The sequence below is a fragment of the Primulina eburnea genome, chromosome 2 (assembly GCF_022965805.1).
Source record: "Primulina eburnea isolate SZY01 chromosome 2, ASM2296580v1, whole genome shotgun sequence".
Taxonomy (NCBI): Eukaryota; Viridiplantae; Streptophyta; class Magnoliopsida; order Lamiales; family Gesneriaceae; genus Primulina; species Primulina eburnea.
This window is the reverse complement of record NC_133102.1, coordinates 44,994,998-45,054,527: the sequence shown is the minus strand read 5'-3', so window position 1 is coordinate 45,054,527 and position 59,530 is coordinate 44,994,998. Positions and strand designations below refer to the sequence as shown.

The 59,530-nt window shown below is 34.4% G+C and overlaps 8 protein-coding genes, 1 long non-coding RNA gene and 1 other non-coding gene across 15 annotated transcripts; 6 read left to right on the top strand and 4 right to left on the bottom strand.

The window, feature by feature from the left end:
* The first annotated feature begins 4,634 nt into the window (after nucleotides 1-4,634).
* On the top strand, nucleotides 4,635-5,204 carry LOC140824359 (secreted RxLR effector protein 161-like). The gene has a single exon (XM_073185957.1). The coding sequence runs from the start codon at nucleotides 4,635-4,637 to the stop codon at nucleotides 5,202-5,204; it is 570 nt and encodes a 189-aa protein (XP_073042058.1).
* Nucleotides 5,205-8,698: 3,494 nt separating this feature from the next.
* LOC140824358 (uncharacterized) lies at nucleotides 8,699-9,169 on the top strand. Its single transcript, XM_073185956.1, has one exon. It carries the CDS (start codon nucleotides 8,699-8,701, stop codon nucleotides 9,167-9,169), a length of 471 nt encoding a protein of 156 aa, XP_073042057.1.
* A 1,092-nt stretch (nucleotides 9,170-10,261) lies between these two features.
* LOC140823608 (heptahelical transmembrane protein 4) lies at nucleotides 10,262-13,379 on the bottom strand. Its single transcript, XM_073185035.1, has 4 exons — nucleotides 13,127-13,379; nucleotides 12,664-12,928; nucleotides 11,550-11,805; nucleotides 10,262-11,172 (listed from the first exon to the last, which is right to left on the bottom strand). Exons 2-4 carry the CDS (start codon nucleotides 12,924-12,926, stop codon nucleotides 10,519-10,521), a joined length of 1,173 nt encoding a protein of 390 aa, XP_073041136.1. The 5' UTR covers nucleotides 12,927-12,928; nucleotides 13,127-13,379; the 3' UTR covers nucleotides 10,262-10,518.
* An 8,207-nt stretch (nucleotides 13,380-21,586) lies between these two features.
* Nucleotides 21,587-25,634, top strand: LOC140823607 (probable amino-acid acetyltransferase NAGS1, chloroplastic). 2 transcript variants are annotated; one of them, XM_073185034.1, is made up of 10 exons: nucleotides 21,587-22,112; nucleotides 22,301-22,388; nucleotides 22,606-22,811; nucleotides 22,938-23,089; nucleotides 23,516-23,930; nucleotides 24,015-24,112; nucleotides 24,490-24,601; nucleotides 24,685-24,844; nucleotides 25,052-25,124; nucleotides 25,258-25,634. In XM_073185034.1, the coding sequence occupies exons 1-10, from the start codon at nucleotides 21,747-21,749 to the stop codon at nucleotides 25,406-25,408; spliced, it is 1,821 nt and encodes a 606-aa protein (XP_073041135.1). In that variant the 5' UTR covers nucleotides 21,587-21,746; the 3' UTR covers nucleotides 25,409-25,634. The 2 variants fall into 2 exon arrangements, 1 of the variants encoding a protein (XP_073041135.1); XR_012116247.1 differs by lacking the exons at nucleotides 25,052-25,124; nucleotides 25,258-25,634 and adding an exon at nucleotides 24,178-24,290.
* Nucleotides 25,635-26,403: 769 nt separating this feature from the next.
* Nucleotides 26,404-29,009, bottom strand: LOC140823606 (mitochondrial outer membrane protein porin 2-like). Its single transcript, XM_073185033.1, has 6 exons — nucleotides 28,793-29,009; nucleotides 28,639-28,706; nucleotides 27,570-27,680; nucleotides 27,406-27,492; nucleotides 27,105-27,313; nucleotides 26,404-26,962 (listed from the first exon to the last, which is right to left on the bottom strand). The coding sequence occupies exons 1-6, from the start codon at nucleotides 28,839-28,841 to the stop codon at nucleotides 26,656-26,658; spliced, it is 831 nt and encodes a 276-aa protein (XP_073041134.1). The 5' UTR covers nucleotides 28,842-29,009; the 3' UTR covers nucleotides 26,404-26,655.
* A 486-nt stretch (nucleotides 29,010-29,495) lies between these two features.
* On the top strand, nucleotides 29,496-29,612 carry LOC140824942 (U5 spliceosomal RNA). Its single transcript, XR_012116554.1, has one exon. It is a non-coding gene; the product is annotated as a U5 spliceosomal RNA (small nuclear RNA).
* Nucleotides 29,613-30,286: 674 nt separating this feature from the next.
* LOC140823605 (casein kinase II subunit alpha-4, chloroplastic) lies at nucleotides 30,287-35,761 on the bottom strand. Of its 5 annotated transcripts, none has more exons than XM_073185031.1 (11): nucleotides 35,392-35,761; nucleotides 35,165-35,294; nucleotides 34,227-34,333; nucleotides 34,069-34,136; nucleotides 33,014-33,171; nucleotides 32,672-32,762; nucleotides 31,471-31,536; nucleotides 31,111-31,193; nucleotides 30,966-31,029; nucleotides 30,799-30,867; nucleotides 30,287-30,505 (listed from the first exon to the last, which is right to left on the bottom strand). In XM_073185031.1, the coding sequence occupies exons 1-11, from the start codon at nucleotides 35,444-35,446 to the stop codon at nucleotides 30,446-30,448; spliced, it is 951 nt and encodes a 316-aa protein (XP_073041132.1). In that variant the 5' UTR covers nucleotides 35,447-35,761; the 3' UTR covers nucleotides 30,287-30,445. The 5 variants fall into 5 exon arrangements, with proteins under 5 accessions (XP_073041132.1, XP_073041131.1, XP_073041130.1 ...); XM_073185030.1 differs by having other exon boundaries at nucleotides 34,227-34,263; nucleotides 35,392-35,759; XM_073185029.1 differs by having other exon boundaries at nucleotides 34,069-34,333; nucleotides 35,392-35,758.
* A 6,603-nt stretch (nucleotides 35,762-42,364) lies between these two features.
* LOC140824792 (scarecrow-like protein 32) lies at nucleotides 42,365-44,538 on the top strand. The gene has a single exon (XM_073186340.1). It carries the CDS (start codon nucleotides 42,856-42,858, stop codon nucleotides 44,218-44,220), a length of 1,365 nt encoding a protein of 454 aa, XP_073042441.1. The 5' UTR covers nucleotides 42,365-42,855; the 3' UTR covers nucleotides 44,221-44,538.
* An 8,093-nt stretch (nucleotides 44,539-52,631) lies between these two features.
* On the bottom strand, nucleotides 52,632-54,134 carry LOC140824790 (uncharacterized). Its single transcript, XR_012116459.1, has 2 exons — nucleotides 53,698-54,134; nucleotides 52,632-53,296 (listed from the first exon to the last, which is right to left on the bottom strand). It is a non-coding gene; the product is annotated as an uncharacterized lncRNA (long non-coding RNA).
* Nucleotides 54,135-55,895: 1,761 nt separating this feature from the next.
* LOC140824789 (uncharacterized) lies at nucleotides 55,896-57,764 on the top strand. Its single transcript, XM_073186339.1, has 3 exons — nucleotides 55,896-56,268; nucleotides 56,935-57,147; nucleotides 57,245-57,764. Exons 2-3 carry the CDS (start codon nucleotides 57,064-57,066, stop codon nucleotides 57,662-57,664), a joined length of 504 nt encoding a protein of 167 aa, XP_073042440.1. The 5' UTR covers nucleotides 55,896-56,268; nucleotides 56,935-57,063; the 3' UTR covers nucleotides 57,665-57,764.
* Nucleotides 57,765-59,530: the final 1,766 nt, after the last annotated feature.

Below are 59,530 nucleotides of genomic sequence, written 5' to 3'. Positions count from 1 at the left end.
TGTTTTAAGTTTTCCTTACAAAATAGACTGAAATTATACGACGTTTTAAGTTGTTCGTAGTGTTTAAAAGATTAAATTTGCATATGTATCAGCAAATAGAAAATGTCCTGTAATTGGTATCGAAGTCAATTAAGACGGTATTTTCATTTTAACGAGCTACAAGTTAATGTGATTAACCCATTAAAATAACTTCAAATGCACGTTGAATCCTTGTATCCATTTAAATAAAAACCTGTCATCTTAATTGGTAATCTCTCTTTCTCAACAAAATTATTAAAACACGGATTAAATTAATTATCATATGATTATTAATCGTTTCAAATGCATACAATAATTGGCCTGGAATCTCTTTTTCAAAGACGTAATAAATAAAATACTCTAAATTTTAATAATATCATATTTTATCTATCAAAAGTGTCGGTCTCCAAATATTTTGGACGTGATTTATTAATATTTATAGAACAATGATAACATTTTTTTTACACATACGTGCACTACCTACAAGAACATGTTTTAAATTATTCATAGCTTTTATATACAATTTTTCAAATATTTAATGGACTCAATTTTTCAAATATTTAATTGGATACAATTTCCAAACATTTGAAATGATGGATTTTTTTATCTATTTTATTTGTTTTTGGATAAATTTAGGTTGGGTGAATTTTAAATCTTCCCTTTATTAATTAAAAATGTAATAGTAATGGCAAAAAAAATTATGAGACGGTCTCACAGCCCACATGTCGTATTTTGTGAGACATATCTCTTATTTGGGTCATCCATGAAAAATTATTACTTTTTATGCTAAGAGCATTACTTTTTATTGTGAATATCGGTAGGGTTGATCCGTCTCACAGATAAAAATTCGTGAGACCGTCTCGCAGATAAAAATTCGTGAGACCGTCTCACAAGAGACCTACTCAATAGTAAGTATAATAAACATGAAAAGCAACAAAGATTCATTCATCATTATTTTTTTCAAATCCAAATACTTCTATCCAAAATTATTATTATACAAATGAATTAAATTTGCCTCCGTATCTAATTTATTTGAATGGGTATCAATTATAAATCATTATCGATGTGTATGTTTCTTGGTCCACGTCAAAAATGTTGAGTGTAGAATATCTCTTACTTATTAAAAAAACATAGATATAAACAACTCAGATATTTAAAATCGTACGATAATCAAATACTCAATTATCGTTTCTCGACAAATATTATAAGGAACATTTTGGATTTTTTTTAAAAGGCATACGCTTTTTTTAGGAATAGCATAAATGCTTCATAAGCGAATATTGATTTTTTTAAAATAATAATAATATAAAAAAGTTGCAATCGCTAAATTATCCAGCAAGCAGATATGGACTTACCCATTTTTCAAGGTTTTTAAATCTTATATTTTAGAGTTAAATAGTTATACATTATTGACACGTTCGAATCTTTAAATTTTGAAAAATTCCTCACATTAATTTATCTTTCGGCATTAATACGGCACATTATACCAAGTCTTCGTCCACATTTTTGGTCTAGTGGTAAGGATCATGTTCCGAGATTCTTATGATTTTGGGTTCAAATTTCATTTGTGTATCAGGTATATGATTTATAAAATTTAAGAAGTTTTTGTAACTTATCAATTTTAATTTTAATTTTAATTTCTTTTTTTCGTTGTTTACATCAAATTTTGCTTATGTTTTTTCTCAATTTGATTCAAATTCAGAAATTGTTTCATGCTAATTTTGATTCTTAAAAAATGATTATGACATATTTGTAAATAAATGAAAATTTTTCTGAACACTCTCACCTTAGCTAATATCTTTGTATAATCTAAAATTACCCTTTATAATATATATTATCATATTAAAGTCAAATCTACCACATCTAATTTACGGATCCATCCATGATCGACTGTATTTTATGTTGGAAGATTTCTGGACTACAAGATGGTGGACTCAAAATCTGTGATGAGTCAAGTGCAAGAACTACAACTTATCTTGCACGAGATTCATGCGGAAGGAATGAGTCTAAGTGAGTCCTTCCAAGTTGCTGCGTTGATCGAGAAACTCCCTCTATTGTGGAAGGATTTCAAGAACTATTTGAAGCATAAAAGGAAGGAGATGAGATTGAAGGATCTTATTGTGAGATTGAGGATAGAAGAGGACAACAAGAACACCGAGGCCAAGTCAAGCAAGATGGCACCAAGGGTGAATATTGTTGAATCAAGTGTCCAAGGGAAAAAGAGAAAGTTTGAAAAGCAACCACAACAAGGCCAACAAACACCAAACAAGAAGAAGTTCAAAGGCACTTGTTACAACTGCGGAAAAACCGAATCACATGGCTAAGGATTGTAGGAAGCAAAAGAAGGGAAATCCTCAAGCCAATGTAGTTCAAGAAAGGTCGGTAACATTTGATTTTTCTGAACTTAATTTATCTGCAGTTATTTTGGAAGCCAATTTGGTGGAAAACTCCAATGAGTGATGGGTTGATACGGGAGCAACTCGACACATATGCTCCAACAAGGGGATGTTTTCCACATACACTCCATCGACCGGGAGAAAACTATACATGGGGAGCTCCGCAACATCTGAGGTGGTGGGCACCGGAAATGTGGTATTGAAGATGACATCGGGTTTGGAAGTAACCCTTGTTGATGTACTTCATGTACCGGGCATAAGAAAGAACCTCGTGTCGGGGTCTCTGTTGGTCAAACATGGGTTTAGACTAGTATTTGAGTCTAACAAGTTTGTATTGACTAAAAATGGTCATTTTATTGGAAAAGGATATCTCGATGAGAACCTTTTCAAGTTGAATGTAATGGCTATACGCCAAAATTTTGTTGAAAGTAATAAAGGAAAAAGTTCTATTTACTTGCTTGAGTGTTCTTATTTATGGCATGTTCGTTTAAGACACGTAAATTTTAATACCTTGCAACGTTTAATGAAGCTTGAATTATTGCCTAAACACAACGTCGATCCAACACACAAATGCGAGATATGTGTTGAAGCAAAAATGACCAAAGCGCCTTACCACTCGACTGAAAGATGTACAACTCCTCTAGAACTAATACACACCGATCTTGGAGATTTAAAGTTTGTACAAACTAGAGGAGGGAAAAGATACTACGTGACATTCATTGATGATAATACAAGGTACTGTTACGTATATCTTTTGAGGTCAAAAGATGAAGCTCTTGAAGCATTCAAATGTTATAAGACCGAAGTTGAGAATCAACTAGGCAAACAAATAAAGAGGGTTCGAAGCGATAGAGGGGGCGAATACGGAGCACCGTTTGATGAATTCTGCACATCTGTGGGTATAATTCATGAAACGACTGCTCCTTATTCACCACAATCGAATGGCATTGCCGAAAGAAAAAAACGAACTCTGAAAGAGATGATGAATGCTATGTTAATAAGTTCAGGACTACCCCAAAACTTGTGGGGGGAAGCAATACTATCGGCTAATCACATCCTGAACAAGATACCCCACAAGAAAAATGACAAGTCACCTTATGAATTGTGGAAAGGTCACAAACCTTCCTACAAGTACCTTAAAGTGTGGGGGTGTCTAGCTAAGGTTGAAATACCAAAGCCTAAACAAGAGCGGATTGGACCAAAGACGGTCGACTGCATATTCATCGGATATGCACATAATAGTAGTGCCTATAGGTTTATAGTGCACAAATCTGAAAATGCAGAAATTAATACGGGCATGACAATTGAGTCAAGAAATGCAGTATTTTTTGAAAATATATTTCCTTGTAAAGAAAGGAAAGAAAATGGTTCTAGCAAGCGAAAACTTGAGATGGAGCATCAAGGTCAAGTACCTACACATGATCCAACTCTAAATGAAAATGTTATACCATTGGAAGACTCTTCAAAGGAGCAAGATCCAAGAAGAAGCAAAAGGGCTAGAATCTCAAAGTCCTTTGGTCCAGACTTCCACACTTTTATGTTGGAGAATGAACCAAAGAACATACCAGATGCTCTGGCTAGCCCTGACGCTCCTTATTGGAAAGAAGCCATCAACTCAGAAATGGATTCCATTTTGCAAAACCATACTTGGGAACTAGTGGATCTTCCACCAGGTACCAAGCCATTGGGATGCAAATGGATATTGAAAAAGAAAATGAGAGTTGATGGAAGTATTGAAAAATACAAAGCCAGGCTTGTGGCCAAAGGCTATAGACAAAGAGAATGTCATGATTTCTTCGACACGTATTCACCAGTTTCAAGAATAACATCCATTCGTGTGCTCATTGCTATTGCAGCTTTGCATAACCTTGAGATACATCAAATGGATGTCAAAACTACATTCTTAAATGGTGAAGAAATATATATGGAGCAACCTGAAGGCTTCATTGTTAAAGGACAAGAAAGAAAGGTCTGTCGTTTAATTAAGTCTCTATATGGACTTAAACAAGCGCCCAAGCAGTGGCACGAAAAATTTGACAAGGTAGTATTGTCAAATGGATTTAAGATTAATGAGTGTGACAAATGTGTTTACATTAAAGGCACTCGAGAATCTTATGTGATGGTATGTCTATATGTGGATGACATGCTAATAATGGGGAATAGCCAAGAGTTGATTAAGAGTACAAAGAAAATGTTGACAAAACATTTGATATGAAAGATATGGGTATTTCTGATGTAATTCTAGGGATTAAGATCTTTAGAACACCAGAAGCAATAGTCCTATCTCAATCTCATTATATAGAAACAGTGTTAAAGAAGTTTAACGCTTATGACTCTACCCCAGTAAAAACGCCTTTAGACGTGAATGTCCATTTGGCAAAGAATCGTGGAGAACCAGTTTCCCAACTGGAATACTCCAAAGTTATTGGAAGCCTTATGTACATCACTAATTGTACTAGACCTGACATCGCTTGTGCGGTTAACAAGTTAAGTCGTTTTACAAGTAATCCTAGTGATGCACATTGGAAGGCGTTGACAAAGGTGCTTAGATATTTAAAGCACACCTCAGAATATGGGCTACATTTCACAAGGTATCCAGCAGTACTTGAAGGATACTGTGATGCAAATTGGATTTCTGATACCAATGACTCCAAATCCACCAGTGGCTATGTATTTAGCATGGGTGGAGGAGCAGTCTCGTGGAGGTCATCGAAACAAACTTGCATTGCGAGGTCTACTATGGAATCGGAGTTCATAGCGCTAGATAAAGCTGCAGAAGAAGCTGAGTGACTTCGCAACTTTCTAGAGGACATTCCATGTTGGACAAGTCCAGTGCCAGCAATCATGATACATTGCGACAGTCAGTCGGCAATTGCAAGGGCACAAAACAGTATGTACAATGGCAAGTATCGACACATTCGTCGAAGACATAATACTGTGCGACAGTTGATCTCTAATGGAGTTATATTTGTTGATTATATTAAATCAAAGGATAACTTAGCGGATCCGCTTACAAAAACATTAAATAGAGATCAAATGTACTGTCTGTCAAGAGGAATGAGTTTAAAACCTACCAAATAAAGTTTTCATAGTGGCAACCCAACCTTGCAAAAGTAAATCAATGTGTTTGATTTGGAAAAATTCGAAAAGAAAAACGAAGCTTAATGAACGAATATTAAGTTCGATTGTTCTGAATAAAACTCGAAAAAGTTCATCATATGTTGAAAGAACATAAAACGAGTAGTCGGAACGTGTAAGGGACAAAAATCGGGAAAAAAAAAAAATTCGGCATGAACAGTAGCCGGCGCGCACCTGCGCGCGCATGCAGTGGCAGGCGCGCACATGCGCGCATGTGCGCGCACCTGCCGAGCGCTCTCGGCAGCGTGCGAGCGGGCGTGCGCCCCTGCGCGCACAGACGCGTCCCTTCGGGTTTTTTCGAATTTTCTGATGTTTTTTCATCTCCTTGGCATTGTTTGATGAGTTTGATCAGTTACAATAGCCAAGGGACACTCCCTATGAATGAAAGATCATGTCTTTTGCATGAAAAATATTAAATGCTTGACATTTTGAAAATCAAACATAACAAACACAACATACTCATCTTTTTGCATCTTCTTCTTCCTTCTTCAACAAGAGAGAGTTTCTTCATTTCCTTGTGATAGAACTTGAATATTTGAGTGCTCATTATTCAAGAGTTGTAGTTGTATCTTGGGAGAAGATTGCCACCAACCTCTAGCACATTGTGAGGAGCAAATTCTTCTTAAGGAGAAAGTGTTCAACACTTGCCTCTACAAGCCATATTCTTTTGATTTCTTTTTGCTTATCCTCTCATTTTTGAATACCCCATACAACATTTTATTTACGTATAATAATCATTCGAGTGTAGTTTCATATGTATAAAATTCAAATTCAATTCATATAACACACTTAAATTTAATTATTTAAACTTACAAAAAGTGACATTATAATTTATAATTGACACAACTCAAACAATTTTTTTTTGTGCAATATATATATATATATATATATATATATATATATATATATATATATATATATATATATATATAATGATTATGATTTGCAATTCAATCTTTGCTTTCTCTCTCGCTATATATATTTTTCTTCATTTTAAAATTTCACGGTTTAACAAGACTTCAGCATAGACCTTAAATTTGCTTATGCTGGACGAAGAAAGTGCAAATAAACAATTAAACCAAACTAAATTAATTTTTATAAAAAAATTATCCGTAACCAGCGAAATTCGAACTTGAGACCAAAAAATCTTATGAGTTAGGGCCATTGAGCCAATGTATCATCGATAAATTTGGAGGTTTAAGAAAAATAAAATAAAAGAAGAAAAAATTCGGTAGATGGCCCTCCAAAAATTTCAATTTCCTGTGATTTTTTTTATTCATTTGTAAATATAATCCTTTCCATTAGGATAATTCATTCAGTATTTATATCAACGATTAGGTTAAGTCTGAATTTTAACAATAACAACGGTTGAATTAGCCATCTACCGACAAAAAAAAACATATATGTCAAATTTCTGCTTATGCAAAACTAGCATATATAAAAGGACAAAATTAAATGCTGCCAGAAGACTATTTCCTCGTGAATAGAATGTGTTATTTTAAATTTGTTAGAAATCCATTTAAAATATTAATGAGCTGAGTATATGTGTCTTCAATTTTGTATCTAAAACCCCATTAAAAATATAATAAGTTGGTAAAATTTTATTTTTTGTTAAATCCTTGACCTTAAAAACCTCATTAGAAAATCGGTATTGTGTTACTAAAGAGTGTTTGAGAGAGCTGCTAGAAAGCACTTCAATCTAGCTGACTGGAAGTGTTTTCAGGAGTTTCTGAACATTAATTTCTGCTTCAACTTTTATAATTTTTAATCAAAAATTGGAATCAAGTTTATGATATTTTTTATCTTTTTGCATTTTTTGTTAATAGTTTAAAGTTATAATTTGATATTTATATTTTTTTTAAAAAAAATTATTATATTCTACAATTGCTCTCAATTTTTATAAATATTTATAGAGATTTTTAAAATATTTAAATTTTATTTATATATGAGTTTTTAAGAGTTCGAATTAAATTCATATAATTTCAATCATATTTTATTACAAACATTAATTTTTTAAAATATATAATGCATTTTTATAAAATTTTAATTTCCATTAATCATTTTTACATATTATGCATTTATATAAATTTTTTGCATTAATTTTTTTTATTAATCTTATAAAAAATTTAACGCATTCATGTTATAAAAAACTTTAATTTTGATACAGATTATTCAAAATATAATAATAATTATATAAATATATTATTTATGATGTGGTTATCAATAACTAAAAAAGATAAACTTTATATATGTTAAAAGATATTGTTGTCATTTTATTAAAATAAATTTTTTTTATGATGCACGTGATTTCTAAATAAATACACATAAAATTAAATCAAAATAAAAGTTTCTCAACGTAATAAATAATATTTAAATGCAATTAAAAATAATCATATATTTTCTTCCTGGAATTAAATTTTCATTTATCTTTTTTTATTAAAACAATCTTTAAAAAAATCGAGTGAGCTTACATATATGCATATATATTCTGATATACACACATTTTATTGCAATCAAAATATTTTCTTCTTTGGAATATCAATTCTTGATACAATCTCATGTATATTACCTAATTTTAAAAGCGAGTATATCTCAAAATATTTGTGAATAAGAGAGCTTTAGCTACAAATCAATAACACATGAGTTTTGACTATAAATAAAAGAAAATATATAGTTAATCGATTTTTCGAATAGAATTTCAACTAAAATTTCAAAAAAATGTAGATTTTTTTTTTTAAATTTTACGACACACGCGGAGAGATTCAAACTCGGGGAACCATATAATCTAGAAACGGGTGAGATCACTGAGCTACAAACCCGTTCTCAAAAAAATATAGAATTTTTGAACATATTAAATTTCCAATTTAAAATAGTAGATATATTTTACTTTTAAACTCCATATATTTATGTAGTTAATATTGAATCTTTCAAATATCAACTTTAATTTAATGTTTTTCCACATTTTCCATAATAATAAATTTAATTATTATCACCAAATATATATATCTAAGATGGATCAGATATTCAACCCACACACAGCTTGATATCAATCATTTCCTCTGTTCTCTTCGTTCATATCTTCTACCCCGAAACTTTCCTCTGTGCGTTGTGCATAAGCAAGAAAACGAAAATTCTTGGAAGAGTCAATGAGCACGAAAATTTTTCGCAAAGGGAGCAAAATCGTGAGCTACATGAAAGCTCCCGCCAGGATTCTGGCCCGGGCCAGAGATTTGTACGTCAACAGCATGATGCGCTGCGCTGGGCACGTGGGACAGAGCAGCGCCATTGGCTGCTCGGCCCCCCAATTCTCCAGCCTGCCCAGAAGCTTCAGCGTTAACTCATCGTATTCAACCGCCTCGGAAGAGGATCTGAGGGAGCTCATTCGGGTCGCCTCCACTCGCAGCCTCAGCGGGAAGATCGAGTCGGAGCATCTCCGGGTGAAGAGGCCTTCGTCGCTTCGCGTCGGCGGAGGCGTGACAGTTGTTCCCCGGAGCCACACGGTGGCTATTGGGAGGATCGACGAAGACAAGCCGTGTGAATTCGGGGTTAACGAGGTGGATTCTGTTCCGAGGAGTAGAAGTTACGCAGGTTGGTGGGGAAGAGGTAAACCGTGGTGAATTTCATAGTTTCAGGCCCTTCAACTATGAAACTCACTGGGTCAGTGTCGTATTTTCACGAAGTTTGAGGACGATGATTTTGTATCTTTTGAAAAAAAAACTCCATGAACACGTGACTGTTGTAGTATGAATATTTGGAAATACACCAAATTTGCTTAGGAAATGATTGGTTAAGCAAATGATTGGTTTGACCAAAATTCATATGGGAAAATCATCCTGTCCAAAGAAGTTATTGCCGGTCGGTGCACCAACTATGGAAGGAAATGTCATTCTTCCCATGCGAAGAAAATATTAACTTTTTTCATTAACTATATATTTATATTTTTTTTTATTTTTTCATGGAAATTTATTAAAATATTTTACCCTTCAAACCCGTATAATTAGATGTCAGCAAAGTGATTAGTTCATTATCGTGGTTAGCAATTTGTTAGATGATTTTTTGTTATAACATGAGAACCTGCAGTCATGTATTATGTAAACCTTCCATTAACGTAATATCCTGCAACTCATGCCAACGTAAATCGTACTGAGCAAGTTATATGTGACAGGTCATCCGAGAAGATGTTAGTAGGAATCAATTCATGACCAAGTATTAAACGTTCACTTACTCTACCGTCTCGAACTCGAACACACTTGAGAGCATGTTTATTTATTTGTTATTACTTTAAAAACACACCAACGTGTGCATATTTTGTATTCTTTCAATTTTCCATTTCAATACGGATCATGCTCTTCTTGGGGCCGACCTTATTTATAAAAACACCGCATTATTTGTATTTTTCAGTTTTTCGCTTCAATACAAATTCTCTTTTTTATGCTATCTTTGATATAATGATAACAGAGAGCATGATGCTTGCATAAATTTCTTTGGAGAACGGGGATTTAAGACCCCAGATATGGCCGCAATGTTACTACTTCGAATCGATGCAGGGGCAGCAATGTTGTGAGCGTTTTTCTATCGCACGGAGGGGTACGCTTACTCACCGAATTGGGCTTATTCTATTGCCTTCCGGTTCGCGGAACTTACAGCGGATATGGTCTGTGACAGCTTGCTTCTTAGAAGATACAAACCAAATTTGAATACCCCATATATATGATATGTATAGAAATCTTTTTGGCGAATATAGCCAACACAATCCATAATAATAAGCACACAGTCGTAGGCAGACTGGGTTTGGGACAGACAGGTATTCCATAATTTTGGAAGACTAAAAACTCAAATTTTGAAGGGAAAAAAAGACCCCAATTCATCAAAGCAAAATTCAATTCAGTAAAGTGGGGATGACATACTATAATATGTGTTTCATGTATTTTTCTTGGAGGAATGCATTTCCATCTTTTCTTAATTTTCAGCATCCCTGCAAGTCGCGCCACCTGAGATATACGAGCCCTGCACGGTAATGTGTGTAAGCTCCTGCAACGACGAGTACATGAAACAGCTGATGGCTATGTCCAGCAATGTCAAATTTCCCAGGCATCCATCTCTCTGGAACTCTTGTTGCATAAACGAGAGCTCCAAGACCGTAAAGGGACCCCATCAAGAGTTCATATCCTGTCGTGTGCAGCGCCACAGGATGGTTCCAAAATAAGATAAGTTTGTGCAGAATTGGTGCCACACCAGACAAGCCCATTGCAAGGAATAACAAGGCTCGAAACCTGCGGTATTCGGGATTTTGAAACACTGGCAGGAGAGAGACTAAGATTGTACCGATTCCTAGCAGGGTAATGAATCCCATATAGAGATTGCAGAAGAGTGGATAGCACATAAAAGAGTAGTAGACAGGAGGATAAAACGAGGTAGAAATGAGGGCAGCGATTCCTGCATAATCGAGCCTAAGCATAATGTAGGATACACGCTTGGAGTGGCAAGAAATTAAGTGGCAAGTGCTGCTAGCCAACAAGCAAAACATGGCTCCACCCAAGAAAGCAAAAAACGGCCACCGGGTGATTGGACGTACCATCAATGGTGCTACTATGTTCGCCAGGTCCTCCTTCATGCTACGCTGAAAATAAAAAAAAAAAATTGAGCCAGGGAAAATCGCATCAACAAGTGATAGAAATGTTCAATTGCCAGAAATTAACGGCACTTGAAACTACATTCGTAATCTGCAGGTATGGTTGTATACAATAACACCTCAATCAAAAGGGAAAAAAAGAGTAAACTATGCGGAGAAAACTAAATAAATTGTAATAACCAACTTTTATCGCGTGCAATTGCTTTATGAAACCAAAATCAAGAGTTCTAAAACCTTATATTATCATAAAACTCCATGGTTTTCGTCTTCTCAAGAAACTTCCCATTGTAATCAAAGTTACTAATGCCGAGGAATTGAAATGCATAATAAATACTTTAATCCAAGTGAAAAAAAACCAAAAGTACCAGAACACAAACATCGGTATGGTTGACGTGTGAAAAACGTTCAGGCAAACAGTTAGAGAGCACTTCCATAACATGCCAGTCACGCATGTGTCGCAAAGACGGAAGACAAGTTGTAAGTTCTGCTCTCAATTTTTGGAGATCCGCTTTTCTCAGCACATTTGGCAAATTTTGTAGCGTGGGAATGTCTACAACAGCCGGAACCTTCATCGCTGTATAAATGGTCAGAGAGAGGAACAAGAAGAAGCCTATCAAATGCCTGCAGAAAAATAAAACCATGAATCAAGGTTGGAAAATTCCATATGATACGATACGGTACAACACAGTACAAGCATTGACAGAAAAGTAGACAAGGGTGATTCACAAAAAGACACCTGGTAACGACGTAAAGTTCCCATGGTATCACATAGCCAAGAAATGACACATAATACGGATTGATAGAACTTTGATGCCGTAATCTTATATTATTGTGCCTATCTATGAAACATGCCACTCGAAAGACAGTCCAAATCCTAAGATTGCTCATCGCATTGAGCCATTATTTGTGCCATACAAATCATCAAGCCATTAGTTTGTGGTCTACAAATTTGAAAAAACGGCAACACAGATCAGTTCAATAAACCAAAAAAGGTGCAAAAAGTGCTACAACAAAAAAATAGCACCATTTTAGCAAGAAATCTCTTCAGGACCCACACTTGTTTACTATCATCAACCTCAAAATCTACGAACAACATGATGCTAAAAGGCCAATCTCAGATCTCAAAGAAAGCATCTACACCCGATGAATCAGATGGGGATCTCTTGCATCATTTTCTGTAGTGCTAATGTCAAAGCATGCGAAGAGCTTCAAATTCAAGATTCAGAAGGTGAGTGTTTTCTAGACCACCTTAATGATCCACTCACACTTTTCTCTACTCCTTTTCAATTATTATGATATTATAAATTGAACAAGAAACTAATCCTTACCTAAGAAAGCTCTTGATAAAGTTCAAGAACATCATTAAAATTTAGCAAACTAGCATAACCACATATACAGAAGTATCAACACAACAAACCCATACTTTTTGAGAAAATATAATACCAGATGTAACAAAAGAAGCTAAGGCAAAATACTTACGTCCAAACATTAAGGGTCTCATTGTGAATAGTAAAAACACTGAGCAAGACCTGCCTCAAAGGCCATTCAGACCTGTAATGACCAAGAATATACTCATTGTCCTTCAAATATCCAGGCAGTGAGTGGTACTCCACCAATTGATACTTCACTTTCTTCCACAATCTCGTTCCTTTCCCTTCCTTGGGTGGAGAAACAACCCTCTGATTCTCATTTAATTCACCACCAGATTTCACCTCTTCAAAATTTGCTTGATTCTTGCCCATTTCTTGAATCGACCCAATAATCCAAACACAATAAAAGCATCAAATGACAATTAATAATATTATCAAAATTATAAATAATCGGAAACTATGTTGGGATATCAAATTGGAAATAAAAAAATATGCTAAAAAGTAAATTTTTTTCGTCCATTGATCCGTTATTATACCCTATGTTCAAATAAACTCATATCGGTGAAAGGTACCTGTAATACAAGAGGAACACCACCCACGAGGAGAAAACAAGAAATATGATCTTTCAAAAGAAAATTCAAATTTCCGTATTTATCTATATCGCTGGAAGGGATCGTTTCAATAGATTTTTCAGGCGAATATAAGAATAATAGAACAGGAGATATAGGTCTTTCAAATTTTCTTTAGCGCATAGAAAAATTAACAAAAAGCTGCCAATGAAAAAGAGGCTCACGCAGATGGATAGAAGAAGATGCCTCGGGATGATGCGGAGCCCTCTTGATTTATATATACTAATTATTATTATTATTTTTAATTTAATTAAATAGTACTAAACAATTAAAAAAATATATTTTCAATAAGAAGTATTTTATTTAAGAGAAAAGTGTTGTTTACATTTTGTATAAGTAGATACGGAATTATTTGAGAAAGTTTTTAGTAGAGTAAAAGAGATAATTATGAAATTAAATATTTTAATGTCATCTGATATAATTATTCTAAAAATCTTACACTTAATAATAGTTGAATCAATACTTAAGGATTGGATTAGCTTATCGATTTGCCTCTATTTAGTTTGTGGAGATATTTTTTTATTAGAACATTAAAATAGATACGCTCGTATGCACTTTGAATATGAATCATATCGATTCGTATAACAACTATAAATATGTGAGACAATCATACATGAAACATATTCAATAATCTATGTATATATAAATGAAAGAAGATTGGAAAACTTCTAATGTGCACCTTCATTTCCTTCTCTCATAATTAAATGGCAAATATGTGATTTATTATTAATCGATTAAATCTATCGATATTTTGTTGAATAATGCTTAGGTTTTTGACAGAGAAATTTATTCCGAATGTTCGAGTACGCAACTTGAGACAAAAAGAAAAAGGTGAATGACATGACAAATATCTATAATTTTTTATTATTTATAAAATGTGTGATATCATGATTTATATTGTGACGTCTTCTTCATTTTGTTGATTTTTTAAAATTATAAATATAGAAACTAAATATTATATTATATTCAAGTAAATAAATTGAGTGGAAAAATTATTGTCGACAATAAAAAATTTTAGTAGTTTGATATAATTTACATTTTAAACAATAGTTTTAAAACGAAATATGTAAAGAGTGTGTCTCATGTGTGAGACCGTCTTAATCTGTGAGACGGGTCAATCTTATGGATGTTCACAATAAAGTAATACTCTTAACATAAAAAGTAATACTTTTTCATGGATGACCCAAATAAGAGATCTGTCTCACAAATACGACCCGTGAGACCGTCTCACACAAGTTTTTGCCATATTTAAAATAGTATGACCTAAATTTTCAGTGACAGTTTGATATGTAATGTCAGTCAAATATATTTTTTTCTAGAGCAGGTCTTTTATGAGACGGTCTCACGAATTTTTATCTATGAGACATGTCTACCATATCGATATTCACGATAAAAAGTAATACTCTTAGCATAAAAGGTAACACTTTTACATGGATGACCCAAATAAGAGATCTGTTTCACAAAATACGACCCGTGAGACCGTCTCACACAAGTTTTGTCTTTTTTATATTAGTTTAACATTTTAAAATTAAAATTTTAAAGATCCAAAAAATAAAGTTCAAATAAATATTAGAATTAAAGAATCATGTATCCAGATTGATATATTGATGTATTTTTAAAAAGTTTAAATACATATACAATATAATTATAATAAATTAAAAATATTAAAATTTTATATAGTTAATTGATTGATTGCAAATATTTTAACATATTTATTTTCTATTTTCAGGTACAAATAATTCTTTTATTTATTTTTATTTGATATATCATAAAAAATAAAATTGTTTTTTTTTTTACTTAAAATGATTGAAATTATTTTAAATTTGATTATTTATCAATATCGAAAAATCATTGTACTATTTTTTTAGAAATAAAAATCATTCAATAAATATATTGAATCGATTTGAATAATTGAAGTATATTTACAATAAGGTTACTATTTACTTATTTATCATTTTTGGTAAATTAAATCAATAAAAAAAATATTATAGATAAAAGTATTTTAAATAAAAAAAAATTCCCACATTCATATGTTACTTTAAATAATGTATTTAAATCATAATCATATATTATAAAATTTATAAAATTATATGAAAAATTCATATATATCAATAAAAATCCTATAAAACAGATATATGTTGAAATATTATTTAAAATGTGAAAAATATTTGTGTTGAAAATGTGAATGTTGAATGTTGAAAAATAGATGTTGAATATTGAAAATTAGTGTGTGATGATGTAGGTAATGATGTATTTTATTTTTGGATTATGTGTAAAGATTTCCTATAAATAGATCTCTCATTTGTGAAGAAAATCACAATTGAGTAGAGAGAAAAATATTATAAAGTGTGTTGGTTGGTAAATTTTGAGTGTTTGAGATTTTTACTTTTTACCATAAATTTTTACTTTTTCACAACACGTTATCAGCACGAAGCTCTAAAAGTCCTACATATTTTTCCAAGCTCCAAACAGAAGAAAAAGGTAACAAAAGTAATTATATTTATTTTACTGTTATTTGTTTATTGTGTATTTATTTAATATACAATATAATGTTATTATTAGAAATAATAAAAATAAATTTTTCATAAACTTGTTATAAATCCTGGGAGGATGTTAAGACGACATCCCACACTCCCGGCAAGGGATACGACAAGTATAAAAGCCTATAAGGTTTTAAACAAAATAAATTATGACAGTCGTTATAATATTATGATATGATATATATAATTATTTAAACATGTCTAATATTATATATACCATATTATTACCATAAAATTATACAAATACATACATTTATTCTTTTATTCACCAACGGTCATAAACGGTAACAAAACGGCTAGTTTTTGCCCTATAAATATGATCTCTCAAACTCATTCAATCACCCCAACTTTCTCTTCTTCTCTAAAATTATTCTTCATCAAATTTTCGGAGAAAAAAGAAATGTCTTTCGCAAGGTTATTTTTAATTATTTTAGTTATCATACTCACGAGTCTTGTATTTATCGGAGAATATCCTCCTCGTGTGTTTTCTTTATTTTTACGAATACTTGTACTTGTTGTTTATCCATTACTTTGTATTGCAATATTCATTAACTAATAAAATGCATCGTGATTTTTAGTACCACCATGGCAAACTTGACAAAGCTCGAATTCATCGCTCTTGACATTACTGGGAAAAATTATATGCCATGGACTCTCGATGTAGAAATGCATCTTGAGTCATTAGGTCTAAATGAGACCATAAAAGAAAATGGCATATGCACATCACAAGAAAAGGCAAGAGCCATGATATTTTTGCGTCGACATCTCGACGATGGATTAAAATGTGAATATATGACTGAAAAAGATCCCATGGCTTTATGGAAGGGATTAAAAGAAAGATTCGAACATATAAGGGAAGTTATACTTCCGATCGCTAGGGATGAATGGAATACGTTAAGATTCCAAGACTTTAAAAAAGTCAGCGATTACAACTCGGCGATGTATAGAATAATCTCGCAATTGAAATTTTGTGGGCACGAGATTACAGAATTGGAAAAGCTTGAGAAAACATTTTCCACTTTTCACGCATCGAATATAACTCTACAACAACAATATAGAGTGCGTGGATTTTTGAGATATTCTGAACTTATCGCCTATCTCCTTGTGACGGAAAAGAATAACGAGCTATTAATGAGAAATCATCAGGCACGACCTACTGGTTCAACGGCATTTCCTGAAGCAAATGTCGTAAGCAAAAATGAATTTAAATCTGGCAACCAAAATCAAAGTTATAGACAAGATTTTGGTCGAGGACGAAATCGAGGTCGTGGTCGTGGTCGGGGACGTGGAAATAGTCGTGGTCGTGGACGCGGCCGTGGTTTTGAAAATAATCGAGATAGTTACTTCAATAACTCATCTCAAACGAACGTCCCAAATCATCCACCGAAAAGGCATCAAGAGAACATGAGTGTAAATGAAAATCACTCAAAAAGATTTGAAAGTTCTTGTTTCAGATGTGGTACTCCAGGACATTGGTCCCGTATTTGTCGAGCCCCTGAGCACCTTTGCAAACTTTATAAAGAATCAATAAAGGGGAAAGAAAAGGAGACCAACTTCGCTGAAAACAGTGAACCTTTGAGTAATTCAACTCATTTTGATGCTGGAGATTTTCTGATTGATTTCTCAGACAATGATCAATTTGCGGGTGGAATAAATATGTAAAACATTTTATTTTTCATGTAATTGTATGATAATATTTTATCGTGTGTTATATTTTGGCATATGTATTGTATTGTATTTTTATAAATGTATTGTCAGTAATTTTATTTCATTGCATATTTTTTTGAAGTTCAAATATAGAAAATACTATGAACAAAGATGAAGTTTGCATACCTGATAGTGGTACAACGCACACTATCCTCCGAGATAAAAGATATTTCTTGGAACTAAAACCAACAAAAACAATGGTGAATACAATATCAGGTCCTGTAGACTTGATTAAAGGTTGTGGTAAAGCACAATTTTTGTTACCTAATGGTACAAAATTTTTGATCAATGATGCTTTATATTCACCACAATCGAAAAGAAATTTGTTGAGTTTTAATGATATATATTCCCATGGGTATGATACTCAAACAATGAATGAAGGGAATGAGAAATATATGTGTCTTACCACATATAAATCAGGAAAGAAATATGTAGTTGAAAAACTACCAATGCTACCTACTGGATTGCATTATACATATATAAGTCCAATTGAATCAAACATGGTAGTTGATAATTCTTCAATACTGATCAATTGGCATGATCGATTAGGACATCCTGGTTCAACAATGATGCGAAGAATTATAGAAAATACACATGGTCATCCATTGAAAGACCAGAAGATCTTTCAGAATAATAAGTTTCGATGTAAAGTATGTTCTCTCGGAAAACTTATTATAAGACCATCACCAACCAAAATCCAAACTGAATCACCAATGTTTCTTGAACGTATTCAGGGTGATATTTGTGGACCAATCCATCCACCATGTGGACCATTCAGATACTTTATGGTATTGATTGATGCCTCCAGCAGATGGTCACATGTATGTTTATTGTCAACTCGAAATGTTGCATTTGCAAGATTACTTGCTCAAATAATAAAATTGAGGAATCAATTTCCCGATTATACAATCAAGAAAATTAGACTTGATAATGCTGGTGAATTTACTTCCCAGACTTTCAATGATTATTGTATGTCTATGGGAATCATTGTTGAGCATCATGTTGCTCATGTACATACACAGAATGGATTGGCTGAATCATTGATTAAACGTCTGCAAATGATTGCTAGACCAATGATTATGAAAACAAAGCTCCCTATTTCTATATGGGGACATGCAATTTTACATGCTGCTGCATTAATTCGTATCAGACCAAGTGCATATCATAAATACTCCCCTTTGCAGCTTGCATTTGGTAAAGAACCAGACATTTCTCATCTGAGAATTTTTGGATGTATGGTGTATGTGCCTATTGCACCACCACAACGAAAGAAAATGGGACCTCAGAGAAAGGTTGGAATTTATATCGGTTATGATAGTCCATCAATCATTCGATATCTTGAACCTCAGACAGGCGACGTGTTCACAGCACGTTTTGCTGATTGTCATTTTAATGAGGAAATCTTCCCAATGTTAGGGGGAGAACAGAAACATACCGAAAAGAAAATTACGTGGTATGTATCATCATTGTTACATATGGATCCAAGAACAAAACAATGTGAAAATGATGTACAACAAATTGTACACTTGCAAAGAATAGCAAATCAAATACCAGATGCATTTGCAGACACAAAAGGGGTAACTAAATCATATATACATGCTGCAAATGCCCCTGCTCGAATTGAAATTCCAAAGAAACAAATTGAAAATACTCATGATGTCATTAAACGCCTGAAGCGTGGAAGGTCAGTCGGTTCCAAGGATAAAAATCCTCGAAAAAGAAAATTCATAGAGAAACACGATGATCACAAAATAGATAATGATGTTCCTGAAGAAACACATGATGATCACAAAATAGATAATGATGTTCCTGAAGAAACACATGATGATGAAAATGTTCTGTCAGAACCACAAACTGACGAGAATCGTGAAATATCTATCAATTACATTAATACTGGAAAAATATGGAACCGAAAAGATATAGAAGAAATTGATGATATATTTTCTTATAATGTGGCAATCGACATCATAAATGATAATGAAGATCATGAACCAAAATCTTTTGGTGAATGTAAAAATCGACAGGATTGGGTAAAATGGAAAGATGCTATCCAGGTTGAATTGGATTCGCTAAATAAACGTAATGTTTTTGGACCTATAGTCCTTACACCTGAAGGTGTAAAACCTGTTGGATACAAATGGGTTTTTATTCGAAAGCGAAATGAGAAAAATGAAATAGTAAGATATAAAGCTCGACTTGTTGCACAAGGTTTTTCTCAAAGGCCTGGAATTGATTATGAAGAAACGTATTCTCCAGTGATGGATGCAATTACGTTTCGGTATTTGATTAGCTTGGCGGTATCTGAAAATTTAGAAATGCGTCATATGGATGTTGTTACAGCTTACTTATATGGATCACTTGATAGTAATATATATATATGAAAATCCCTGAAGGATTTAAGATGCCTGAAGCACAAAGTTCAGAACCCAGGGAATGTTATTCTGTGAAATTACAAAGATCATTATATGGGTTAAAGCAATCAGGTCGAATGTGGTATAATCGACTAAGTGATCACTTGATGAAAAAGGGATATGTAAATAATTCAATATGCCCTTGTGTTTTCATTAAGAAAACAACATCCGGATGCGTAATTATTGCTGTATATGTTGATGATTTAAACATCATTGGAACGAATAAGGAAATTCAAGAAGTTGTGTCATATTTGAAGGAAGAATTTGAAATGAAGGATCTTGGAAAAACCAAGTATTGTCTGGGTTTACAAATTGAACAAAAAGAATGTGGAATGTTTGTTCACCAGACAAATTATACAGAAAAGATCCTTAAACGTTTTAATATGGATAAAGCAAATCCTTTAAGTACTCGAATGGTTGTTAGATCATTAAACATAGAAAAGGATCCATTCCGTCCATGTGAAGATGATGAAGATATTCTTGGTCCAGAAGTACCATATCTAAGTGCCATCGGTGCCCTTATGTACCTTACAAATTGTACAAGGCCTGATATATCTTTTGCCGTAAATCTGTTGGCAAGATTTAGCACATATCCAACAAAGAGACACTGGAACGGAATTAAACATATATTCCGTTATCTACGAGGAACGACAGACTTGGGACTTTTATATTCAAAGGATGCTAATTCAAGTATGATTGGTTATGCTGATGCTGGATACTTATCTGATCCACACAAGGCACGTTCCCAAACTGGATATGTATTTACTCGTGGAGGCACTGCAATTTCTTGGCGTTCACAGAAACAAACGCTCGTAACTACTTCATCAAATCATGCTGAGATTATTGCACTACATGAAGCAAGTCGTGAATGTGTGTGGTTAAAATCAATGACCCAACATATCCAAATCTCATGCGGATTATCATTCGATGAGAAACCTGTGATACTATATGAAGATAATGCTGCATGTGTTGCTCAAATGAAAGAAGGATACATAAAAAGCGACAGAACTAAACATATTCCTCCTAAGTTCTTCGCATTCACCAAGGAGCTTGAGAAGAATAAATGTATTGATGTTCGTCACATTCAATCAAGTGAAAACTCATCAGATCTCTTCACAAAGGCACTTCCTACGTCAATATTCAGAAAGCACATATATAATATTGGGATGCGCAATCTACGAAATTTGTGAAGAATTGTTCATGTCAACATCAGGGGGAGTTTACGTGACTCCACTCTTTTTCCCTTACTATGGTTTTTATCCCAATGGGTTTTTCCAAGTAAGGTTTTTAACGAGGCAGTACAAAACACGTAATGAAGACATCATCGTATCATGATCATCATCACAAGGGGGAGTGTTGAAATATTATTTAAAATGTGAAAAATATTTGTGTTGAAAATGTGAATGTTGAATGTTGAAAAATAGGTGTTGAATATTGAAAATTAGTGTGTGATGATGTAGGTAATGATGTATTTTATTTTTGGATTATGTGTAAAGATTTCCTATAAATAGATCTCTCATTTGTGAAGAAAATCACAATTGAGTAGAGAGAAAAATATTATAAAGTGTGTTGGTTGGTAAATTTTGAGTGTTTGAGATTTTTACTTTTTACCATAAATTTTTACTTTTTCACAACAATATTCAAAATTTTGTGAAAATGTTAAAAATATATGAGATTTTAAAATAAATAAATTATTTTTTAACAAAATATGTATTTTAAAAAGTCAACAAATATATGCTGGGTATACGCTGAATGTAAGAAATTTCAAGCAGGGAAATCAATATTTGGCACTTCGATAGATTGGCTTTACACACCTCCACGAGTCTCCGCCTCCACCTCCACCTCCGCCGCCAGTCCCACGGCCATCAACGATAGCTATTAACTCCCTAGTGGTTCTTTAAATCAATGGCTGCTTCATCTCCACCCCCTCGCACTCCGTTCCAGAACCAACGCCACGGCCAGGAATCAAATTTCTTTTCAACCCCGGTTGGGTGGCCTAAAGGCGACAAAAATCAGCTAACAAAAAGGTCTTTTGGGATTCAGTCGGTAAATATGCCTTCTTTGCAGAGTATTGATTGTGGAAAGAAGAGCAATGTGTTACAAGAAGCGGATAAAAGTGAAATTGAAGCGTGTAGCGCTGTTAAAGATGAGCTTTTTGTTCGGTTCTTTCGCGAGGCATGGCCGTATTTTTTGGCTCATAGAGGCAGCACTTTCGTCGTTGTTGTTTCTGCTGAAATAATTGATAGCCCTCATCTGGATCATATTCTCATGGTACTTTTTTTTTCTCTTTCTTTGATTTGATCACTTACTTTTAACAGATATCTGTGCTGTATATATCAGCAGGAATTTGAAACAAGAAGTTTATTAATCCTTTTTTTTGTGGCGTTTTCTTATTTTTTTTAATGGTCCGGAAACGAATCTATGTTTACAAATTATCATAGTTGCTTGGTGTTGTGCAGGACATCTCTCTCCTTCATGGGCTGGGAATCAAATTCGTTCTTGTTCCTGGGACTCATGTTCAAATCGACAGGCTTCTCGCCGAGAGAGGTATCAAAATTATCTCATTTTTGTTATGTTTCATTTACATGCAGATGATTGGATTTCTGTATTTGGTGAGCTGCTGTGTCTTGATATACCTCTATATATATATATATATATATATATATATATAAGAATCTTAGTGGTCCCATTTATCAGAAGTGTTTTATTTCGTGTGTATAGTTTTTCTTTCATATAGTGTTAATTGCCATGCACTGTGTGCCAGGGTCCGAACCAAAGTACGTTGGTAGCTATAGAGTTACTGATCCTGATTCTCTTAGAGCGGCAATGGATGCTGCAGGCAGAATTCATATTCTGATTGAAGCGAAGCTGTCACCTGGACCTTCATTAAGTGGCGTTCGACGGCATGGAGATAATAGGCGGTGGCATAATGGTGTCTCCGTTTCCAGCAGTAATTATCTTGCAGCTAAGGTTAGAATTCTGGCATTCCGAAGTCTGGCTTGTATTATCTTTAGAATGCATATGATTGAATAATATTTGATGAATACGTTTGGTGTTCAGCTTGTTATTTCCTCGTTATCATTCTTCATTTTGCAGAGAAGGGGAGTGTTTGAGGGTATTGATTACATGTCCACTGGTGAAGTTAAGAAAATAGACGTTGCTCGCATGCAGGAGAAGCTTGATCAGGATTGTATTGTAATTTTAAGCAATCTCGGTTACTCGAGTTCTGGGGAAGTGTTAAATTGCAAGTATGGTATATGGCTTTTGATAGGTGTTTTCGTTACTACATGCAGGATGTGTGTAGTCTCTAATATCCTTTGTATGAGTTTTTCAAAATTCAATTACTGTTGAAGCTAAATATGGGTGAACATGATGATATGGTTCCAACTTGAGATACTTTTGGTTATCAAATTATGAATTTTATCTTCATGGAAGATGAAATATATATCTTCGTTAAGTTCTTTTTCCCATAATTCATGCATGAGTATCGTTGCTTGCGAAACTTCAAAATACGACTTCTGGTTAGCCACTTCACAAGAGTTTTAGCTTTTGATGGACATAGTTTATTATATGGTATAAAAGTTGTCAAGGATTTAAACTTCAAGTTGATCTTGGATGCTTAATATTTGGATCTTTGTGCGAATAAATATATTCTGCTTTCCCCCGCAATGCAGCACTTACGAGGTTGCTACAGCATGTGCCTTGGCTCTTGGTGCGGAGAAACTAATTTGCATCATTGATGGGCCAATCTTGGATGAGTCCGGAAGACTTATTCGGTTTTTATCCCTTCAAGCCGCGGATGTGTTAATTCGGGAAAGAGCTAAACAAAGTGAGACAGCTGCTAAATATGTACAAGCTGTTGCTCAAGATGATATTCCTTCTGTTGCGTATGAGAATTCAGATTACTCATTCCCTTTTCCGAAAGGGAAGGCTTTTAGTCCCCCTCCCAAATTTCAAAATGGTGTTGGCTTTGACAACGGGAGTGGATTTTGGTCCAGTGAACAAGGTTTCGCCATTGGAGGTCAAGAAAGACTGAGTCGATTAAATGGTTACCGTTCGGAATTAACTGCTGCAGCTTTTGTTTGCAGAGTAAGTCTTCATGATTTTATGACAATCTTCTTTTACACATCTCTGATTATATTATTCTATATTTGTCCTTCTATATGTTATTAGGGTGGTGTCCAGAGAGTTCATCTACTGGATGGTACTGTTGGCGGTGTTCTACTAAAAGAACTGTTTCAAAGAGATGGAGTTGGTACAATGGTGGCTAGGTATGTACGTTTATTTAGCAGATGAATGCAAATCGTTCTCATTTGGTATGTTTGTGCTTTACCAGATGCTCATTTTACACATCAAAACTGGAAACCAGATTCCCAAATCGCCGCATATTTAAAAAAATTCAGGCTGTTCAGCGCAACACGGGGGGTCCTCTTGCAATTTACCCCATAGGTGTGTGTAGAACTGCAAATTTTATTACTCAAAAAAGAAAAATAGAATTGTAAATTGTAGTTTAAAGGGGTCTTGAACTTGAGCTTGAGGCAGCTAATTGTCATATGTTTGTGGTGTTTATTACTAATAATGACTATTTGGTATTGTTGAACTATGATTTTTCTACTAAAATATTATTAATGTTGCATTTATTTGTCAGCGATCTGTATGAAGGGATGAGAATGGCTAGGATTACGGACCTCGAAGGAATCAAACAGCTTTTGCTACCTTTAGAGGAGTCTGGCACATTGATAAAGAGAACTCAGGAAGAGGTTAATAACTTTGACTTGTACGTTCATTTGACCTTACGTTTTTGATCTTCAATCTATTTGCTTATCATTTCCTTCAACTCCAGCTACTCGAAGCATTGGATTCATTCACTGTTTTGGAAAGAGAAGGCCATATAATAGCCTGTGCAGCTCTTTTCCCTTTCTCTGAAGAGAAGTGCGGAGAGGTAGCTGCTATAGCAGTTTCTCCTGAATGTCGCGGCCAAGGACAAGGAGACAAATTGCTTGGTATATGATATAACATTTTTTATTCAATTTCTTGAGTCGTTTTTTTGTTTTTGTGGAAATTCTGATTAGATATTTAAGACACTCATTGTCACGCATTTTGTTCATGAATAAGTCTCAAGCTAGTTTGATTCCCATTAGCTCCGTTCCATTTATTTCCTATCTATTTTGAGTTGTATCACATGTTTCTGTTATTTTGTTTTTCAACAGATTATATTGAGAAAAAGGCGTCCTCTCTTGGGCTGCAAATGCTTTTCCTGCTAACAACACGAACAGCAGATTGGTATGGACTCGTGAATATAAAAATTCAAAAAAATACTGCCGAATTCTATTTCTTGAATGAAACCAAAATCATAAAAATTAATTCAACAAGTCAAAAATCTAGGACTTGAAAGTTTTATTTATGTTTGTATTAGGTTTGTCAGGCGTGGGTTCTTGGAATGTTCCATTGAATCTATACCGGAGCAGAGGAGAAACAAGATCAATATATCTCGTCGATCCAAGTATTACATGAAGAATATTCGGCCTGATACAAGTGGTATTCCTCTCAATGGTTCTTTTACATGATTTCTGGTAATTTTTATTGCCCAGTGAAGAAATTTTTTAAATTTGTCATCTTTTAGGATTTCCTGATTCTTTCTTTATGAGATCAATATAAGCATGTATAATGTAATTATTGGAAGCTATTTAAGTTCACCGAAGCTTGAAAACTTTACATAAACTCACCTCTCGAAATAAGACAAAAAACAGACTACCAAGTTGTTTAACCAGTTGCTTTAGAAAAAGTTGTTTGGCCCAGGTTTCGGACATAATTTTTTTGGGTCTAGACCTCCTGCTAGAACCACAGAGGATACCGGGTGTTTCAACTTTGGGTTTTTTTTAAAAAATAATATAAATTTAAAAACTATTTATTAAAATATTGCAAAAGTGTGATTGTTATCAAAATATAGCTATCCGGCATAGATTCTTCCGGATTCAAAATTTATATATAAAAAAAGAGGTCACTGATTCAAATGAATCTGTGACATATTGTCCGGATTGCTATATTTTGATAACAATTTCACTTTTGCAATATTTTAATAAATAGTTTTAAAATTTATATTAGTTTTTAAAAAAGCCCTTTCAACTTTCATGCTAACTTATAGGTAGTGCTCCTCCAACCTTTTATATAAGTGCTACAAAGGGTCACATGTTTTCTTTTTCACGTGTTTATATTATGCATGAAACAAAAAAGATACACGTGACGTCTGTTTAATCCTTAGATTAATACTACTAATAATGTAAATAAATGTTTACGTCTTCAACTTTAACATAAAGGGGCCCATAACTTTTGTCGAATTTTGGATTGAATGATTTCAATAACACCAAGTAACACGAGTGAATATGAGACACGTCCATGTACCATTCGTGCGATAAACCCATATCCTTCTTCATACATCTTTACGACAAGATGCCTCAAGAATAAATTCATATCCTTCTCGCCCTCCTAAAATATGATATCATTTACATAGTCCAGACCTTTCTACGCATGGAAAATGTCGTGCCATCAAACACTTGGTATTCTCCAATAATTTGAATGAAACTGCAAAACAAGAGTTCGGCACACAACTCCGACAGAGAAAAAATTCACGTAACACTACATTAAAATAACAAAAAAGGCCGGAAGACCTACATGGATGGTCAATCTCCGAGGATCAAAAGGTTAAAAACAAAATTGTGTTTCTTATATATCTTATTAAGCAAATATGGCTTCCGTTCCGAGACCGCCTCAAAAAATGATATTAATGTATGCAAAATGTTTTGGAAAGATGTTCTCAAGGCCTAAGTACAAGGGAGACTCCGAATCTGGGAATGTTATCCAAGGCTTTGGTATGGAATTCGCTGGATATAGTCACCACTGATTTCTGCATAATCTCGTGCTGCAAAACAGTAGCTAGAGTGCCATGATTGTTGAGCTTCATTTTTACGAGTGTCAGGTGGTCAAGGGCGTAAGATCCTCCCACGGTAAAAGTATTCTCATTCGCCGACAATTTTCGGGTGAACTCAGCCACAGCAGCACCCTTCTGCAACTGATCTAAGTAGCGTATGCATGAGGTCTTTATGGTGTCCCCTTTGTCACCCCTGCGCCGCAAGAAATGAGAAACTAATTTTTTCTTCTTTTAATAAGACATCAAAAGAGAATTGAAAGAGATACGGTAGAACTTTGTTCATAATTTTGAGAAATTTACAACAATCAAATTCAGTAAGAGCATGAAGGACTTACAAAACTATCGACAAACAGGATTCAGGTTGTGTCACAGTAATGCCAGCAGTATACTTCACTAGTTTTTTAGACGAGGTCTCATAGCCAGCTTCAACTCCCAAAGCAAAGGTGGGAGTACCAAGGGTGACTGAAAAATCGATTGGAGGGGATTGGTTAAGACCCACGGCAGTAGCAATAGATGCATGAGGGTGGAAGTACTGAAACTCCAGCTGCACTAGCAAACGCAGCAGCAAGTTAGAGAACAAAGAAGGATACTTAAAACTTGCGTGAAGTTTTAAAAAAAAATGGGGCAAGCAAACACCTTGCCAGAATCATAATTTGGAAATTTCAGATTGGCAATAGTCTTTGATGAGGGGATGATATCGGCAACAGTTAAATTTACTGAGATCTGCCAAAACAAAAAGTGGGATCAGAAATTATGGTCGAACAAGTACAGTTTGATCGAGAATCTGTAGGTATTCTCACATTCGATTCTGTATCAACTTTGACATCTGCAGAAGTATTCTTGTACATGTACTGGGCCGCGACATCACCAGATGTGTAGCCTCCTTTTTTCACAGTGGATGTTGTGAGGGCCTACATTGAGAACACAGAGGAAAAGTAGAAAGTGTTCTTTCATTTACTAAGATACGTCAAATGACAGCAGAGAATATGATGCAAAATGAAGCCAACTGACGTTTGACTGTTTGAGGTAACTGCATGCATACATACAATAGCAGAAATATATAAAAACAAGCTAGTAAAAGACCCCTTTATGCAGGGATGATATCTGCAGCATGTCATTTTCAAATGAACATTTATCGATTAGTGTTTTTAGTCTTTCTAAGAAATCCACTTTGCACTGAGTACCAAGTAATCCAAGTAAAATAAAAAAAACTGATCTATCACAAAATATATAAAGAAATAAATAAAAGGAAAACCATCTACGCCTCTCGCCTTCGTTCTCCCCACCAACCAAACAAAAAAATTAATACAGAAGATGGAAAGGCATAAATGCCATGGAGAAAATTTGTGACAGGACACGGAATATAAATAAACATTGAAAAATCCTAGCATTTGATGACAGAGAATGATCACAAGAAAGTGCACTTGTTCGCTAAACAAGAGTACGAAAACAACATAATCCAGACAGAAACAGGAGCGTACGAATGCAGAAACACATTCCAAAAGTATGAAGAATCCAGCGAGTTCATCCATAATTAATAAGTTAAGAATACATTCATAACATACAAATTTTTTTATGTACACAAAATTCATTGAAAATGAAGTACAATAACAAGCTGATGAAAAACTAGCATTTTCGATGGACAAAAAAATGTCAGTAACATCCAAATCAAAATGGCAAGACATTATAGTAAATGAAAATTCACTAACAAATGCGCTTATCAAAAACCATTTAAATCCAAAAAAATCAGAGAAGGAAATATCAGGAAAAAAAATAAAACAAGAAGCATTAAAAAAAATCACGTACAAACGCTGGCATACACAGACATATTATATTCGCGGATTGGGGGTAAAAGGTAAGAATTCATACCACTCCGGATTCGCTGTACGTGGAAACAGAGAATTTGTGATCCGAAATATAGTCCTTGATCAGCAGATCTGCACATAACGAGTAAATACAACGTTAAATCTAACAAAGAGAGGAAAAACTTAAAAAAATTAAAGTTGGATCGGAGAAATCAAACCTTTGGCTTTCTTGCCGAAATCCGAGAACAAACCCGGTCCCTTGCTCATCTCTCCACCCTAATTTTGTATTTGCTGTGTCGAATTCAGAGTACGAGGGCTCGAGACTGAAAGATAATGGGGATTTTTTTGTTGGTTTGGGACTGTTGGAGATATGTGGGTGGCTTTGAAACTGGGCAATGGCAGTGACTCTGATATTTAAAAATCCCCTCCATAATACTCTTATTTACATTTCGCTCCTATCCTTTCCCTGCTGGCATTTCAAGCCTTCGTGAATGGCATGACAGGGCTGCATATTGTGTCCCACCATTTCGATTTTTATTTTGTTTGTTGATATTAATTTGTATGTACCAAGAATAATGACTGCACTCAGACAAAAACATGATAAAACAATATAGTGACTAACATAACATTCATAATTAATTCTTGTCATTTTAGGAATCAGTAATTTATAATTTTGATTAATGATGCAAAAAACTGAAGATAATATCACTAAAATATCTATTCAATACACGTGAATATCGCTAATAAATAAGTAATTATTAATGAGTGATACGTTTTTTTTTTTGGGAAAGCAAAGCCAAATTGCTGAGGTAGTTAGGGGCTGTATAATTTCCCATTCCTTATCCCACATGGAATAAATTACAAATAGCGACATGAATCTGTTGTATAAAAGAACGAGCCCAAACTCAATCAAAATCAAGCAGCTGCGCAGTGAGCACAAAGCGAACTATTCTTTCGCCTTTTACTAAAGAATACCGTGTGCTCGCTGCATACAAGCAGCATACTCTGATTTTTGGAGGGTCCTTGCCCATTGGGCAGAGACCCCGTCAATCCAAGTCTGAACTTTTTGTACTGTAATCATAAATGTACTTTTAAGTAAATATTGTAAAACATTAATTATAGTTAATATTTTGCTGTAGCTTATTACTGTAATTAAAATGATATGTTTATTATACTTAATTCTTAGTATTATCACTATAACGGCGAAATCAATCTGCACGATAATAGGTTTGGTATTTTAAATGAATTAATGGTGACCTAATTCTTCGCACACATCCCTGCTCGTTCTCTTGGCAAATAGCCACTTCTAATTTCTTCAGGCAACCAAAAAATTTGAGTGGCCAGTTCGAATAGAAAACTATTTAAATTTCGTAGAAAAAAAATTGACAACTTATTTTTTTTTCCTTGATTCGGAGGGCACTATATAATTTGTGAGACAGACAAATAGCATTTTAAACCTTTGTAAAAAGGAAAACTCACGAGCAAGGAAATCTATAATTTGTGAGACAAATAGCATTTTACACCTTGGTAAAAAGGATTTCAGATTATGCTTTTGTAGTTATAAACCAATTAGTGTGATAAAATGACAGATTGTGGATCAACACAATAAATGAACAAGATTCTTGGACGAAAAAATACCCAACTTTTTCCCTCTCGCCTCACACCAAACACAAATGGGAGGAGGATGCTGAATCAATTCATAACTGTTCATGTTGAAGTCTAAAAGCAAATGCTTGTGAATGGATCAGCCAATATAGCATCACACTCAACTTGTAAACGCAATTAAATGTCTAAATAATCCGTACAATCATATTACAGAAGCAAGAATGATCAGAAACCCGGAATAATCCATTGGTATCTGGCACTTGGTCTCACTGAGCACGACCCCGGCTGCTTTCTACATTCCTTATAGGGTAGAAATAAGGATGAGCCTGCAAAAAATTACTACCATCAATAAATGGATATTTGGAGAGGAGAGACCATTGTCTAATTTAGCGTGTGGAAAAGGCACCGAATATATAATAAGCCAACATGTAGGCTTTATCTATGAATAAAAAATAAAATTTTTTTCCAATAAATTTCTCAGAAATGAAACCACAAATCAGTAACACAACCCAATGATTTCACAATTGAACGGTTTTAATTAGCATCGATCACATTTTCAAAAGCCAAAAAAACTATTTCCATGTGAAGGGAGTGGTGGTAGTTGAAGGAAGACTTTTACCATTGCTTCCTTTGCGGTAGGCCTTTCTTGATGATCATATCGTAACAGTTTGTCAACAAAATCAATAGCCTTAAAAAAGGAAAGAATAATAAAAGAAAATAATGTTTAGAAACACTGAAAAGTGAAATAGTACAAGTATTAGATTGTTAATAGAATACAATGCTTACATCGGGAACAGCCAAGTGTTGATTATCAGAGTTAATGAACTTCGTCCATGGCTTTCTGCTATGTCTAGATTGACAAAGCACAGAGATTCTCAACTTGCGATAATCATGCCTGTAAAGCGAACAAGTTTCAGGTTTATATAGCTACCTTCCGACAAGGGCAGCAAGATTTGGGTCCAATTCCAAGTGGTACTTATTCAAATATGCATTCAAATCATCTGTTCCCAACACCTGTCATCATATAAAAACTGCATAATTTTTGCCATGCACGATATCATGGTTTTTGACTCAGTTTATTGATAGACATGTGATCACAAACATTAATAGGAAGCAAAAGAAAACCAGCATATGTTTCAAATATATACTTTATTCACAAAGAGCAAGAACGAGGTAAGTAGTCTGGCATCATCTTAGCACGCAAGAAACTCCAACATAACTTGGTAGTGTACGCACAATACAACAGGTATTTGAAAAGAGGCATTTCCAGTACAAAAATTCAATATTATACCTTCGCAATCTTGACCAGTTGATCATAATTGTCGTGCCCATAAAAGAAAGGTTCCTTGCGAAATATCTGTAGACACATGCTATCACACTCAGTTTCATTTTCAGGGTAAACTTGGGGATATCTTGGAAAATTAAATGTTCAACCTCCTCATCACTGCCACCCATGGATGACATGCAAGCAGATAAAAATCTATCGACTAGAGCCTTTTGGGAAAAATCATAAACTTAAATGCTCGCACAATTCTAAAATCTATCCAATCAAATGACACTAGAAGTGCAAATTAATTAGAGAGGTTCAACAATGAGTCATCAATCATGTATCGGAAAATTCATAAACAGAAATGCTCATACAATCACAATAATTAATCTTTTGCATGCAGAGATGAGAGCTGGGCAGAGATCATGATTCATGAAGAGACGATAAGAGCCAAGCACTTCTGAGGAATGAAAGACGATGAGAGCTTAGCATATACAAGGGTTGCGCTAATTTCAGCGCCTTCAGCTCCTGTTGCTCCTTCTGCAGCTGCCGGTTCCCGTCCGTTAGGGTCTCGCAGCACTTCTTCAAGAATTCACAGTGTCTTACATGAGAGCCGAGCAGAGATGAGAACCGAGCAGAGATGATGAACAGACAATGAGAGCCGAGCAGAGATGATGAACAGACAATGAGAACCGAGCACTTCAGAGGTAGTTCAACTATTACAAATTTTGGGCATTAAAAGCCCAAATCCCAAAGCATTTTTACTAATTTTCCAATTAGTCTTCATAAATTTCAATTTTTTTCAATTAACCCCTAAAAATCTTAAATATTTGCAATTTTTCTCAAAAGTATCTGTGTCGTATCCATGGCATATCTGAACCGTGTACAAAACGTATCCGACTGGTCAAACCTCGAAAAATTCAACGACACAAAATTTGGCAAATCCAACACACGTATTTGCGTATATCGTATCAGTATCCGTGTCCGATACTTCAAAAAACAAAATTTAGGGTATCCATGCCACATAGATGCCAATGTTCAGGATTTTAAAATCATCCAACAGAATGGCACTTGAAGTGTAGCTTCATCAGAGAAGAGGCCTATCAAATGATATGTCTAGGTCCATTTATAATCACATGTCCATAAAAGTTAATAAGACTCGTAAAAGTTCTAGCATGTAAAGAACAATTATTTTCCAGGGAGGGGAGCGAAAATAAATGCATACCATTCCTGCAAACATACAGCCCAGGCTCCATAAGTCCAAGGAGTAGTCATAGTCTTGCAAATCAACGAGGAGCTCAGGTCCCTTAAAATACCTAGAAAATGCAGTCCATAAAATAAAATAGATGAAGATCAGCCTATCAAGAAAAAATACAACCAAAATGTAGAAGATTATGCTACAACGGGAATAATATTTGTAAGCATCACTATCAACTTCGGTAATAAATTAAAATACATACCACTTAACATATAGAACCAATTTTTAATATAAAAATCCAGTAGGTCAATACTCAACAGTAACTACAGCAACAAAGACACAGAAACCATAAAGGATGAGAAGGCAAACCTTGAAGCTACACGAACGTTGTACTCTTTCCCAGGATGATAGAATTCAGCTAGTCCCCAATCTATAAGACGGAGTTTGCGCTGCTCATGATCTATCATGACATTATGAGGCTTGACATCACGATGCATGATACCTTGAGAGTGGCAGTAATCTAAAGCCTGCACATAGTAAAGAATAAACAGAATCTTTGAAATCAAAATAAACAACAATAACAAATCATATTATGGAAGAGTAATAGAGTACCATTTTTCTTTGTGGGGGGTGGGGGTGGGGTGTTTAGTGATTCATCAAGAAAAATTAAAGAAAGCACGGTATTACTATAGACAGTTAATAAATATGAGCAAGACTAAAAAAATAGAAGTCATGGAACAGATTACTGAATTAAAGCCAAATCCATCAAGTGACCTGTTATGTGACTCTTTGAGAACCCAGAATCATAATTCCAGAGCCACACTGCCTATAAGCTGGTTTTACAACATGAGGATGGCAACCACAGCTAATTTACAATCATTACCTATCAATGACATGTGCGCACTAATTTCTTCTCTAAGCAATTATTGTGACCTGATCCCATATTTTTTTCACTATTAGCGGCTGTATAAAAATGAATCCAACAGAATACCAAAGCAAATTATAAACTAAATGTGCGTTAATCTATTATACTGATAACATGGACACCTGAGAATATGCTGACACAGTAAAGTGAAATGTTTTTTTAGGATTCAGGAATCCAATTATATTTTTTGCCCCTTCTTCTCCCTCATAATCAAACTTTTCCTCGACATAATCGTTTGGGTCCTATGAGTATCCACAATGATACAAGTCAAATCCCAGATGAGGAAATATAAAAAGGCAAGCCCACTCTCCGTCGAAACAAATGAAATTATCGCGGAGATAACACGTTCAAAAATTAGCCAGATCAACCCAATGTAGAGGTTCAGAAAAACAAATGATTGGTCCATCTATGATTCACTCATGATATTAGTAAAGATGGAATTTGAGATGAACACATGAGACTTCATGGCTTCAAAACATGAGGAAGAAAACAAACTCACCTTTAATAGTTCATATATGTAGTATCTAATATCGAAGTCTGAAAGTGTGGGATACAGCATTTTAAAGTCTGTATTGTTCACATATTCAAATATAAGACTCGGTGTCTTTGATTGCTGGTCTCTTACAATATCAAACAACTTTACAATATTAGGCCCACCACAAAGATTCTGTAATATTTTTATCTCCCTCTTGATCTGCACCAGTAAATATGATTGTAAGTCCTCCAATATATTCATCTCCATGCTCCAAAAGAAGCATCGAACCCTTTCAAAAAAACAAAAAAAAAAGTAAAAATGAAAATATGGGTTGAAACATTATAAGAACCACCTGCGATTTTACAGATAACTATAGCCTGCGTAGAAAAATTCTACAAAATCTCATTCATAAAACCAGGAACAAACACTTTTCTAAATTGAAGCAGAATGCCACAATCTTGGTGCACTTAAATCCATAAGAACCAAACATACCATAACTAAGGGCAGAAAGTCTAAGAAACAAACAGCAGACAGCTAAAAAAAAGTCGGACAGGTTTAGACATGGCAACCCATTTTACATCAAAAGCGCACACTTTTCAAAGAGGCATAAACTAAATAGGCAAGATATACTTCGATTCCTAGGTTCAGAAAGCCTCCAAGATAGGGTCCAATACATTTACTAACCAAAAAGTAAGAAGAGAGCAATCTGACTTATATTTATGCACAACCGTTGCTAAAACAAATGGAGTTCAGAAACACAAATTTCTTAATTGATAACCCCCAACCCCCTTTCACATAAGGTTTGGCCACCTGTTCGGATCTTCATGCAATCCATTCACCGAAAACATATGTGATGAAGGTATTGCACTCTTTGATTTAATCAGAAGCTTTTCATATATATGGTAAAATAACAGGGATTCTGCAACACTAAACTCTATATAGTGAGAACTCAATAAATAATTCGCATCACAAACTTTGCCATTAACTTCAATGTATCCCTTCATTTATGGTATTCATTAAATTTAGATCTCAAGTATTAACCGCAAAAAAACAACAGAAAGTAGTTTAAATAGACAATAATTAAATTGAAATTAGACAAAATGCGCAAAGGTAAAAGAACCTTTTTCTTCTTGACAGGTTTAAGGATCTTGATAACGCATTTCTCATTGTTGGTGGCATGAACACCCTCAAAAACCTCACTATATTTCCCCCTCCCCACCTTTCTCGCCACCTCATAATCATCCTGTTCCCTATCAAGCCCAATCAATCAAAACCCTAAAACATCACAGAAAAACAAAAAAAAAAATCAATTCCAAGAACCAAAATCATGTAAAAATAATCCGTTACCCCCATTGAACAGTGAGGGACTCGTAATCCCAATACTCCTTAGGGCGGATAACATTCACGTCGGGGTAAACCCGCGCCCTGGATGGGGCCCCAGACCGGCGAATAGATTTTCCTATCTTCTGAGCCATGGTCTCAGAAACAGATACCCCGGAGATTCGACTGATAGAGGACAACTGCTGCTTCTGGTTCTGCGGCCGCGGTGATGGCTTTTCTTGTTGCTGCCGAATTGAGGTGGATTCGAAGGCGATGCGGCGGAATAGAGCGGCCGGCGTAGAGAAGAGGCGATGAATTGGAAAAGGCCTCACGGCCGTGAAACGGAACAAGGGTTTCTTATAAATATATAGTTATTTTCATTGTTAATAGGACCCCTCCCAATTGGAACCCTTTTTCTTCCCCCAAATCAGAGACGAATACGACGTCATTTTTCGATCGGATAACGTTGGGCCAATCGTGAGACTGGGCTTTTCCGAATATTTATCCACACAGGTTTGACAAAGTAATAAATGTTTAGCCCGGAACATAGGAATATTGTGACTACATAATTATTTTTTGCTATAGAGATTTACTTCAATCTAACCTAATTGAAGAAAGATCTTACATAATCAATGAAATCTACCCTTGAATGTAAGAATATTTTGGAGATCACGTAAGTTTATCCACTTAATCCTTAACCTAGACCGACCATCTCTGCTGCGGATTATTTTGAAAGCTAGTAACGAAAATAGTAGTGTTTGTATATGATTAAAAAATAGATTATGAATTTTTCTGAATTCTAGAATAATATGAGGATTTTTATTTCATTTAAAAATAAAATGGCATGGGAAATTTAAGAAAATTTGGATTATTCAATAAATACGCAATACAAAAATAAAACAACATAAAAAAATATACTTGGTACACAGTAATAATGTTGCTTTTTATAAACTTCATATCAAAATAGAATAATATAATTTATAAGAAAAAATGGGATTTTTTTATGTACACCGGGGGTGGGGGAATATTTTGAAAGTTTTTTTTATACTTTTTTATAGAATTTTGAAAATCCATAAAATTAGGTTTTTACTACCCTTATTTATATGATGTATTAATGGTTAACGATTATCACTTAAATTTATATAATGTCTATTTCCTGACACTTTGGCTCCGTTTGATACGTGTGATAAGATAAGTAAATGATTAATAATTAGAGTGATTAAAAAAATGAGATATATGGATTAATAGTATAGTGGGATAAATAACATGGTGTTTAGTTTGATTTTAAAATGATGGATTAATTTTGTAAATTTTATTGTAATGACCAAAATGCCCCAAATGCTAATTAAATATATATTTTTAAAATAATTAGATAGATAACTAAATATTTATAATTATAATTTACATTTATTAAAATTAATTTAAATCATTAGAATGGAAAAATATTTATTTTCATAAAAAAAATTAATTAATAAGATTACAAATTTATAAAAATTTAATTTAAGATAGATTTGCATTACAATTTATTTTCTTTAAAATGATTGAAAATAATTAAAATATATGAAATTAATTTATAAAAATATAATAAAAATTTAAATATTATATTAATTATTAAATTTTCACTAATTTTAATTTTTGAAGAAAACAATTCAAGGTTATTATGGTCAATATACAATCTTATCATTATCACTATAAAAAATTATTAATTATAACACCCTCAAAGGGATATTTAATCACACAAATAACATCAACGTTCGTGGATGAGTGTTCCAGACTTATTAATGTAAAACGTCGTTCATATTAATCTATGTCCTTCAAATTCAAAGACTTTATTTATGTTCTGTAAATTTAATGTAAACTTATAATGTTTATCGTACATGAAGAAATGGAACGTCGACTCGGAGATCCCACGAGGCAGTTTGATGATGGCTTGACACGGGATCCTCCTAGCGCGCGTAGAGCTTATTAATTAATTTTTTTATATTGTCCGTGGGGTGAATAGGCGGCAGAGGGTGTATGGTAATGGCTTGGTCGCAACTACAATTTATCCCGAGGCCATGACTCCAAAACCCAGGGGGCCATGTGGTGCTAGACCATTAGCTGCAGCTCAGGAGGAGGCATATGTTACGAGAGAGGAGGCAAGATTCCACGCAGCAGGAGGAGGAAGCCATGAGCAGGGCTGATGCGCGACGACGACGGCTGTACAGATTGCATTTGCTATGGCTGCAGCCACACAGGGGCACGATTGCGCACAGTCAGAGTGCGAGACTATGATGTCATGTATTTCGTAATTGGAGGGGACGGTTTGACTACTCGTTGTTGGGATGGCACGCGGAGCACCGACCCAGACCCCACACGGCAGCTATTAGAGTATTAGAGCTCTCAAACGGGACGGGTCCGGCGCATTTGCCAGCTACGACGATCAGGGTCCCTCATGTGCTTGTGGCTCCCACAGTTCCGCCAGTCGCAGTGGCGTATCAGCTGGCATTTAGTATCCACGGTAGGACGAAGAAGACGTCGACTTCTCAAATGACGATGAGACTCAGGCTCCCGATGAGACATTATTTTAGTGAGTCTTTTGGTATATCTATGTTTGGGTGATGTTCGTACAATATTTTGTTGACACTAAATGATTTATTTTGGGAAACAACTATGTACGTACAAATTACAATTATTTGGGTTTGTCTATATTGTGATATATTAACACTTTTGATGTTTCTTATGATCGTTTAGATTGGTCCATAATCAAGGTTAGTTATTTAACCGTTGCTCAAATTAGCTATGGTTTTACTAAACCTTAACTATTTTTAATGATGTTTAAGAAAAATCGTGGGAATATTTTGCCACAGTTTTTAATAATTGTTGCTAAAATAGCTATGATTTATATAAATCGTCGCTAATATCAGCAATGATTTTTCAAAACCATTGCAATTTGAGTGCGGCTGTAATTTTAGCATTGTTATTTAATTCATCACAGAAATCGGTTCAGCAACGTTTTTAACAGTCGGTTTAGAAATCGTTTTAGCAACGTTTTGAATGACGATATAATTAATTCAATTTGATTATTCATGATAGATGTTATTTACACTTAATTGTTTGGGTCCGTAAAATATAGTAAGATCAATACAAATTGGATGTAAATAAGATTGAAAAGCCAAGACCCTCCTTACTTTTAGAGGTTCATAAAGATCGATCTGGAGGACGCATAATTTTAAGCGAGTCTTAGTTTAGTTTTGTTTGACATATATTATTTTCTGGAAAATGCTATATATACAAATTGAGTTACGATTTAGTCTTATAAAATGAACTTGAAATTATAAAATTATACATGTAATTTATTTGGAAAAAATCTTTTCAAAAATATATATAATATTTTTTTTTTCTAAATTTCAAATACACTTTATAACTTAACGTGTAACCAAATTTGTACATGTAAAATGACCCTTGTTATTTTTTCTTCAAAAGGAGAAATTATTAGCTAGCAAAGACCATAATCAAGGAAGCCAATGCATTATTAACTACTAGTACATCGATGGACGCGTACAATGTTTTTTTGTAATTAATTTGATTTATATTTAAATGATAATCAAAATGTAATTATAAGAAATAGTGATGGACTATAGTGTAATTTTTATTAAAATAATAAATAAGAAAAAGATATGAAAAAAGACCATAATAAGAATTGAACCTACAACTTGATACTTGAAAATAAAGACTTTATTAGCTGAGCCACATGAGACTTGATTCAAAGTTTTAACACTTTATTAATATATATAATTATTAAAACAGATCATGACACCAAAAACTAGTTACTCTAAATGTCTCATACTTAATAATATTGTATAGATATATAGATAAACTACTAATTTTAGACAAAAAAATGAGAATTTAAATTTAAACTCAAATAGTCCTCAATATTGGGACATGATTAAATAGAATGGCGTACAATTCCCGATATTTGCATTAAAGCATCGATATAAATTCTTGCTCTCTAAATGTTAGTAAATTAAGCACGTGATTATCTGTTCATTTCCAGTGTTGATGCTCTTCGTTTTGTGTATTTTGAGGAATTAAATTAGCTCAAATTAAATAATTTTGGCATTTTCCCGAATTTTATTGTATTGTCGAGAATTTCCCTAAACAAAAAATTCCAAAATAATTAAGAATCCCCAATCTGTTTTTCACACAAATATGTCCTCTTGCATTTGAATTCCTCAGAGTCATCGCTTTAGTACTAAATTAAAATTCAACTCCCTTGTCTTCACTTGATTCCCCCTATATGCTTACTTCAAGATTCTTCTAATTAATATTCATTACATACTCATCAATTTAATTAAATCTTAATTTTTTATAAATTTGGACCATTTATATATTAAGGACAAGATAAGACAACGAAGTGAGTCAAGTTATTTTTAAATTAATAGAATATATAATTATGAATTTTAATATAATATTTACCCGAATTATTTTAATCAAATTTTTGTAATTCTATATATCCCGAGAATTTTAAATGAATTTAGAACAAATTGAAGATGCCGGAGATCGCATTAATAATATATAGAGCTGTTTTTTTTTTTTTTTGTCTTTTTAATACAATAAAATGTTTTCCCTCCACTTTTAGTCTTTTTTCATTTTAGTGTTGACACGACGACACCTATTATTAACATGATATTAGAAATTGCCTCATGTCAGTACTCCAATAAAAAAATAACTAACAATGATCGAATATTTTTCTATTTTCGATGTGGGGGTGGAAGGCGGGGCGACGACATATTTAATCTAAAACTTACGTATCAGTAGATGAAACAAAATAAAATAGAACAAAAGATTAAAAAGAAAAAGGAGAGAGTGTCACATGCGGAGGTGCGAAAAGATCCAAACAGAGAATGATAAAAAAGGATCGCATATGGACCCGTTTGAATGATCCAATATATGGAGTGTGATCTTCACATGTTACTCCACATTTGCAATTTCTCTTCCGTCGCTTACATGCCAGGTTTCTTTCATTTGTCTGGTGGATATCACTGGATAAGTTTTTTATGCACATTTTTGGATATTTGTACTTGGTTGTGCTGCTGCTAGCTAGTGGCCTGGATATACACATGCACAGAGTTTTTTCTGCCACAATCAAATTAAAATATAGGTTTGATAGGTTGTTCACCATCGTGTCCACCAATAAGATGTCACCCATCTATTGGTTCACCACAGTATCCACTCGTGAGGTGATATATATATATATATGTGTGTGTGTGTGTGTGTGTGTGTGTGTGTGTGGGGTACATTCCTGCAAGTAGGAAATACTTGTCATTTGTCAATATTAAAAGGAGTATGAAATTCCTGAATCAGAGGCTCGCCCTCATGAATTGTTAAATTGACATGGAAAAAGACCTTTCCTTGCGCTAATGTTGATTGCATGCAGCACAAATATTTGGCTGCGTATTGAGTCATCCGAGGGTCCCTGGATTGCGAAAACCTAACATGCAACTATTCCCCGTCTATTTAATTTTACTTCCTCACTCTCACTGTTGTTGGAGATACAACATTTCTACACTATTTAATTACGTATTATGTCACCTTTAGGGTTCACATGCTTATCTATTGTCTCAAAGTGTGTAAAATGGGTCATAAACTTTAGTTTGTGTGGCAACTAGCCAAACAAATAAAAATTTTGGGAGATTCTTTTTATTCCCTTAATCTATATGTGTCTATTATATAGTTTACTCTTCGGATAAATCATCCCATTCGTAGAGTAAACCCGTGGATATACATTTGAATCTCACATATATTTTTCATGTCTTTTGTGTATCTAATCTTATTTTTTTACTAACAGATAGTACATGTTGGTGTATCATATACTTTACCATGACAAACCAAAAGAGCGCACGCAAATATAAACACATATAGCTAGGCACACACACATATATAATTTTGATATGATGTCAACTAATCATGTTCAACTCTATGCACACCGCTAAGATATATATCATCCACCTATTGAGTACAATGAAGCATATCGAAATTGTACATCCACTATATTAGTGTCATCTTAGTTGTGAACAAGATTGGTTTCGTAACGTAATTTCGTCCAGTCTTTTAATAACTACCCTCGTAAAAAAAAGCTTGGGTCCTCCCCTCGATAATTCCATCTACGTACGTTTAAATATTTCTGACATATGATTCAAACTAATTGTATGAAATCAAATAAACAAGTCCATAGACACAAAAATCATAGCCACATCAAAAGGGTATAAATAATGTTGCGGTGCTGAAGTGTTTATTAACAGTTTGTCCCCACTTCACCCAGAGAATATATATGACACAAATATAGAGGAATTCTTGAAGTAGGTGAAGTTAGCAGCGGAATTTTTCTATTATAAGGATTTGTAACCCTCAACAAAAATGATTTGCGCATCATGAGTCTATACACATAGCTCGTGAGTAAGCCAAAGCTTTACTGCGTCCAGCCTTCACTGTTACGTGACAAATTACAAGTCCCATATGTTGACAAATACTGATGCCTGGCCGGCCACCTCACATGTTACCAAAACCTACGCCTAGTGGAATTAATCTTGCCTCCTAAAATAAAAATTTCAAAATATATGTTATTTCTTAAAAAAGTATACATATATAAAGAGGGTAATTGATTTTGGAGATGTCTAATTACTGCTTTTATTTGTAATTCTTATTTTTAAAATAATAATAATTTCAATAAAAGTTACTGATAATTAAATAAGTACTTGATTAATATTTTCACACACATGATGCATGTATTAATGACCAACATAAATATTCAAAATATCAAAAGAAACAAAACCCTACTTATAAGAACATGCTGTATGTTGATAATGACTTGATCTAGACCATAAATGTAAGTATTTAATTCTTGAAATCAGAAATAACAAAATTTATATTTTAAAAAGTTCGTCTTTTCTTGGCCGCTCCTCCTTTCTCCGTCGCGCACCCACCAAGCCACACCCCTTCTTCTCTATATTACATCATTTTCTAAGTTTAATCTTTCCCTTTCATCTGGTTTTTATGAACGAACGTACTAGCTTTGAAAGAAAGTCCCCTCTTTTATTTCTTGAATCAGTCACTATATGGTGAAAAAGTCGGCTAAAAGGAGTTTATTTTCCCTAAACTTACTTTAAACTAAGATTTTCTAGGACACGAGAGATCTTCAATTTCCCTTCAACAGATCCCTTTGAACACACAAAAGGAAATAATTTTAACCCCTTTTTGGAAAAGTTGAACAGTCGATTTCCAACTGATTCATTTGCAGAATTTTCCTTCAAAATAAGACATAATATATGGATCGTTTAGCAATTCCTAATTGTCAGGTATCACTTCCAGTATAGTCCCTTTCTCTCTTTCTGTCCCTCTTTCGGTTTTATGAATTTTCTTCTTGTTCCTCCAAATCATTTTTCATCGTATATATAAATATTCTTTCTTTTCCTGTCATAACAATTATTTGCTGGTTTTAATTTATCCCCAATGGTGCAATTCACTGAAACATTACCCCCATTGAATCAAATTTCTCCATTTCCATCTCTTCCAATGAATAAGAACCAGCTTTTCGGGACCCGGCTCTGGCCAGGATTCCCGACGCCGAAATCGGTGGGAAATTTCGGGGATGCGAATTGCATGGAACAGTTGCTGATTCACTGCGCAAACGCCCTGGAAAACAATGACGCGACTCTTGCTCAACAAATATTGTGGGTTCTCAACAATATTGCTCCTCCGGACGGGGACTCGAATCAGCGGCTGACTTGCGGTTTCCTCCGAGCCCTCATCGCACGCGCCGCCAAGATTGGAACCTGCAAATTGCTCACCGCCATGGCTAATGTACAGGCAAATGATCTGGCCATGAACAATCATAAATTCTCTATCATCGAGCTCGCGGGATTCGTGGACTTGACTCCATGGCACAGGTTCGGTTTTACGGCCGCTAATGCGGCGGTTCTGGAAGCTGTCGAAGGTTACTCTGTGGTTCACATAGTGGACTTGAGTTTAACACATTGCATGCAAATTCCTACCCTTATTGATTCCATGTCCACGCGGCTCGACCCACCTCCGCTGATCAAGCTTACGGTAGCCGGTACCATGGAAGATTTCCCACCAATGTTAGATCTCTCTTACGAGGAACTAGGCCTGAAATTAATTAATTTCGCAAGATCCCGCAAGATCATAATGGACTTTAGAGTCATTCCTTCGAGTTCTAAAAATGGGTTCTCTTCTTTGATCGAGGAACTCAAACTGCAACATTTTGTACGTGCTCAAAATGGCGAGGCACTAGTGATAAATTGTCACATGATGCTTCACTACATCCCAGAAGAGACCCTATCAAATATTCCGAATCCACCTCAAATTTCGATCCGAACCTCGTCCAGGCTGTCACTTCGAACCATGTTTCTCGAGTCCATACGTGGTTTGGAGCCGACAATCGTCATATTAGTCGATGAAGATGCAGATTTCACATCAAGCAGCCTAGTGTACAGATTAAGATCGGCTTACAATTATCTATGGATACCCTATGATACAATGGACACTTTTCTTCCGCGGGGAAGCAAGCAGAGACAGTGGTATGAAGCGGACATTTATTGGAAAATAGAGAACGTGATTTCGAACGAGGGACCTCAGAGAGTTGAGAGGCTTGAACCAAAGAGCAAATGGGTGCAAAGAATGCACGATGCTAGTTTTCGAGGTGTAGGATTCAGCGAAGATGCGATTTTAGAGGTGAAGAGTATGTTGGACGAGCATGCAGCTGGTTGGGGAGTAAAGAAAGAAGAAGAAGATGTCGTGCTTACATGGAAAGGACACAATGTAGTTTTCGCTACTGCTTGGTTGCCTGTAATTTGATGGTGTCCATCGTATTGTGGGGAATTTTATTACACTATTTTCTTCCTAGATCAATATCTTGATTGTGATTCTTAGTCATGGATAGAAAATCATTCGAACTAGTACCATGCTTCATAGTTACGATCTCCCTGTAGGGCCCGAAAAGCTCCAGCGTCAGCATTCGAGCCGAGTTAATTTGGTTGTGGTGATTGAGACAGAGTAGCTATATAGGCTTCAAGCTTATTCACATGCACAAAGCTTGAGTTATGATTTACTTTATTACTATTATTTAAGTTACAATTTCTATCTTAAACTTTTCATGAATTATATATTTAATTTTAACGTTTCTTATTTAAAATAATAAAGAACATTTCCATGAAAATTCTAAAATTTGATATTGTAATTTGCTCATTTCAACTTTTTAGTCATGTATAGTCTAAGTTGCATTTTTCATTTAGTAAGTTGGTCCTTATTTTCACTCTTAGTTATTTCATAAAAACACTGAAAAATAATATTGTAACATTAGTTGTGTACGATAAAAAGATGGTTTGAGTCACAAATGATTTTTTCGTGAAATTCACCATGCATAAACTCTAGCGCGGGTGAGTTATTCAGATTTGTCACAAATGACTTCTTCAAAAAAAAAAAAAAACACAACATGATTGCAGAAATCCGAGATGATAGCTAGTAGGTTGGATTTTCATTTGGAGATCACGGATCGGACCTACGAAATCTGAAAGCATAAACAAGAATGGTAGAAGAGGTCGGAAGGTTGTTTCTGCGTAGTCCTTCCGATACTCAAGTCAGAATATAGAAAACATATAGAATATTTTGTGTGTACAATGTGAGTATATTAATTAATAAATAATAAATGAAACCTGATATTTATAGGAGAAGAATAAAGTTCTGATTTGGTGAGTCTAAATTCTCATAATCTTGGACGAGATTAGATTAACCTTCGCGGACTTTATTTTTTGTGGGCTACCCGTTAATGTCTAAGTGGGAGCTCTCCTAAGCAGGAGTGTGTCTATAGTTTGATCCAGTGGGAGCTCGACAGAGACATTCCCAATCGATACGTCACCCTAATCTGGGAGGTCGGCTCGGTTCGTGATGGGAGGTCGGCTACCTCTTTCTGATTGACGAGATTACGAGGGTTGGGAGATCGGCCTGAATGACACCTGAAGACTCTCACCAGCTTTGTATGAATGAGGAAATCTCCCAACGGACTCAGATATGTAGATGACCTTCCTGGACTTTTTGAATGCTGAAACCAAATCCACCTGAGCTATCAAGAGTGGGCCGGACCTATCTCCTATCCGGGGTATCACAACATTTAAAGTATTAAAGTATTATGAGCTAGCCATAAAAACGTTTGAAATATAACGATAGTTATTCAAAGAGAAAAAGATTGATCACAATATCTTGAAATAAAAGGGATGAGTTATCTTTTTCTCTCGAAATATCTCGTCTCTTGTGTTTCGCATTGGTATTTTATTTCGTATGCTTACGTAGATGAATGAGAAACTAACAAATTTAAAATTTTATTTCTAACAGAACACTATCAATACAAGTATTCTATTATGATGAGTTAAAGCTTCCACAATCGAAGCGAATATTTCCGTTTCACCTAATCTTGACTTTGACCCGACTCGACTTAGTTATAGCCTCAACAAAAGCATTGTTGAAAGTGAGTGGCCTTTTGTCCCAAGTATTCACGGTGAGCCTGGACCTTCGATCCCTGAACAAAACCTGGTCCGATGTGAACAGGCCTTTTCCATTTTGAAGGTTTATGAAGTAGAAATCGTGAATTACAACTCTACTATATCGTGCATTGATCTTTGCTGGCATTAGTGCTTTTTGCTTGTTGGTTTCATTATAATAAAGGGGCCCAATTTGACTTGGTTTCAAAATGTAGAATATATGTTGAATCACTGTTTAGTGGCCTACTAGGAACTGGGTTTCTCTCTTGAGCCGGACATGATCCATTTTGTTGGTGGTGTTGGGTCCACATCAATGGCAATTGTTGGGCCAACTTTTCTTGGGCACATTCTCTAATTGGCCCGCATATTGCTCGTCGAGCGATGGGTCCACTGGATTTTGACGGCTCAAATTGTATAATCTGTTTGAAAATTTGCTGCGGTGGGAGAAGCCTACGGTGTGGCATGCTGTAGACAATCAAGGGGTTACGATATTAATTATTTTATATTTAAATCTTATTATATGATATACACCTTATTATTATTTATAAAAAGTTCGTTCAAAAATTAATCAAGTTACCCTATTGACTGCAACAATATGAAAATTAGGGACACAAAATAATAGAAATAATGTTTTTGGTCCTGCAGTCTATAAGCTGATTTTAGATTGAAAAAATATTCAAATATTGTATGGGATTTTTCTAAAATCACTTAATTTTAAGCTCGTCAAAACTTGTGAATCTATTTACAAAGATGTAATAGCTCCAAGAAAGTCATTTTTTTAAATAAATAGTTGACTAAAATTATTTTAAAAAATTTCTCTTCCGAGAAGACAATAACGATGGTAGAATATAACTTTACTGTGTATATATCCTTTTCTTAATAGTAAAACATGAAAATCACTGTGTATATATCCTTTTCTTAATTCGTAAAACATGAAAATAAATGCACTAAAAAGCAAATGTTTGACAATTAAATCCAATTTTCATTACTCGTGGATCAAGAACCATGTTCCAACTTGCAATAGAGCATGCACCCGTGTCAGCATTTGTTCCTTCATGGATTTTTTAAAGAATTTCAGAAGCTTCAATCATGTGTATGTGTGTGTCAGTGTGTGTATTATATATCTATATAGAAAAACCCCTTTTCGAATCCTTTTTATATTTTATTATCATACATAATTCGTTTTAGGGTTCCTCAGGGTTCACTCGATCCTACTTCTGTGGGCACTGTCCGCAAAGGTCGATCCAACGGCTCGGATTTTTCCGAATCAATTTTTTTTTTTACATGGAGGTGAGCCCGGATCACTCATGTGGAGTGATCCGGGCCGTTCATTGCCCATGCAGACAGTGAAACAAACCCTTTTTTTAGTATTTAGCAGCACAATTAATTTAATTTATCAAAGAAGAAATGATTAACAAAATGGTTGAAGATGAAGGAATTATGTGGTGATTGAGTTCGAAAACGGAGCCCTCAGCCACGCTCAGTTCCTCTGCATTGGGAATGTAGCCCCTACTCCCTAGCAAGGGTAAATGAGGAAAACAACATCTTTACACTGCGTTTGGTATGCAGGATTAGCTAGGGTTGTGGTACTTTGTCCAGCCTTATCCAGTGTTTGGTTGAATTTTAATTAAACCAACCCAATCACATTTCCAATGGATTATGTTGGAGAAGCCTGGTTAAATTTAACCCATGCCACAGCCCATTATAAATTGTCCTGCTTTCTATCCAAGGTGTTATTTCCTTTAATACCCTTTCTTCAAACATTTATTACACACAAAAGTCTTCGAGCAGCTGTAGAATTTCGTACGAAGGAACCCTCGAGTGCAGGTTAGGTTTTTTCATGTCTGCGATGAAATCTTCGAAAAACATGTTTAAGTGTTTAAATTCTTTGCCTTACACTTCAATTTGATTAAGCTGTTGTGTTACCTGCGTTTTTTAAGGTTAAATTTTCGGATCTATTGTGCGAATTTTTTTCAGAATGTGGAGGAATCGTGCACTGTGGCGTTAATTAACCTTTGTTTCTTTTTTGTTTCATGCGTACAATATGTTGTTTTCTATTTTGGGTGGAAATAGTTTAATTCAATCGTGTCTTGTTTTTTGTTTCTCTACTCTTTCTTAGAGTAAAGCGTTGTTTATTGCCTTTGCATGATATGCTTCTGCCTACCTCCTTACTCCTTGTCGTCACTGTTACTTAATTACTTTTCAAAAGAGAAATTGAATTTAAATTTGTCAACTAACTCAGAAGACATTGCGGTTCATACTTTGTTCTAATTTATAATTTAATTTATTTTTTGTTACTGTGATCAGACATGAGAAAAGGAATTAGGTCCTCCACTTAACAGTATTGTCTTCCTGTACAACATATGAGGTTCTATTGTGTATTTGTAAACTCATTTTCGACCACATTTGCAATTAAAATTTCTTATCAAGTATCTTCACTAGATGACAATTATGCGTACACGCATTCAACTTCTTCTGATGCTTCACCAAATCATGTGTGGCTCCTTTTTAATTTTGTTAATCCTGAGACGACAAAGAATGAAGTTACGTTCCAAACGACTGTGCCACACGCGTTCAACAACAATCACCTACAGCATGACAGAAAGAATGAATGTGCAAATGACCCATTTGCACCGTATTATTGAAATAGGAGATGTTCAGTGTGTTGTGAACTTGCGAATGAATAGAAATGCGTTTGCACGACTGTGTTACTTGCTGACGAATGTCGGAGGACTAGTCGACTCCTCATATGTTCGTATTGAAGAAAAGGTGACAATGTTTCTGTCTATATTGGCTCATCACAAGAAAAATCGACTTGTTGGTCATGACTACATACGTAGTGGGCATACTATCAGCACCCATTTCCATCAAGTGCTCCGTGCAATGCTGATGTTACATCCTATACTACTGGTTAAACCATCCCCTGTTGATGATGCTTGCACTAACGAATCTTGGAAATGGTTCAAGGTAAGGTCAAGTTCTTGTTAACCATTACTATAAAGTAAACCTTTTAATTAATCATGTACAAAGATGGTGATACTGACATTAATATGTACGTATTATGCTTAAATTGTACAGGGCTGTCTCGGTGCTCTGGACGGAACGTATGTAAGTGTACATGTACCAACCAAGGAGAAGGCCCGATATAGAACAAGAAAAGGTACTATTGCAGTGAACGTTCTTGGTGTTTGCGACCACGACATGAAGTTCATATATGCACTTACCGGGTGGGAGGGATCTGCAGCAGATGCTAGAGTTCTTAAAGATGCATTGACTCGTGATGACACAATGAAAATTCCACGAGGTTCTGTTAAAACTGAGTCTTTACTTTTAAACATTGCTTTTCTTCTTCTTTTTAATTTTGTTTGCAAACTTAATATTTCCAGGTTGTTATTACTTATGTGACAATGGGTATGCCAATGTTGAGGGATGCTTGACTCCGTACAGACGAGTACGATATCATAGGGATGCTTGGGGAAACCGTGCAAATGGCCCACAAAATTATAAGGAGTTATTTAATTGGAGACACGCACAAGCATGAAACGTAATCGAAAGAGCATTTGGCTTGTTGAAAAAACGATGGGCCATACTTCGAAGTCCTTCATTCTATCCATTGAAGACTCAAAACCGAATAATAATGGCATGTATGTTGTTGCATAACTTCATCCGGTCTGAAATGCCCGAAGATCCAATTGAGGAACTGAACGATGATGTAGTGAGTCCGGCCAATGACACACAAGATGATTTCATCAACGTCTTCGAATCATCGGAGGAGTGGGACACGTGGAGGGAGAACCTCGCAATGTCGATGTGGAACAATTTTAACTAAAACAATCGGATTATTGTACTTATGTTGTTTGACCTTCTAAGGACATGTACTTGTGTTGTGTCATTTGATGTTCATGACTTTTTAAATGTTGAGAAATTGATTGCAATTTACGTTATTTTGGTTTCATGCATTGTTCGTTTATTAAATTTCATTATCCTTATTAAAACATGTGTTTGTCATTTAAATGTATCCTCTCGTTGACATCCATAACTAGTGGGTTGTTTTATTTGCAGGAGTAGTACACCAACAGTGTCGATTTCCTAGTTATGGAAAGTGGAGCAACTTTGGAGAGTTTTGTTGGCAAAGCCAGAAAAGCTGATAAGACGAGACGTACTTGGAGTGAACGTGAAGAAGAGTGTTTGATACAAGCACTCAAAGAAGCTTGTGCAGAAGGTTGGAAGAGCGGCAATGGATTTCGGCCAGGCTACTTATCTTTTCTTGAAAATCGTATGAAAGTGTCATTCCCTGAAACTAACTTACGTGGCAACCCACACATTAACTCCAAGGTACACGTTTGGAAGAAATTGTATGGATCTTTAGTAACAATATTAAGTAAAAGTGGTGTTGGATGGAACGACACAGAGAGGACAGTTGAAGCCTCGAACGACGTATGGGACGGACTAATTAAGGTATTGTTCTTGTCCTACATGTTCTCCAATTATGTGCTGCCCGAATGGTGTCGCATCTCAATGTTTTGTTTGTTACAATATTAGGCAGACAGTAATGCGCGCTCAGTGAGACACAAAAGGTGGGTGTATTACCATGACTGGTGCGAAATATTTGGTAACGATCGGGCTATCGGAGACAGAGCTGAACATTTCTCTGCAGCAGTACACGAGGTCCTCACAATGCCACCTGAAATGCCAAACAATATAGGTATGACCGTCGAGGATTTGTTTTCTACTGACGAGGGAGGTGCTGAGTCAATGTCTGCGTCTCTAACACCATCGTCTCGCCAAACTTCTACATCAAAGTCGAAGGGGAAGAAACGGAAGCAGGTGGATGTTGACGATGATGCCATAGTAGAGGCCATAAATAATTTCGCTTTGATCACAAAAGATACAATGACGGAGTTGATCAATCAATTGGCAAAAGAGAAAGATTCAGAAGATGAGAAGATGCGCACTGCACAAGAAAGTGTGTTGAAGGTAATGGAAAAAATTACAGAGTTCAGCGAAGACGAGAAAGTTACTGTGATTGAGTTATTGGTGGACAACCCTGCTAAGTTGGCATTGTTTTTGCGTTTGGGTGAATCAGGAAGATTGAGCTTAGCGCGACGGTTGCTAAAATGATGTAGCTGCTACCCGTTTGCTTGCTGCACTTTTGGGCTACTATTACATTTACATGCACTGAGATTTTGGCAAGTGAAGAACTGCTGTGCGTGTACAACTTTATGTGTATTTTGTAGACTTGTTGGTTTTGCAGTGTTAAATTGTGATGAATTTCGTATTGTTAAGTTTGGTTTGGGTTGAAGAATCTGGTTACTAATGTAAAATATGCACACTAGAATTTGTTAAACGTTTCGATATTATGTGCAATCAAAATATGCACACTAAAATATGCACACTAGAATTTGTTAAACGTTTCGATACTAATGTAAAATATGCACACTACAACGTACGAGTTTTGAATTTATGTGCAATCAAAAGGGGCACATTACACGGCATTTTTTTACGAATATTTCGTAACCATGCACTACTGCTTCGACCATTTAAGTTTCGATTGGCAAATGTGTTTGTTACGTTAAATTAAATTCCGTACGAATCTGGACAACATAAATTCATAAACTTTTAAGAGTGCTTACACATAACATACTACGCATACTGCACGCACAACACATTTTGCCACACCAGCTAAGCCACCTAGTCTTGCAAACAAAACCACGGAGTACATATTTAAACAACTATAATACAATCCAAAACAAAAAAGAGGTTCGTTGCAAGACCGCAGCAGTTACGCATGAAATTAACAATTTCAGCCACTTGAGTCATCCGATGTTTCGATCATGACCACCGGTACACAGTTCGTAGTTGCAATACGCTTCTTCTTCGAGCTAATTGCTTCAGTACAGCCACGTTTGTTGGACGCCAAATGCTTCATTATTTCTTCGTAGTACTTGTGGGAGTCACGGTCAAAACTCATTGTACTACCAACTGATTTCTTCACCGGTAGTGTAGGAGCAGTACAAACCTTTTTCCGGGTCTTCGAGGCTTCTGCAAGTTGCTCACCATCATCTTTTTCTTCGTCTGATACGAGGGACACCACTGGTATTTTGTACTTGCTCGTAACAGAAGCTTCGGAGTAAGTAGGGAGAGTAACAGACATTTTTTCGGCCTTCAGAAACTTCACTGGTATTTTCTTCAGTTTGCTTTGCAACGGTTCTTGCTTCACCATCCACTTAAGTAGACATGAACATGCATTTATTACACACGAAGCTAACAAAATAAATGTCATATCCTACAAGATCTCAACATTAATTGATTGGCAATTACAGGCAAAATAGGTCAAACTCTAGACATAGAGGGTCATTATACATATGTGAAGGACATTAAAGATAGCAGACAACCATAGGGAGACACGAAATAATAAAGTATGCGTAACAAGTGAATTCAAAGCTCATCTCATAAATCGTCCTACCTGTTTGTAACGAAACACCACAAGTGTGAAATCATGTAGAAGCTGTCATACATTTCAGTTTAATCAATTTTTCCTAAAAATGTAAACTACTGAAAATTACCTATATCGTATATTACTCATTTCTTACCTTTGCTTCAATGCATACTGTCCATGGGTGTACTCATTTCTTACCTTTGCTTCAAGACTAACGTAATGGGGCAGTGGAATCGAAATTAGAAAGCAACATCAAGATCTTCAATAATATGAAGTATAGTAGTTCGAGTAATTGAGTGAAAGAAGAACTAAATAACACAAACAAATACTTGTACATGCCACAACAAAATATTGACAACATTAGATCAACAAGACATACGATTTATAAAATCAACGTCTTGTCCATTTCGCACACACATGTTACATAACAATTAAACCTAGACACAACAGATTACTTACTTATAAATAATAGTAAGAAGCAGAAAAAACATCATGACACACAGTAATAGGGAAAAACACCCAAAACAACAGCAAACTTCTTCCATAGATAAAGGTTTGGGTTCCACTTCAAAAGTCGGTGGCTCGGATGTGGTCGATGCCATACCCGACTCCTTTTTCACATGTTGTTTCGTCTCATTGGTGTCTGCATTCTTCACAGTAGAACATTGTGAACTACAAGCTGCATTGCATGCTTGTGGCTGCCTGCGAAATGTTAGAGGAGAAGAGAGATTTCGGGATGAATTCGAACCCATTTCATTTTTCAATGACGATTCATTGCTCCCATAAACATTTTCGACATTAGAGTCATCGTACCAAAAGAAACGGTTACGATGTTTCAAACCGGCGGGACATATAAAGTAATATTGCCCCGGTCGGGTTGAGTATTGACCAGCTTGACGTAGAAGCATTAACCCATTGCCGCACTCGCATTGTGGTGGTGTCTTCACATCCATGAAAGCTATGTCAACATATTGATTGAATTAAATTTCAACTTAGTAACATTGCTACGTACATGTTGTTGAAATAAAGTTTTAAACAACTAATAATTTGGAAGGTAGTACAAAATTTGTACAACACAGAGGTAGTATAATATTTCTCATGCGGGACAGGGATAATGGAAATTCAATCCTATTAGCACGAAAAGAAGACAAATCGTTGGTCTATAATCAGTTCACATCCAACTGTACAACTTGCCACAAATTTCGTTTTTAATAAATTTATCAATTGTATTTGTAAAGAAATGTCTTCAAAATCGGAAAAAAAATTACAAATTATTTGTGCAAAACAGAAACAATTAAATTTTCACAGAGAAAATCACATTATCGGACAATCTGCAGGTTGGAGATCGAAATTTCTCACCACACAATAAGGGATCTGTTAATTTGTGTGGCTACTCCGATGGAAGACGAACTAGCGAACTCCAGCTTTCAAGCCGTCGGATTTAAGAGTCACCTCCAAAAATTCAAGATCCGCACGTTCTCGGGATGAATTCGGAAATATTTTCAGAACTTGTTACCTAGATGTGGCCGAGGGTTTTCTTCGAAGAAATGCTTGTGGAGGACAGGGGTGGAAGGAGATGTGAGGATAGCGAACAAAAGTTGGGCGGGATGTAATAATTGAACAAAAAATTGAAAGGGTAGTCTCGGTAAAAATAATTTGTGGAGTAGTTAATCAGGCCCGTTATAAAGCAAACCAAACGCAACAAGGATTTCAGAGAAGATTAAAAATTTGGGAATAATCATTTTTTTAATCATTTCACTGCTAATCATTCAGTAATCCTATCACTTGTACCAAACGCTGCCTTACAGTACTAATTACTTGACGGAGAAATCAATTTTAGAGGGAGAATGATTTCATCACGATTGGGGGTGTCAAAATTGGATCTGATCCGTCTATCTAATAATATTTGACTAAAAAAAAATCAGATTTGAGTGAGGGATTTTCGGGTTTGAGTCATGTCGGATTAGACATGATACTGAATGAAAAAAATGATAGAGATATGGTTGGGTTTGGTTGACCAGAAAATTTTAATTTTTTTTACAAATATATATATGTAATTAATAAATATTTTTTACATTTTTATATATTGTATATTAATATCATAATAATTTCTGTTAGACCAGATGTGTCGCTTAGCATATTCTTAACATGACATCTAGGCATAGTTTGGTACATATGAATATCACGGGCTTTCTAAAAAAATATCAAACATGGGATAATAAGGATTATTTCTCAATCTTTCTTATCTCATATACCAACCTATACCCTACTGTATATCTAGGACGAGATTGCTAGCTTGTAAAGGTATTTCCTTAAAGAAAGGAAAATTTTCATTTTTATTATGTGTAGATCTCTTTTTTCTATTTTGGTTTGTCTTAAAATTTCAATTTTAGTATCCTATCTTTTTTTAAAAAAAAATTTAGACATTTTTCCGACACGATACTAATATGATACCGATACGAATAGTGTCACATCAACACTCTAGATGAAAATGGATATAAGTTGCAAAAAATGAATGACATGTAACTAAAATTAAAATTTGATGATATAGATCGAAAATCAAACTTGAAAAAAAAACGTAAATGACCAAAATTGTAATATTTTTTTAAAAAAAATCAATAAATAACATAAATATTCACTAGAAATGTATTTGAAATCAAAAGCAAGAAATTAACAAAACATCATAAAATATGGGTTTTTATTTTATAATAATAATAAAAAAAAAACTAACAAAACATTAATCATTAAGTGAAGTAGAAAATTATTTCTTTCCAAAAGTAAACTGATTGATAACTGCCAAATCGTATACAAATTTGATAAACTCTATTATCTAATCTATTAATGTATCAGATCGTTTTATTATATATTCTCGCTCTTTACGACACATAATTAGCAAAAAGGACGATAAAAATCAATTACATCGTATTAGTTGAATCTCGAACACAAACAACCTTAGTTTTGGAAGAAGTAATTTATTAAATTAATTAGAAAAATAATTTTTTGGTTTACTTATTTGTATAATTTTGAGTTTTAGTCAATTAAGTTGTCAAACTTTTGGTCTTGTATAATAATTTTTAATTTCTGACTATTTTGGTCTAATTACTGACGTGACTAAAACTAAAAGCAGTCAATATTTTTCGGTATTAATATAAGAAATTTTCAATGTCATCTCAATACTCTTGATAAAATATGCTAAGAGATAACAATAAAAATAAAAAATCAAAGTCACTACACTAAAATCAAACTATTAATACTTATATAATTGACCAAAACCTAAAATATTGCTTGATAAATTTATAAAGTTTTCTTTAATTAATTTGAATGAATTTATTTTATTTTATTTTATTTTATTTTAATCTCATCTATTGATGTCTGAGGCGCCGTAGCTTATACATGTAACTTTCATGTACGTGTGATTCACTATGGCATGCCTTGCACTTTCATTTATTTATTTATTCATTCTTGAAGTGGCCTTTCTGATACAGAAGTATATTATATAATTTTCACAATATTTTAATAGTGACAGTAATGTATAATTAATAATATCCTGTATATGGTGAGTGCTGGATATGTCGGGGGCCATCTCTTTGGCAAAGTGGAATCAGATTGGCCAAAGGCACTGGGATTTGCTTGGCATGCCCTCTTTACCATCATTTAAACCAAATCCAAACTCCCATTTGCAACAAACAATTGCTTTGATATATTTCTGGTCTCCAAAACAAATTTATTATATTGTTTCTCCAATCCCATGTTTCTTAATTTGCATATCCAAATATTTCACCCCCACACATATATATATTAGCCAGCAAGTGTATAACATTATATATAGTTGAAGGCTTGAAGCTGAAGATCGAATAGCGAAACATATATATAGATCTCTGATGTTTTCTTGCTTCTTTGTCTTCTCCAGATGTGATTGTTTCTATTCAGGTAAGAAGATTTTTATTTTCCGCAAATTTGGTATTAAAAAAGGTTTATCTTCGAGTTAATTGATGTTTAGTTAATTTTAACTATTTTTTCTGATTGATTTTGTACTAAAGATATACTATGATTGTCGGAAGATAAAAAGGTTCTTGGTTTTAGCTCAATTCAGTATTTATTGAGAATTTACTATCTTTTTTTTGCTGAATTTATGCTTAGGAAATAAACTAGGGTATTCTTATTCTTACCCTTTTTTAGGAAATTAATATTTTTCTTTTCTTTTCGGTGAATGCTTTCTCCATTAATTTTTGAAAACTATTTTTCATATGTGTTGGTAAATAATATTGTACGTGAATATGGTTCTTGAATGAATATATAATATGATAAAATTAACAAAAATATATGAGCCAGCCAGCATGCATTTCAGCATATATATATACATGATCTTTAATGGAAACACTGTTCTTACGAAAAAGACAGGAAACCACGCTTACAGATATTTCACACGCAAAATAATTATCAATGCCCCAAACATTATGACACATAAAATTAATCAAAGAAGACGTACAAAAAACATGTGGGTTTTCACTGTCATGAACTTTTTAGCACGATACTTTCTCGCTACTCTTTATTGTCCATAAATTTCTCTGCCTGTGTTTCTTGATTGATCCGCAGGTGCTGTCCCAAGTACAAGATTGATCTCCATATCATATTCTAGATTTACTTCCAGAGGTAGGATTTCGATTTGGAAAGAAAATAGCTAGGAGTTCGTGTAGTAGTAGCTTTTTGGTTTCTCTATCTGCTATGGAGTCAAGGTTTCTGAATCCATACGACAAGGAATACATGAAAATGGCGATGCTAAAGCACGAGGAAACATTCCGGGATCAGGTCTACTTCCTTGATTTTTGGTTGCAGAATTTTATTCCAGGGCCTCAGTTGGATTTTATTAAATCAGTCTTTTGAATTTGTTGAAATTTTTTTCCAGGTTAATGAGCTACATCGTCTGTATCGAATCCAGAAAATGTTGATGAAGGAGATTGCTAAAAACAGGCACAGGCCCTGGAAATGTCTGAACCTAGAGAATCGGGCTGTGGAGTTCATATTTTCAGAACCCACGGGAGGAAAATGTAGGGTTTTAGAGATTGAAGATGATCATGAGAATGATCTTGAGCTGACGTTGGGCCCGAAGAGCTACAATCAGAAGAAAATTAAAGCTGCTGAGCAGACTGTTGCATCAGATCTCGGGCCGAGTTTTTCTTCTTCGAAGAGAACAAGAAATTCAACTAGAGAAGAATTGTTGAGCCAGAAGAAATGGGCCGGGCTGGAAATGAGTAACTTATCAAATCAAGAAAGATTAGATAATCCCCATTGGCATTTCAAGGTCTTAAGCTTGAATAAGGCTTGAAAATTGCGAATATTATTGTACCTTTTCGTCAACTGATTCTGTGAATGTTGATTAATGTGTCATTCAACTTCTCTTGGAATTATGGGATTTTGTCCTTCAATTCTTCTTACTATTATTTTACTCTTCCGTCTGAAACGAACCCGTAAACTAGATCCATTTTTCGAAATTTTTGAGTACTGAACTATGTCTGTAAAACAAATTATCTGTATATTCCATAGACAAGTATCTTGGCTTGATTCAAAAATATCTATGGGAAATCCCGAGAAATTAGTATTGTCCCACATGCGTCACATGCATATAAAGACAATGTACACTTGGTCTTTTATTAGATTTAGCCTATGTGATGAATACCAGAAATCATGTAATAAAACTGTTACAACTATATATATACACATTATCAAAACGTCTCCTAACTTATTAATCATGCATGGATATCATATTAAGCATAATCCAAAAGGGAAAGTTCTGACAAACAATAAAAGAAATAGAAAAAAAAAAGAAGTAATTGAATAGCCTGATAGACATTTATTACAGAGACGTTGTAGTGTTGGATTATATTGTACTTTCGATCGAATGACTACAATATCAAGTTTATTCGAAATTCGTTATAATTAATGCTAAATTGATAGGAGATGAATTTGAAATCCATATATTAAAAATCTCTGATTCTAAGTTATTTGATCCAAGCGCACTATTGATATTCGAAGCGTATCTGGATCAACCTCAACTTTTATTTAATAAAAAATTATATTTTAAATTATAAAATCATTATTTACAATATTTTATCAAGATTTTGTCACCATAATCCATCCTTCGCATTGCTTTTCCAATTGCAAGAATCAAAAGATCATTGGAATTAAAACTTGCGTTTCTTTTATATTTATTATGTAAGGCCGAAAGAAAGAGAATTTCAATTCTATTATTGAGAGCCAATATTATACTTGAAATTGGAACCTTTTACAAGTGATTCCATTGCTCTATTTTCTGCAGCAGAGTTACTTCATCAAGGGCCCCATATATTGTATAATTTCCAAATTATGTTAGTTTTATTCTCCTTGAAAAAGATAACAAAACGGGGAGAATCTCATGTAGATAAGCTTGTTCAAATTTCGATGAATTAATATTATTATTACTATTATTATTATATACCATGAAGAAGTCGGCCATTCATGAAATCTTGATATTTTTTTAATGTGCTTCATCTGGAAACTGGAATATAAAAAAATTCCCTACTAAACAATGATTTGAACTGTTTTTATATGTCTGCCATTAAATAAACATAAGATTCCATTTCAAAATTAATTAACGATAGATTATTCACTTCGAAGTCTTGATCGAAACATGGCCTCAAAACCATATGGCTTATCATCATTTTTTTTGTTTAAAAGTAGATACCTTTTTTGGTTTAAAAAATAGAGTAGGTCTCTTGTAAGACGGTCTTACGGATCTTTATTCGTGAGACATGTTAATCTTGTCCATATTTACAATAAAAAATAATATTTTTGACATAAAAATAATATTTATTCATGGGTCACTTAAATAGAATATATGTCTCATAAAATTGATATGTGAGACTGTCTCACGTGTAAGTTTTTGTGTAAAAAATATGGACATTGATTATATTGCTGTCGGCCCGTCATTTTAGTATCACATATTCTCCTCCGGGACCGCTATTGACTTGGGTTTTATAAGACTCCATCCATATCCAATCTTTTACACTACCCGTTTAATTATTATTTTTTATTAGGAATGGGTCGAGGAAGATATGGGTATTCCAAAATTTGAGTATCGAGTTCTACTAGACACAGCTCATGCCTGAACCAATTGTCATCCCTAGTTGTACTTAAATTGGATATTATGGGAAGA

Excerpts from the sequence above, each read along its gene's own strand:
- LOC140824359 (XM_073185957.1), top strand. The coding sequence starts at position 4,635 with ATGGGTATTTCTGATGTAATTCTAGGGATTAAGATCTTTAGAACACCA.
- LOC140824358 (XM_073185956.1), top strand. The coding sequence starts at position 8,699 with ATGAGCACGAAAATTTTTCGCAAAGGGAGCAAAATCGTGAGCTACATG.
- LOC140823608 (XM_073185035.1), bottom strand. The coding sequence starts at position 12,926 with ATGGGCAAGAATCAAGCAAATTTTGAAGAGGTGAAATCTGGTGGTGAA. Across the intron at positions 11,806-12,663 it reads GAGACCCTTAATGTTTGGAC|GCATTTGATAGGCTTCTTCT; the intron begins GTAAGTATTTTG and ends ATTTTTCTGCAG. Across the intron at positions 11,173-11,549 it reads ATACCGATGTTTGTGTTCTG|CGTAGCATGAAGGAGGACCT; the intron begins GTACTTTTGGTT and ends TTTTATTTTCAG.
- LOC140823607 (XM_073185034.1), top strand. The coding sequence starts at position 21,747 with ATGGCTGCTTCATCTCCACCCCCTCGCACTCCGTTCCAGAACCAACGC. Across the intron at positions 22,113-22,300 it reads ATCTGGATCATATTCTCATG|GACATCTCTCTCCTTCATGG; the intron begins GTACTTTTTTTT and ends GGTGTTGTGCAG. Across the intron at positions 23,090-23,515 it reads GGGGAAGTGTTAAATTGCAA|CACTTACGAGGTTGCTACAG; the intron begins GTATGGTATATG and ends CCCGCAATGCAG.
- LOC140823606 (XM_073185033.1), bottom strand. The coding sequence starts at position 28,841 with ATGAGCAAGGGACCGGGTTTGTTCTCGGATTTCGGCAAGAAAGCCAAA. Across the intron at positions 27,681-28,638 it reads CGTACAGCGAATCCGGAGTG|GCCCTCACAACATCCACTGT; the intron begins GTATGAATTCTT and ends TTCTCAATGTAG. Across the intron at positions 26,963-27,104 it reads TCCTGTTTGTCGATAGTTTT|GGGTGACAAAGGGGACACCA; the intron begins GTAAGTCCTTCA and ends CTTGCGGCGCAG.
- LOC140823605 (XM_073185028.1), bottom strand. The coding sequence starts at position 35,519 with ATGGCTCAGAAGATAGGAAAATCTATTCGCCGGTCTGGGGCCCCATCC. Across the intron at positions 32,763-33,013 it reads AACGTTCGTGTAGCTTCAAG|GTATTTTAAGGGACCTGAGC; the intron begins GTTTGCCTTCTC and ends TGCATTTTCTAG. Across the intron at positions 31,030-31,110 it reads CTTGCTGCCCTTGTCGGAAG|ACATAGCAGAAAGCCATGGA; the intron begins GTAGCTATATAA and ends TTGTCAATCTAG.
- LOC140824792 (XM_073186340.1), top strand. The coding sequence starts at position 42,856 with ATGGTGCAATTCACTGAAACATTACCCCCATTGAATCAAATTTCTCCA.
- LOC140824789 (XM_073186339.1), top strand. The coding sequence starts at position 57,064 with ATGGAGTCAAGGTTTCTGAATCCATACGACAAGGAATACATGAAAATG. Across the intron at positions 57,148-57,244 it reads AGGAAACATTCCGGGATCAG|GTTAATGAGCTACATCGTCT; the intron begins GTCTACTTCCTT and ends ATTTTTTTCCAG.